This window comes from Camelus ferus, chromosome 1 (genome assembly GCF_009834535.1).
Source record: "Camelus ferus isolate YT-003-E chromosome 1, BCGSAC_Cfer_1.0, whole genome shotgun sequence".
NCBI lineage: Eukaryota > Metazoa > Chordata > Mammalia > Artiodactyla > Camelidae > Camelus > Camelus ferus.
The window spans coordinates 93,302,397-93,374,485 of record NC_045696.1 but is presented as its reverse complement, the minus strand read 5'-3'; the positions used below and the strand labels follow the sequence as shown (position 1 = coordinate 93,374,485).

The 72,089-nt window shown below is 36.7% G+C and overlaps 1 long non-coding RNA gene across 1 annotated transcript; it reads left to right on the top strand.

Annotated features, from left to right (window-relative positions):
• Positions 1-44,626: 44,626 nt before the first annotated feature.
• On the top strand, positions 44,627-62,541 carry LOC116662765. The gene is made up of 3 exons (XR_004318801.1): positions 44,627-44,941; positions 45,410-45,415; positions 62,531-62,541. It is a non-coding gene; the product is annotated as an uncharacterized LOC116662765 (long non-coding RNA).
• The last annotated feature ends 9,548 nt before the right edge of the window (positions 62,542-72,089 follow it).

Here is a 72,089-nt window from a genome sequence, read left to right as displayed (position 1 = left end):
GGCGCAGAAGCTTCATGTTTAGGACTCTCCCAGACCTCATCCTATGTATCTTTCTCTTTGGTTGGTCCTCATTTGTATCCTTTATAATGAAGCTGTAATCCTAAGTATAGTGCTTTCCTGTGAGTTCTGTGAGTCATTCTGCAGAGTTATGGAACCTGAAGGCATAGTGGCAACCTGTGAGTTTGTGGCTGAACAGAGATGTGGGTCATCTAAGAACTCTGGAGCCTGTGGCTAGTGTCTGAAGTGAGGGGGTCTTGTGGAGAACTGTACCTTTAACCTGTGAAGTCTGCGCTAATTCTGGGTAGTCAGTGTCAGAATTGCATTGCAGAATCAATAGCAAATAAAATTTTTAGTTCAGGCAGTAAAATCAATTATATCCTTATTTAAGAAAAAATCTATTTCTGTTCCATTGATTTGCCTATTTATTCTGTAAGACTTTATTTCAAAGGAGAAATCCCAAACCAGTATTTCCTTGTATTGAAGACAGTTCTCCATAGGTCTCGTGATTCTGTGCACCCTTTGAGCCTTGGTTCTGGATTATCATTTCAAGGATATTTGTAGAGCAGTCTTAGAAGATAGGAATACTGTTTCCCACCAGAGTAAAAATCTAGCATGCTTAGTTCCCATTATAGAAGCTTTCTCTAAGCTCAAGATTTCTGATAACACAATCCACTATGTATGCAGATGTCACCTTTCCTGTTGTCTTATTGGAATTTGGGCTTTTGAGTCTAATGTTATTACAGTTGCCAATGTGTGAAAGCAACATAAGTGTCCATCAAAAGATCAATGAGTAAAGAAGATGTGGTATATATATGGATGGACCTGGAGGATATTATACTTAGTGAAATAAGTCAAACAGGGAAAGACAAATACTATATATTTTCACCTATCTGTGGAATCTAGAAAATAAACAAACAAATACAACAAAACAGAAATAGACTCACAGACATAGAGAACAAACTAGTGGTGGTTACCAGCAGAGAGAGGGATGGGAGTAGGGGGAAGACAGGGGGAGGGGATTCAAAGGTACAAACTACTAGGTATAAAATAAATAAGATACAAGGATGTAATAGTACAGCACAGGAAATACAGCTAATATTTTATAATAACTTTAAATGGAATATAATCTATAAAAATATTGATTCATTATATTGTACTCCTGAAACAAATATAATGTTGTGAATCAACTCTGCTTCAATTAAAAAAAAAAACAAAAATAAAAAAACACCTTCATAGAAATATCTGGAATAGTGTTTGTCCAAATATCTGACACCTCAGCCCAGACATTTCAACACATAAAATTAATCATCACAGGGTGGAACTCACCCTGACACACTAACCAAGTGAGAACTCCTGGGCAAATCCATGTTTCAAAAACTAATAAAACATGTCTTAATTTTATAGATTTAAATACGCTACATAATATGTATATGAATATAATAATATACTTTTTGTAAAATTTTCATCCTTTGGAGTTTCACTTTTTAGAAAAATATTTTTATTTGATATATAGTTGATATATAACATTGTATTACTTTAGGTGTACCACATAATAATTTGATATATATGTATATTGTGAAATGATCCACAATAAATTTCATTTACGTCCATCACCACACAGTTACAAATAGTTTTTTCTAGCAATGAAAATGTTTAAAATTACTGTCTTAGCAACATTCAAACATACCACACATTATTGTTAACTATAGTCATCATGTTGTACATTACACCCCCCAGACTTAATTGTAACTGGAAGTTTGTGTCTTTTGAGCACCAAATGTTTTTAAATACAAATCAAAGATGTAATTTTACCTTCCAGCCAGAATGGATTGTCTTTTAATATACCATGGTGTGGTTTTTTCCTAAATGGTACAAAGATTTTTAAAAAGCAGTACTGATATAAGTGGAAAAGGTGTGTTTTAGTTTAAACAATTTGGTAAAAGAAAATCTTTGGAATTGATTTATGTCATCATTCCAAATATTATTTTTCTTTTCACTAATTGTATTCATCTTTACTTGGCCATTACCTACACTTTGCTTTCAAGTTTTTTAGAATCCAACCGCTTAATCAGACAGTGATCTGGAAAGTCATTTAACTCGTGGGAAATTAAATTCTCTATAAAAGGTAACTGCATCCTTTTATCACATGTAAATCCCGGTTGTTTAAGTAGTTATACATTGTATTTCTTAAATAAAGGTCTTCAGAAAAGTCTAAGATTCATTCATATTTGGCCAGTGGATATTTTTATGTTCCATATTTTGGGTAAGGAAGAATCTATTTAAATCCTCTAGTGAGAGGTAATGCATCTACTTCAATGTATTTATTAGGATTTCATTCTGAGAAATAGCTGGCATCATTACTTGCTTTGTCCTCCTTGGTGATTCAGTTTCACCTTTGTGTACACAATGGTAGGGTAACGCTGTAACCTAGTCAGTTCCGGTTTACACTTGGTCTCCTAGAATTTCATTGTAATAGTTTTGTTTGGCATCCAAAGTCTATGTAAGTCCCAGTTTATATTCCCCTTCAATTGAATAATTACTAGTCACCACATTTCCATAGGCCCTGCCAATATTTGTTCCTGTCAGTGGTACTGGAAAGTAATTTTTGTTCTGATTGTGTTTGTTTGCCAAGGGCATTTATTACCAAGACTTGATAAAGGCTCTGATTGGGCCACATTTTCCTCAGCTGGTTCCACTCATACTCAAGACCTTGACCAGCCCAGTTGGTTTGTTTGTTTAAATTCAGAATTGTTGTTTTTTCCCCTATTGTGTGCTTTCATGATCTGGAAAGTTTTAGGGAGTTATTTCTTTAATCAACTATGGGATCTTTTGAAAACCAGAAACGTAGCCAAAATAACTTCACTTGTTGAAAAGCAGCATAGCATAAGTTAACAGTGGAGACTTCGGACTCCTGGGCCAGACATATAGGTTTGAGTGCTGGCCCTACAACTTACTAATTTCTCTTGCCCTTATTGCCTAGCCTTGCAGATGGGGAAACTAATATTTACCCAATTTAAAAGGTTGCTGTGAGTAATGCCTTACACACGTTAAGTGCTGAGTGTTGTTAGGAAATACTAGATACACTTTGTCTTTGGAGTAAGTGGTTCAATAAATTAAATCACTTAGATATTTAGTAAACTCTGTAGTAGGCTAATTGAATGAGTGAATGGGATTCTACAGTCTCCATACAGATACTCCTTTAAATTCAATGAATATAATTTAGATGCATTAAATAAGCTTAATACTTCTCCTGGGAATAAATATTAATCATGAACCTATGTGTTTCTAAATTATTCTCATAAAATGATAGCTCTTTCTTAAAAGTCATTAAATCCAAATTACCATAATTTCATCAATTTAAAGACACATTTTTTTCCTTCACATTTTAGCATCTCTTATATTAGGATGTATTTGTACAATCTGAGTTTGTAAATCACAGTCACAGTCGGCCAGACTTTGCCTAAACATTCTAGAGCTCAGTCTTTTCTGAGCTTTCAAATTCCCATCATTGAATTAAATGCCTGGTTAATACTCTCTGCATTGAGTTTAACAGCTTTATTAAATGTCTATTAAAAGATTACAGTATAACTCAGCATTAAGAGAAAGAGATTACTGTATCTGCAGGAAGGCATTGAAACAGAGCAGTCTGGTATACATTTGATACTGAAGAAGCAGATACTCACCTTTGAAGGGATAATCGCAATTCCATTATTTTCAAGTGCTTTATAGGATCTAGGAGAGGTTGAAACAAGTATAAAAAAAGTTATAATTTTTTTTTTCTGAAATACATGCAACTATCCATTGACACTGTAGAGTAAGGTCAGTAGTTTGTCAGGAAAAACCCTCCTAATTATATTGGAGAAATCTTTTTTACAAAATATTTTGTCCTCAACACTTTTGATAGAAGTGTAGAGCACTTTGTATTGGGCAATACTATGTGGAAAACCACAATCTTCCACAGTCTCGTGTGGGGAACACAGACATCAACAACACTAAGCTGAAGAGTGAGTCAGAAGTATTGCACTCTGAACATGAAGAAGTTTAAGAAATACCTTCCTTAATTTAGTACATTAGTATTTTCCTCTTATATGTAAGAAGAGGGATCTCTATGATTTTTTATAAATTATGTTAAAAGTCAAAAAGAGCTCTTGCAGTAAATATAAAATAAAAAATCTAAGTGATATACAGACATTGTGTATAGTTTAATTGGCAGCCTTGCTTTTTTGATCATTGACTTGATCAGTGACTCGATCATTGAACTATCATATATTCTCAGTGATGCCAGGTGGAGTTCAGAAAAAGATGAACCTTAGATTTTCTCTTTTAAACACATCAATATCATCTCTTATATCTGATTGAACTTGACAGTTTATAAAACACTTGTACCAACGAAACTTTCTAGTCACGCTGTCTATGTAAGTTCAAGCTTTGATGCGTCTTCTCTACTGCAAATACATACATAGATTTGTAACAGAGACCGAAAAACTATAACCCACCTCAGAAGCAAGGTAACCATTTTTATTGGACAGAAATGCAAAACAAGGAGCAGGAACAGAGCCAGAAGCAGGCAACTGCAGCCAAGAGTTTAGCCAAGACCATGCAGACGGACAACATGCAAGAAGGCAACAGAAATACTTGCTCCTAGAAGTGAGAGGCTGGAAGGAAGCTATAACCTTGTTGAAAGAACATGGATAAAAACAGCTTCTGACTCAAACGCTACAAGATGCTGTGAGCTGAGGAGGCAAGGATGTAGACACCATGTTTCAGCCAGGCACTGGACGATGCCTCCTGCTTGTTCATCAGTGGAACTGCAATATTCTCAGCTATCAAAGTGCATTCATATGCCTCAGCTCAAGTGACCCTCTCAACAGCATGTGTGTTACACAGGGAAACTGGATGTGTACTATTACTCCTGTTTTGCAAATGAGAAAACTAAGGCTAAGAGAGGTTACCCAGGATCACACAGCATTCAAGCAAGTATCAGAATCAGAACTGAGACTCCTGGCCCTGTGATTTGCCCAACCTACTGTATATCTGGAAAACACCATCTGAGATACACAGTATAGTTGGAGTTAATAGAATTGCTAGTAGAAAACTGTTCTGTGCTTTAAGTATTTTTAAATTGAAACTGAATAGGTATTATAATTTGTGGCTCTTGCAGTAATTTCCCCTCTCATACCAAAGGATGTCAGTATTTTCAATAAAGTTTCAACAGTAGGGGAAGTGGATAAACTGTTGCCTCTTAACCCATCTGCTATTACCAAACTCTAATGGGAAAGAGGATCTTCATATTTTATGAGATGGGGAGAAAACCAGCAACAAAATAATCTAAAGCCTAGAAAGGATTTTTCAAAGGATCAAAAAAATAATTGAAAAAAGATATCCTTGAATACATCATGGAATTTTCAAAATAGTCCCAATGTCATATAACTTTAGTCCCTCTAATTGGTAGTTGCTCAGCAGATTATGAATAGATACGATTTAATTCCAATGTACTATATAAATCAAGTCACAAAGTAGGAAAAGGCCTTTGGTGAGATCTTTTAACCAGATTTTTTTTTTAAATTCAGAAGTTCTAGGCTTCATTGGAGGGTTTCTGAAACCAAAGTACCAACCAGATGATTTGGGGGTCAGCCTTGAGCTGATACAGAAATTAGTACAGGAGATACAGTCAAAATATCAAACATGAGAATCCAGTAAACTAAATACACCCTTACTTTGCCCAAGTTCTTAACAAAACTCCCTCTGAACTCACTTTACCCCTGGCATCTCCCTGCTGGCAAACAATAAAAGTTCTGGCCCTCTGCTCTTCCCTTCCCTAACCTCACCAATTATCTTGTTCATCTAAGTAACACAGTACAGGGAAGGGTATACCATTCTACAGTCCTTGAAATTATGTGGGGTTTCTAAGACTTTATAGAAAATAAGGTTATGCTTTTTAGTTTAAAAAGTAAATACATATTTATTTTTAATTTATTCTTATTCAGTGCTTCTTTCTTGTTCTGACAAGACATTAAAAGCCATATTATACTGTCAAACTTCAGGTGTGTTTATATGTACATGTGGCCTTACACATGACTTGGCATATAATTCCTTGCTCGCACTGTGAGGTTAAGAGAAGTTATATGATCATTTCCGTGCATACAATGGAAGGGTTAGAAATGAACACATCTTGATTCCTTATACTGTGGATAAGATACCAGAAATGCTTATCCCATCTTCTTCAAAAGCAACCTGGAACATTGCCCTTAACCCTGTAATCCATTAGGGAAAAGATTCCACACATATTAGCTCACTTAAAAATGGCTCATGCTTTGGGACAGTCTGTTTCCTTCAAGGTTATAAGACAGGATAAATAATGAAGAGACTTGAAATGTCCCTTAGTTTACATCTTAGCAATTAAGAGTATTAAAAAACAAACTATAAAATGCTTATGACTTATATGTTTAGCCAAGCATTTATAAATTTAGTGTTTTTTTCTTTTTCATTTCTAAAATGGGACTTCCTTACCTCATGTAAAGAAGTAGGAAAATGTTTTTATCTTTCCCTTTGTTCCTCTTACTGTGCGGCTTTTCATGGAATCTTGGTGGATAGAACTCATTTTCAAATTCCATTTGGCAGTTGTCCTTACAGACTAGATTTTGGGGGGAAAAAAAGAAATAAATAAATATTAGGCCAGTTATGACACAGGCTTATACCGAAATAATGGCTGAAATGTGTTTTTAACTATTTAAGTATCCAAATAATGCTTAAAATCTTTCTCTACACAAGAAAGAAAATTGCCAGAACTTGGTGTTAGTACTTTACTGATTGAAAATGATGTCTCCATTCTTGTAGAGATTATTCAGCTCCAAATAAACTATAAATTGCAATATGCAGATACTTATTTATAGTTTTGTAGTTGGCATATGCTTTTGGATTCAGGACTCCTACTGCTTTGAAAGACATTTTGCAGTGTCTGTCAGCTGACATTTATAGATACTATCATAGATTTGAAACAGAAGCTTAAAAAAATCTTTCATCAGATCTTTTAACCTGATTTTTTTTTTTTAATTCAGAAGCTCTAAACTACATCTGAGTGAAAGCCCCTGAATTATATCGAGGGTAAATGAATTAAGGTATTTATTTGGTAAGCACTTATTAAATACTTTGTCAGACACTGTTTTAGGTGCTGGTGGTAAGACTGATAAGACGTGTTGCATACTCTCAAAGAGCTTTATAAAGTTTAAGAGGAAGAGAGAGCCACCAAAACAATAAATGTAAGAAAGATTTGTAGGTGCTATGGTGGAGGTATATATGGAATACACTGGGTTCATAGAGGAGGGAAGGGCTGACACCTGGCTGGGGCCACGAGAAGTCAGGATGCTGGGCAATGCAGAAGGAGAAGCTTGAGTTAAACCTAGAGAAAAACGGTGGTATTCATTGGGAAGTATAGGTTGTGGGGCCCATGGAGGGGAGTCCATGAGTCGGGGCACGGTGGTGGGAAACAGTGTCTGGAACATTTGGAGAACTTGGGTTATTTTGTTGTGATGTGAGCATCACATACAAGAAGAATTGTGTTCAGTGAGCTATCAAACTGAAGAGGAAAGCATGAACTAGAGTAGAGAGCCTTGTATCCCAGGTCAGAAGTTTAAACAAAACCCTATGGACTCAGAAATAGAGAGTAGAATGGTGGTTACCAGGGGCTAGGGGGTCAGAGAAGTGGGGACATCTTTATCAAAGGGTACAAAATTCCCATTATAAGATGGTTAAGTTCTAGGGGCCTAATGTACAGCATGATGACTATAGTTTACAATACTCTATTGTGTACTTGAAAGTTGCTTGAAGAGATGATCTTAAATGTTCTCACCAGAAAAAAAAAAGGGTAATCAGGTGAGGCAATGGGTATGTTAACTAACCCTATTGTGGTAATCATTTTGTAATACATGTGTATATCGAATCATCACACTATACACCTTAAATTTACACAATGTTATATGTTAATTACACCTCAATTAATAATTAATTAATTACAGCTCAAAGTTTAGGGGAAAAAATCCTATCAATAAAGGGCAACCGTTTGATAAAGTCTAAAATAGTAGGGACATCATCAGATCTGAACTTTACAGCTAAAGGTCTGGGGGCCATGTGAGAAAAAACTGGAGGGGGTTAGATAAGGAACAGAGACTAGATAGCAAGATCGAAGTGACGGGCGGTGAAAAAATCTGAGTTACAGTGGTGCTGGTTGGAGTAGAGATGGAGACAGAGAGGAGACATATTAAGAACATAATCCAAAGAACTTGATCACTGAGTGGTTTGTTGGATAAATGGATGAATCAACACTTTGCTGATCCATTCTCAATGCCCTATTATTATCAATGAAATTAATTTGTAGAACACCTGGATTTTTGAATGCCTGTGAGGAAGGGTAATATTTCTAATGGGTAACAACCATAGACTTAATAGCCTGGGCGCTCAGCCTGGTTTTCAACATGGAACAGAATAGGGTGGGAGGGGGTGGTTAGGAATGCCCTTGCTGTGCCAGGAATGAACCCCTTAGTTGTTGGATCACTGGGAGGTATCACGGAGTCCAGGGGAAGGCCTGGGGTGGCAGGGGTTGTGGTGGTAGAAGGATCAGCTACTTACTAAATAAGCCAGAGGCCTTTCGACATTTTAACAACTGGTATGGCTGAATATTAGCTCTGGCTATGGTGGAGAGCAAAAACAGTAAGCCCCGAGAGAGATTTACCCCATTGCTTAACAAATCAATAACCACACAGATTCGTAGGAGTCCTCATCTGTGTATCACCAAGCACTTACTACCAGTTCAAGGTATGGGAAAAAAAGGAAAAAAGGTTGAGAGCTGGGAGAACTAAGTTGGTGTTGTGGCCCTGCCCTTCAATATTTATGACCTCAGGCAAATATTTAACATTTCTGAACTTCATTATTTTCCTTTACAAAATGGAACTAATAGCATTTACCTCCCAGGGCTGAAGTGTGGATCAAGTAACATGATAGACACAAAAGAGCTTTGTGAGTTGTGAGGCTCTCTGTAAAAGTTGGTTATTGTTGCAATATTAATGCTGTAACCTGAGTTTCCCGGGCATCCTCAGGCTGTGGCAGGCTTAATGACATAGGAATGACATTAATTTAAGCTACAATAGATGGCCCTTGTTCCCACCTGCTCACTTGGGATCTCAGTCCCTGGAAACATTCTCCTGAGGACTTACCAGAGATCTTAACCCGGTTGGGCCTTCACCCTCAGCTGCACAACCTTTGCTGGGCATCACCTTGAAGGATGGTTGTTGCTTCTCCTGATTCAAATGAGTATCTTCCCAGGACACTGCAGTCATGCCACTGCTTCCACTGTGTCCCCTCAGCTGCTCCCCCGTCCTACCAGCCACTCTGGTTGGGCACCGCTGCCTGCTGGGAACTTCTGCTGGAGCCCACACAAGGGTAGGAAAGCTTCCCTGGGACTAAGGTCATGATCCTCAACCCTAGCTGTACACTAACCTCTCCTGGGAAGATCTTCAAATATCCCTGCCCAGTCCCTCCCACCCCAGACTAACTGAAACCAAATCCCTGAGGCCAGAGCCCAGGCAGAAGTGATTCTGATGCGAGTGAGTGTTGAGGGTCACCCTGTGGGTGGGTGGGGCACCTCTCTCTCCCCAGGCCGCGTTTCACCTGTTAGGCCACAAAACTGAGCTGTCTGTGCCCTCCAGCCTTCGAGGGGCTCTCAGAGCTGCAGCAGAAGCTGCTGCCTGACATTTCTCTTCGCTGTTTCCACTGGTAGTGATTGCATTCACTCCTCTAGGTATGAGAAAGTGCTGTTTTATTTTTAGTGCATACTTTGACCTTCTTTTATTTGTATATTTTATAATGTGGTACATAGGTAGATAAAGCATTGTATATCTGTGCACACTCAAAATACTTTACTTATAGGATGTGGGAACAAAATTTTGTTTAAAAAAAAACTTGTCTTTCTGGCATTTATGACATTTCCGCGGTTTCTTAATGTAAAACTGACTTAATTTTTCTGCTCTGAAAAAATATCTACAACTCATTTATCAAACAGTCTCATATGTGGGCTATTAAAATACATAAAATAGTTGAAGTTCTTAAATACTGAACGTACTAATAAGAGCCACAAGCTTAAAAATGATTTTTTGTGAGGGGCAAGGCAGGAAGGGTTAAACTGGTCTCCTAATTCCAAGACCAAGGGTCTTTTAAAATATTTAAATATTACATATTTAAATGCTACATATATATATATATAAAATATATATGTATATTATATATATATATATATATATATATATATATATAAAATAAAAATTTGCCTGTGAAATAAAAATAATAACTTTAAAATTACTGAGAGAGACTTTCTCAGATGTTTTCCAATTGTGGTAGTAAAATACCAATATGTGTTTTAGCTAACTAGAAAGCCTCAACCACAAGACTATTTTTCCTTCAGGATGATTTTGTAACTAGCACGCTCCTTAATTAGGCAACAGCGAAATGCCCATCTAAGTGACTCATCTTTACTACATTGCTGAGGAATTAAAGAGGCTCTAATTACTAAGACAGGTTCCCCGCAAACAGTATTACATACACATAATACATTCTTTTATCTTGCTGTACTGTGAATTTATTTACCACTATGCAAAATAAGTTATGAAAGCAGAGCAGTTATAGAAAACCTAAGTGGTCATATTATAACAACTTTGAATTTTATTGGAAGGTGGAAAAGGCACTTCTTGTAATTCTCAAAGCAAAACTTCCCTAGGCCCCAACACAGGGCCTTTCAAAAGCAGCCCTCAGTATGGAGATGGGGAAACTTTGCCCACATAAGGACCTCAGCTCCAGTTTGTTTAGAAAGTGATGACTGAAGTCTAATTCATTGGGTCACATGGCCTGAAAATGCTGTGCCAGCTTGGAACAACTTTGAGTTTCCTTAATAAAGTCAGTGCGTTTTGGTTCAAAGATGTGGAGACCTGTTTGTTGATAACATTTGGAAACATTCAGGAAACTATATTATATTAAGGTTACCTTAGGGCATTTCATCTATAAGAAGAACTCCAACTGTTTTCCTCTAGTCTATTTTTCCAGAGAACTTGTTTCTTCCACTCAATTCTGTGTCACTGAGAAAATAATTTCTGTTGAAAATGCTCATTAATTTTCTTTTCTCTAAATATCTACTCAAAGAAAGCTAGATGTCTAAACTCTTCAAGCAGCTCCTCATATTAGAATGTCACGTTCCTTTCTAGATTTAACTAATGGACCAGGAATGTAAACTTGACTTCGGTTACTAAAAAGTATTCATTTTAGATCTTCCCAATCTCATAATTTCATTCTAAGGTAAGCTTTTTCTTCTCATTCTATTTTCCCTGGCCATGATGGAAACTGGACTTTTTGTAAACTCCTCCTAAACGTGTATTATTTATTTATAGGAGGTATTTTATTTCACATTGTAAATCATCATGGCCAACAAAGTCACTCAAAATCTCCTTTTTATGCACTAAAGTCACTCCAAATCTCATTTTTGCACTAAACCATGATGATAAATTATAACAAAAGAAGAACATCAAAGAATGTGCTTTCATTAGGCAGAGAATGCGGATTAAAATAGTCTATTACTTAACAAAGAAGACCAAAGTAATTTTTTTAGTTATTTACAACAGATTCTGTTTAATCTCTCCCTATTTTTGAGTAGATGGGACTTTTCCAAAGGTTAGTCCCATGAAAACCAGTATTTGATAACTCTATAATTTTTTTCTTTTTTTAATTGAAGTGTAGTTAATGTACAATATTATATGTTACAGGTGTACAATATAGTGATTCATAATCTTTAAAGGTTATACTCCATTTATAGTTATTATAAAATATTGGCTATATTCCCTGTATTGTACAATATATCCTTGCAGCTTATTTTATACATAATTGTTTGTACTTCTTCATCCCCTACCCCTATATTCCCCCTCCCCTTTCCCTCTCCCCACTGGTAACCACTAGTTTGTTCTCTATATCCATGAGTCTGTTTCTCTTTTGCTGTATTCACTAGTACGTTGTATTTTTTTAGATTCTGCATGTAAGTGATCTCATACAGTATTGTTCTTCTCTGTCTGACTTATTTCACTTACCATAATACCCTCCAAGTCCATCCATGTTGTTGCAAAGTGATTTTTTTTTAAGGTCAGTCTAAGAAATGTTAACTTTCTTCATTGAATCAATTTCCCAAATTTCCTAACATTTAAGCAATAACATTAAGGGAGGTAAGGCTACTAGAAAGCAGGGGCGTAGGTATGTTGCAAACAAACGTTGCAAAGACATAATGATTTCAATATTAAATAACCTGCAATAGTTGGTGATACGGCAAAAGTTCCAATTATGAGCTAAGATAAGAGAAAGATAAAAAAAGAAAAAACATCTTGCAACAGTTAAGTCTAAGGAATAGAGAGAAAAACAAAGCTTCACGAAAAGCATCCTGTTATTCATTGGGCTGATTTTGTGCAGAGAAAAGTATTTTAAGCTATAATTTCATATTTTCACTAATGCTTTCTTCGCATCAAAAACATATGTACATATGGTTTAACAATGTATAACCTTGAAATTCAAAGAAGTAGTTTGTGTGTGAGTGTATGTGTATATGAACAGAGAAGTTCTAAGCTAATTATTTAAGAGAAAAATTACCAAAATATACACTAAGCAATTATAGAAGATATATTGAACACCATTTATTAAATGAAAAAACAAGCTAAATTATATCCAATAGCATAGTTCTCAAGTTGTGGTATTGGTTATTTGAATTAGTACAAGTAAGACATTACCATTAATAAGAATTTGACAAATATAAAATAAAGAAAATATTTTATCCATTGTTTCACCAGATGAATGAATAACAAGGCAAAAAAAAAAAAAAAAACCACACAAAATCAGGCCTGAAAATTGGCGACAAAGAAAAACTGAAGAAAAATCTAACGTAATCTTCAAGTATTTGAAGGATAATGGCAACAAATTACTTTAGCCATTGCCATGAAGAATTTGATGTATTATGCTGGATTTAGCTTCAAGCAGGGGAGAAAAACAGAAATAATCTTTGCTGAGCATCTACTGTTTTCTGCTGCCTCAAGTCAATATCACAACAACCTTGCAAGCTAAGGACTATTGTCTCTACTTAACAGATAAATAAACAGGGCTTAGATGAGCTAATAACTTGTCCAAGGTTTTACACAGCTAGGAAGCAAGCAAGGGATTCAAATCGAAGTCTGTCTGGCTCAAATGTGAATTCTGGAGTTTCCAACTGCATTTAAGAAAGCCCCATGGACCCTCCTGCGTGCCAAAGGACAAGAGAGGTCTCAGGCATTTGGGTCTTAGACCACCGTTTCCTCTTTTAAAAAAAATTCTTGTTCCGTATTTTATACTGGAAATCTGTGTGAGGTTTCAGTAAAAACAAGCAAGCAAACAAAAACTCTCCTGAAAAATCTTAAAAAGTCTGCCACACAATGTTGCTTTCTAGTTTGGCGTTCAGAAGTTCTGGACCAAAAAAACCTGTGAGAGATGATAATGCCCAGTTTAACTCTTTCTCTGGAGACATTAAAGCAAAAATGGACAACTGTGTTTTGAGACTAGAGTACAGTCCCTTTTCTTCCTTGATATACAGGAATGTAAGAGATTGTTCCTCAGACACTTTCTAGAATAAGGAGGACAAATTTGGAGCAGCCAAGCCCTTGGCCATCCTGGCTATTCAGTCACCACTGGGTCAAATCAGAGTGTTAGGACATTTTTCAACAGAACACTCCCAGCAGTTCAGCCAGTCAATCAGATATGTGAGCTATTCAATTTTATGTCTACATCATTCTTTTCCATTAAAAATTTATTTTTTACTTTTCCCTAGAATCAACGATTTTTTTTTTCAAGGAGCCTTCAACCTGAATTTTCAAAATAAAAACATCTCAGTTGTGCTACTGTGGTCAGTGAAGAAACCATTAAATTGCAGACTTTGTACTGTTTTGTCCTTCATTTGATACCTGTGACCCATAGTCCCACTCTTTCCCTTCTGCTCCTGTACTTTCATTGGTCTCTACTGGGCCACTTACCTCAAGCCAAGTGGAAAAAGTGGAAGAAAGAGGCTTTCTTTAGCCTTCCTGTCAACTTGCAGATGTATAACCCTTCTGGAATCACAAATCCTCTACATTATTGCACTCTTATAAATGCGATCAGAACAGTGTTAGTGTGAGTGCCAATTCTAACAGCGATGTTATTAAAATCAGAGCATGATTTATTCAGGAAGTAGAAAATGTTAGGGAAAGCATGTGTTGGGTCCCCATCTCCATTCTACTTCCACCATCTCCATGAAGAGGACATGACAGGCATCAAGATCAAACTAACAGTGATGAGAGAAACGTGAAGACTGAAGGAGAGAGGAAGAGCATTTATTAAGTCTGGGGGTCAGGAAAGGCGGCAAATCCTATTCTCTCCTTTTGTGAGAAGACATAAAACAGGTTGGCATGTTAGAAATTTGTTAAGTGAAAAGAATTTTAAAAGCTAAAAACAAATTTGGTGGAGGGCTGGGGCAGATTTTTTTTCCCCCTTTCTATCTTTTTGGGTTGGCATTTTGGTTGATGGGAATTTGTCTAAGACATTTTCAAGTTTTCAGGAGATTTATGGGCCTGTGGAGGTAGGTAGAAAGGAAGGAAGGAAGGAAGGAAGGAAGGAAGGAAGGAAGGAAGGGAGGGAGGGAGGGAGGGAGGAAAGAAGGGTTTATGTGCTTTCAAAATATTTATGGAAGGCTGAGATGGAAACTCTAGGTATTGACAAGAGTGTCAGTGGGGACTTCAAGCTTTTCCACTCGCTTGTACAACACAGTTTATCATTAGGAGGAAAGGCAGAGATTCCAGGAGGACTACTCTCCAGAAATAGAGAGAGATGTCAGGCAGGAAAAGCCACGCAGTGCTGCAATAGCAACAAAATCTTATTGGTTTAAAACAAAGTTTTGATTCTTGTTCAGTTTGCATAGCCACCTACTGTGCTCAGTATTCACTCAGGAAGCAGCCACCATCCCACACTCGCTGATGGAGCCCCTACCATCTCAAACATGCCGGAGAGAAAAGAGAATTCTGAAAGTTCTCATGTTGGCTATTAAAATGATTTTCCTCCAAGTAACATACATTACTTCTGCTCCCATGTTATCAGCCAAAAGCAGTCACATAGCCCCCACTCAACCACAGTGGGGATGGGAAGTAAAGCCCCACGTGCTCCAAACAGGGCATAACAGGAAATATTAGTGAACAGCACTAATAACTACCTTAAGAGGACATCCTCATGTCTTTCAAAAACTGGAGCAAGTCTGAAGAGTTCCATCGCAAGCCAGAGGAAGACAACGCCTAACAATGCTTCTGTTCGCATGTGAGAGCATAAAATAGAAGTTACATAAAACATAGATAAACATAGATAACCTCTGAACTGCCTGATTCTCCACTTCTGGCACACACTAAAAAAGTTTATAATACTTGGAGCACCTCAGCCACTATGGAAAACACTGGAGATTCCTTAAAAACTAAAAACAGAGTTACCATATGATCCATTAATTCCATTCTTGGGCATATATCCAGAAAAGATGAAAACTCTAATTTGAAAAGATTCATGCACCCCAATGTTCATAGCAGCACTGTTTACAATAGCCAAGACATGGAAGCAACGAGAGTGTTCATCAACAGATGACTGGATGAAGAAGATATGCCATGTGTATGTGTGTGTGTGTGTGTGTGTGTGTGTGTGTACATGTATATGTATATATGAAATGGAATATTTCACTAGTTCAAAAAGCCAGAAATGTCAACTCTATTATAACCATTGATGAAAGAAAAAACTAATACTAGGTCTTTATTCTTCTGAACTAGTGTCAATGCTATCTTTCCAAATCCTTAAGAAAATGACATCATTGTTGTTATTCCAAAAGACTTAATAGAAAATACTTTATACAAAACACCAAATAATAAGATTTAGCTCAAGAATGTAATACATACCAAACATCTGGTATATCACAGTCAAGGACATCTAGACCCATTGATGTCTACACTATCAAGTTACTGGTTTCATGGCAGTCTAGCTTTTCCTTGGACCAGGAAAGGACTCATTTAGCTTGGCACAAAGCTTTATGATAAACTTGTGTTTGAAATGTACTTCAAAGAGGTAAAAACTAACTTTTCTTTGAAAAGCACTGAAAGCTTTATTGACGCGTCTAGTTGTAAAAGACATTTTGGCTATAGTTATTCATTGTTGTTTCACTTAACGTTTTGACTTGTTTTTCTATCATAATAATAAATTAGGTAGCATGAGATACCACGTAGGGTTGTTTGGTTGTTAGGAACATAATACAACTCCAAATAACAAAAGCAGAAAAGGAGTATATGAAAAGGATCACAGGTAGCTTATAGAACCAAAAAGAAGCCTGTACTAGAGGCCAAACAGCAACGACAGTTTGGGCTTCAGGCGCTAGACCAGGGTGAGGGGGTTAGTCTACCACCTCAGGAGGAGGAGCTCCAAGCAGTTTTTAGGGTTTTGCATCATTCTGCTCAATAGTCGGCATCCCAGAGGAGATGCTGATTGGCCAAGTTTAATTCACAATTCCACCCCTTAACTAGGATTGATCACTTAATCAGTCTTGTATACAGTGGAGGAAAGGTAACTTTCTAAAAAGAGTTTGGGTCGTTTGCCTATTAAATGAATGCCTAGTAAAACAATTATCTACTCTACTAGGATATATTCTTAAAAGCTTTAAAGTTAATAAAATACCTTTGGGGGTTGCCTACAGATTTCCTCAAAACTCCTTTTGAAACAGTGAAATTTGAGTTTTAATCTCATCAGACTTTCACTCTATGTACATACATGTGTGCATGCAGTTATACATACATATGTATAAGATTTGTTTAAAAAATAAATACAAGGCTAGCAGGAAGCAATTACTTATACAGTATAAAATCCTTCAGAATATTGGTGGTAGAAAGTAGGATCTGAATTACTTAAATTTAACTCTCAGGTACAAAAACATAAAAAGATAACACATTCCAGAACAGCAAATAGTGTGATGCACTGAAAATTAAGTTGTGTATGCGGGAGAGGTGGGAAATCAGATTTGTAGCAGAGACTAGATGATGTAGGACTTCGTATGTCAGGAGTTTGGAATTTTACCATGTAAACAGTGAGACACCAGTAAAGTTTATTTAAGTATGACATGGTATGATCAGATTTGTGTTTGTATGTGTATTTGTGTAACCACTGGTGGAACTGTATGGGGTGGATTAAAGGAACAAACCACAGGAAGTAGGAAGCCTGGTTAGGCAACTGGCAATGATTTAGGCACAACAAAGTAACAGGGACTTGACCTCAGATAATGACAGTTGAGCTAGAATGAAGGGAACTGTATTAGCTAGTTTTTTCTATAGAACAAACCACACCAAACTTAGATGTGTGAGGCAACAGCCATTTATTTTGCTTATTGACTCTCAGCTTAAGGCGGGGGGGGGGGGGTGGTGGTTTTGTCCCCCATCATCACCATCATGAGACGTTTGTCAGTGTCTGGTAATGTTTTTAGTTATCACAGTGAGGAGCAGTACCACTGGCATCAGTGAGTAGAGGCCAGGGATGCTGCTAAGTATCCAACAGTGCACAGGACAGGCCCCCAAGAGTCATCCAAGCAAAAATGTCAGTGGGTGAGGTTGAGAAATCCTAACTAGCTTATGATTCTGCAGGTCCAGTTTGGGTCTGAGCTTAGCTGGAATTCTGATGATCTGGACCAGTCTCAACTGATCTCGGCTGACTGGTTTGTGCACTTGTGGGCAACTGCTTGGTCGGCTGATAGCTGACTGATCTAAGGTGGCTCCACTGTAACAGCTCCTCTCTGATACCTGTCATTTCTTATCCTCCAGCAAGTTGACCAGGAATTGATCATGTGACAGAGGCAGGGCTCCAGGAGATAAAGAAGAAATGAGCCTCTTGAGGCTCAGTCTCAGAGCACACACACTGTTGCCTCAGCCTCAATTTATGAGTCAAAGCAAGTCACAAAGTCAGCCCAGATTCAAGGAGTAAAGAAATAGACTGTGTCTTTTGATATGAAGGCTGTAGAGAATGTGATCATTTTTGCATTCCACCATAGAGACAGGCTCTTGGAATAGTTAGGAGGTAGAATCAAAACAGTTAGTGACTGCTAGTGAAAAGGAAGAGATATTAAAATTATGTTGACCAAAGATCATGAATAATTAAATCTTGGTTATGGATACCTACCTCTCCCCACGGCTCCCAGAGAAAAATATACTCACAGAGAACCAAGCAAGGTAAAAATGACCCCCTGTGTTTATATATGAAGATTTGGACTGAAAAGTAAGCAAGTTCAGTCTTAAAAATCTACACTAAAAGCTTAGAAGGAAAGACCTTTTCTGTCTAGTTTGTTGAAAAATGTAATGCTTTCTCCAATATGGAAAAAGGACATGCCTATGAAGAGGGAAGGGGGCAAAGGACGAAAGGGAAGATGGAGGGAGGCATGGTGGTGGAAGAGAGAGGACGGGAGAGGAGATATATGGCTGGCATGGTAGGAAGCCCTGTGAGCCTTCACCAGGCTCTTGAGGGGAAGAATACATCCTCAGAAGACCTCACCCAAGCACACTTTCTTCAGGAGGGCAAGGTCAAACAGAATGCTCTTGAATGTGGTCAGTCTGTAACAATGTTTCTCCCTCGAGGGAGTCCAGAGCACTGCTCTTCAACCTGATCCACCTTTTTGGAGAAAACTTAATCACTACAAACTATTAGGTGCGGGACTGAGAGAAAGGAAGAACCCAAGATGACTCCCAAATTTTAGACTGGGCACTGCAGAATGCAGAGTTTCATCTCAATTGGACATAGATATTTGAAAATTCCTCAGCATAGTTGGTGGTGGATGTTGTGTGCATTAAGACATTACCCTTGGAGAGTGTGTAAAGTGGAAAGAGAAACAAGCCAAGAGCAGAACCTTGGAAAATATCAACGTAACATTTAAGGAGCAAGTGGAAAAAGAGAGGATTAAATAGAGTAGATTCAGTATACTGGCTGGAGATGTAAGAAATCTGGAAATGGCAGGGGACTATTAAAAAAAATCAGAAAATCCAAAAAACTTGTCTGTGGTCAACATAGTAAATGTAGAGGATGGTGAAAGTAAGGTTAAAGACTGAAATGAACTTTGGTTTTGGCAATGGTGACCCAGTAGGTTAGGAGTAAATGAAAAGTGAGATTAAAATAGCAAGTAATGATTATTTCTTTATTGAATAGATACGGAGGAAGAACAGAAATATAGGAATACTTGTGATTAAGAGAGAGTTTTTTATTTAAAGAGATTTAGGTACATTTACATGCTGAGGGGGAGGATTCACTGGAGTGGTTAAAGATACAGAAAAGAAGAGAAACAAGATGGAAAAATCTCTCAGAAGATACAGAATAAATGGGATGTAGAAAGGCACATCAAAGAAGCAGTCTTGTAAAGGAAGAGGGGAGTAGAACCTAGTATGCAGAAGTGGTTAGGAGTTGGAGGTTTTCAGGCTATTCCTTTGTCAAGCAAGATGTCACCTGTTCTGAATGAGATGAGGAAGTGAATGAGGCGGTGTTCATTGGAGGGCCAGAGGACAGTGATAAATATAACATTAGACCCCACACATGCAGTCTCCATTTTATAAAGATTGTGAAAAGTGCAGAGTAAAACAAAAAGTAACGGCTAAAATACCTACAAAAAATTAGAGATGTTGAAATGGAAGATGATGTAGCAATGTTTATCTTCAAATACAGGGGATAAGTCAGAAAACACACAAGAGCAGCACTGAAATACCTTTATTCTGTATTTATTGAAAGACCATGTGAGGCCCTTCAAAGAATAAGAGCCCTTTGTCCCAGCCACTAAAGAGCTTGAAATCTGGCAAAAGGGAGAACTAAAAAAATCATTGTAAGGGATGCTAAGTGCAGTAGAGACACACATGATGCTCAGAAAGTGGAGAAAGATGCACTTAGTTGATCAGGAAGGGAGGAGGGGACTCAAAGTTGGAGAAGATTTCTGGAAACAAGCAACACTTAAACTGAGAGTTGAAGAAGTTCATTAAGAAGCTGGAAAAGGGGGTCAGAAATGGTGATCTGAGAAACAGAATGAACATGCAGAGGTGGAAAGGAGTCTCAGGAAGAATCAAGTCAAACAGGCAGGTCAGGAGCCCTCATCCCTTAACCAGTTATTTAAACAATCCCCCTTTCCCCTGAAAGCTCCCCATGCATTCTAGATTCTTGAAAATCGGGGCAAGAAAATCAGGGCTTGCCCCTACTCCACGATTCTCAAAAATAAAATACTTGCCAATATTATCCCCCACCCCCAAGTTCTTGCTACATAATGAACGCCATTTCCACAGAGGAGTGATAGATTAATTGTTGCTTTGTATTCAACTCCTTATATTAGTATTTGCATTCTATTCTCATACTTCCAGACACAAAGTCTTTATAATAAAGACCTCAGGAGAGAGGAAAGGGCAGCAGAATGAAAAGGAGTGTTTCTCAGCATCTCTCCTCAAATCGTATGTCCCATCATTTACTCCACTTATACATTAATGCTGGCCCTGAATAACTGAAAAGATTGCATTGTGTCTTGAATTTTTAAAAGTAATATAATGTATAATCCACATACCACATTAATTCAGGTGCAGTCTTGGACAAATTGCTTTGGACAATTTCAGCCACTGAGCAAAGTTAACTGGAAAATGCTCCATTCTCCATGAAGGGAAGCTCTGGGGAACGTGGTCAATTTTAGAATTTTAAAGTAATTCAAATATGTACAGAAATGATAGAACAAGAAATATGGTTTCTTAAAAATGGGTTTAAAAATGCTATCTGAGTCCAACTTAAAGTGCTATTATTCTAATCTTTCTATTCAAAGATAAAAACAAGGGAAAATATAATGTGCTTTCCTAAACTTAGTTTATGCATAAAAATGTAATTTATTTTTTAAAGAACACAAACACTACTATAATTCTCAAAAATAACCAAGCCTTGAAATCTTCTTAGTTAAAAATAAAGTTTTTGAAGGGACTGCCTAGGGATGCAAGGAGGGGTAGGTAAATGCATTTTTGAGTAATTATAAAACCTATTTGATAGTGCCCTCACCTGTGTTTGTCAGAGCTAGCAGCAGACAAAGCTAGCTTTGCTGTTGGCTTCATCTGGAAAGGTGAGGACAGAGTCAAGCAGGATTTTAAAATCTCGAATCACATTTTTCTCAAAATGAAAGAGAAGTTTGAATACATCAGATAGTTTAGGGTGATACTAAATGAATTTCATTACATTTCATTTTTCCCCCCATAATGCCCTAGAGGTGCTGAGGATCTAAAAAGGAGGAACAGTGAGCCCCTGGGATGATGGTGGTTATCAAACCCACAGACACAGCCAGATCATTTGTTGTCTTAAAATATCAGAATCTCTCTGTCTCTGTCTGTCTCTGTCTCTGTCTCTCACACACACACACTTCCATAAATATACTTATGATTTCTAAGCCCATATTGTATTGAATCCCTTTTTTATTTTTAAGTGTTAATATCAGCATTTTCAGCCACAGAGTAGATAACATTTCTAAAGAACTCTCAGTCCTTATCAGGAAGGCCCAGTTGAGATGACTAAATTCACTATTTTTTCTTATCTCTAAACAACTCCATTAAAAAGAAAAAATGCACAAGACATATACATAATTTTTTAAAAGACATATAAAAAATAGATTTGGTAGGGAAAATGCTTTCTTGGCACAGATCTCAATTTCCTTGACAAAAGGGTATGACTATATGAAAATCTCATTAATGTGGACTTTACTAAGTTGGAGTTTGTGATCACTCAGAAAAAGACTAAGCCAAAGTATATCTGATTGTGAGAAAGTATTAGAAAGTTGCATCTCTAGGCATGCAAGTTATTTTTGGACATTTTCATCTATGGAAATGCATAAAATTATAAGAAGCCTTTAGGCAGCATTGCCACAGCCACGACCTTCACTCTCCACCCAGCTCCCTTCCTACTCGCTTGCTCCAGTCTCAGGCAAGAGTCTTGGAAGCGCCCTGGATGAATGATCACAGGCTCCTGCTCTGAAAGACTCTTCATAAAAGCCACTTCCTCTTTGAAAACTCCCATGACAGAGCCCCGCATAGCCCTACCTTCTCAGTGGTACACAGGCCCATCTTTCCAGAACAGTTTATACTGTTACCTTTTACCACTTATCACTGCACATTGTCATTATGCATCATTAGCCTCAGACTCTCTGGGCTTCTTTTTATTCTGGGAATACATGGCGTTTCTTCTGGACTTAGGCCCTTTCTACCACTGATTCTTTCCACCTGGAATGTTCTTCCTCCTGGTCTTTCTCATTGCTATTATCACACAGTAAGAAAGGCCTTCTCCCACCACCTAATCCTGTTATCTTGGTTTCATAGTTTGGTTTTTGTTTGTTTGTTTCTTGTTGTTTATCTTTTTTTTTTTTTTTACCTATGTGATCTCATTTGTTTGTTTACTTACTTATTGTCTCTCTCCTTCCCCCTCTCTCCACTCCACTGTTGTTAAAATGTAGGAGCTTAGAACAGTGGTTGGAGCATGATGAGAATTTAATAAATATTCCTGGAATGAATGAATGAAAAAAACAGATGCCTGTATCCCCCACAACAGTGAATTTCTTCAAGGCGGGTCAATGCCTCATTGGTTTTTGTGTTCCCCGTATGTAACATTGTTGGTATAGAAGAACATAATAGAAATTCAATAAATGTGCACTGAATAGATAATCTGTTAACAAATGAATAAACAATGAATAATTATATTTTTATTATACACGTAAGAAAATATTAAGCTTAAACATACTAATATCTACCTAAAGTTAGTTACACAATTTTAGAAATGATAACAAAAGCAGGGAAACTGTAAGGACTCTGAGATTTGGGGGATGGCTATGGGTTTTTTTAAGTCTTAATAGTCTGATGTAAGTCACGAGAGGTTAAGTGATTTACCCAGAGTGTTTAAAAGTAATTTAAAAATTTAAAAAACAAAGTCTGTATTTCATTCCTTGCAACACTATGGGCTAAACTTCTTCCTGAGTCCACAAAAAATGTGACACATAAATGACATGAGAATCAGAAATCCTACCAAGTGTTTAACTCGGAAGCTTGAGAATGTCAAGGAGAGTGGAGTTGTTGGCACAGAGACCAGAGCCAGGAGATCTGGACAGAGTCCATCATGGGTCTTCTGCGCTTTCCAGGGGACAGAGAGAAACTCTCTGGCGACAAAAGAGACACCAGCCACAGGGAAAGTGGGCGCTCTAGTTATGTTAGTTATATTTTCCAAACCAAAATTTGTGACATGCAGTCTGAGAAGGAGATCTGGGTACAGTAGATAGAATGCTTCAATCTAGAGCCAGCTCAGAAAATCTAGAGCTAGTGGTCTCAAAATTAACAGCAGAACAAATTAGTTCTAAGATCTTTCCAAACTTGGGTGAAATGTCTCGCAGATCTTCTCCTCTCCCCCAGCTCTCACTGATTCCATGCTCATCAAACTTCTCATTCAGTTTCTAAGTTGTCTTAACACTCGTCAGAGGATCCACATTTTTTGGATGTAAGTGTTCTGACCTCTAACAAGTGTAATCTTAGTGATAGGTAATAAACTCATCTCTTGTGAGTTTTATTAGTGCTGAATCACAGTCTCAGAGGAGAAAAAGTCTTGGATAATTCCTAAGGTTCTTCTCAACTCTGAGAGTCTGTGGTTTTGTGATTCAGTTACCCAGAACACAATAATCCTAATATGAAGTCACGTAAACTAGTATGTGAGGTGTAGGACAAAGGAATGGATCCTGAAATTCAATGACTAAAGTCTGAAGTCCTTCAATTTTGTCTTGAGACTGGGAAACAGAGACTTCTCCTTTCTTAGTCCAAAGCTCTGAGCTCAAAAAGTTTGGTATGTAGGTAATTGCCTCACTGTGGACCACCAGCTTCTAGCAAGGCCACACCCTACTCCTAGAACACTGGATTATCATCATCACCGGATTATCAAAGTATATCATTCTGTCCCTTTCACAGTCTTCAGAATCTACCCCCACCATATTGCCTCTCCTAAGCAATGGGTGAGTAAGTGCCCTACCTGCCCTGGGCTTCCTTTCTTAGGTAAACTCCTTATCTACTCTAAACTTCCATTTCTGCATCTATATAGTCTCAGTGACCAAAAATGTTCCATGCCCAGTTTCAGTCTGTTGACATGTAGTTGAAAATCCACTAGGCCTCAGCAAAATTGGGAAGTGGAAAGAATGGGTTAAATTGATTAAGTTTCTTGAGTGAGAGGACCATGGGCCAAAAGACCTGGCAATCAGTTTCAAAGTGTTTGTTAACCTTTGACAGAGAACCTGGGAGAGAGTGGGTGAAGTTGGTACATTTCTTTAATTGCCTTTATCTCTTAATCAGGAACCCCCAAGTTATCAACTAACTAAAATGTGCTACACATTGTATAGAATTTTGATGCTCCAAATTGCAGGGATCTGCAACGTAGCATCACCTAAGAACTTGTCAAAATGCAGAATTTTGATTTCCTGGATTTACTGGATTTGAATCTGTATTTTTAAAAGATCTCTAGGTGATTCATATGTGACTTAAATTTTATAAAAGACTTGTCAGGAACAGAGATCCTTAAAGTGTGCTTTCCAGACCAGGAACACCAGAATTACCTGAAAAGTTGTCAGCCAAACAGAACAATGGTCCCACTCTAGACTTACGGAGTCTAAAATTTTGAGTTTCAGCCCAGTAAAGTGTGGTTTTACACAGGTGATTCTGATGTATGCTCAAGTTTTAGAATTTCTGCCTCTGGCATTTTTCAACTGATATTCAAGAAGAGCTATCCTTTAACAAAAGCCATTTTAATTCTAAAATTTTTAAGTGACTAAAGGAACCATATATTTGTCTGGACAATTTTTAAAATATGTTCAAAGCCCACTAGTATTTTCCAAAGATAGACTTTTATGATTTTATCTAAGTGCTAGTCAGAATTGATGAATGTGTAAATTGAGTACCACTTGCTAATTCATCTGGCATCTGGCAAAACCATATCACATTGATATGATGGATGATCCTGCTTCTTTGGAATGAGAAAACTTCCACATGGAGGCACAGTAATTATTCCTGAAAGAATGAACATAATGTAAACTGTCATCATGGATAAGTTTTGTGGGCAAAGGATGCCTGAGGGAAAAGGCATCCCTTTAAACCTCTCTCCGCAGCAGTGGTGCTCTCTGGCCTTGCTCACACCAAAGCCACTGTCAGAGCTGGTTAGACATTGCCTTCTTTTGGGGCTTTGGACTTCATTTATCAGGTGAAGGAATATTTCAAACTCCTTCTCCCCAGTGCATTTGAAACAGTTTCTACTTTCAAACTTTTTTTCCTTCAAAGGCAAGGTAGCTATTAATTGTCGAGAAGCCAGAATGAGTTCAACCAATACACTAGTGTCCTCCACAAATGTAGCTTTGCCCAGATGAGTATTTTATGAAGACTGTTAACATACGTGTAGTAATTTTTTAAATTAACCAACCCAGCAATTCCATTTCTAGAAATACATACTAAAATATATCCCCAAATGAACAGATAGACATATGTACAAGAAAAGTCATTACAGCATAATTTATTTATTAAAATACATTTGTGCTTACCAGGTAAACACTGTAATTCTGATGTTAGATTACTTTTTCTGTGGTTATCATATTATTAAGCCTACCAATTTTATGTTACAAATAAAATGAAATTATATGTAATCATTAAAATGAAATATGTATTTTTATAGAGAATCTTGAAAATTTATTTCAGTGATAAAAGCAAAGTACACAGAAATATGCACAGTATGCCACCATGTGTTAAAGAAATACCTTTTTGTATTATTTACACTTTTTTCCATATGCATGCATCACCTTTTGTTAAAAAAAAAAAAAAGATGTTCTTTTCATAGTAAAATATAATGGGGGAGAACAGAAGCCCAAGACTTCATTTTCAAACAGAAATCCCAATCAGCGGCACCGGTAGCAGCTGCTGTTGATCTTTATTTGATAAAAGCAAAGCAGCAGATAGAAGTAAAAAATAAACTGTATGAAAAGGCACCCACAAAGATCAAATTCCAGGTGACTCTTATCCCAGCTGCTGTTTCTGTAAGTTCCAAAATAGATTCTCAGTGATACTGAATGCTGTGATTTGATGGAAAGAACAAAGGGTCTGGCATCAAACTGAGCTGAGTTCCAATTCTAGTCCTCTCGCTTCCTAACCATGCAAACAAAAATGCTTTACCCTCTGAATCTCATTTTTATCAGCAGACAGGAATGAAAATACCTGTAACTTCTGCCACTTAGCGTGGCCATGAGACTTCAGTGAAATAGTATGTGTACACATGCACAGCAACCAGTATAGACAAAGTATGTTCCCCTCCCTTCTCTTCTTCACAAACTCCTCCTTAGCAGGCCTGTAAGGATAGAGACGTGCATTCATTCATTTATTCAAAAACATATGGACTCTGTTAAACATGGGGGCTATACCAGAAAGCAGAACAGACATGTTACTTGCTCTCTTGAAGTTTAGATTCCAGCAAGGAGATAGAGGGTAGATTAAACATCTATCATGATAAATTGTCATAAGGGCTATGGCAGAAGGCATGCAGGGCACCATAGAAATGCATATCAGGGACATCTAGTCACAGAAGATGTCAAGGAAGGCTCCTGGAGGAAGTCGTGTTAAAGGTCAGGCCTGATGTAGAAGAGTAGGAGTTCATGAAGTGACTCCTGAGGGGACTGTCCTACACTGCCCACTCACCAGCTTGGCTGGCCCTGGAAGATCATATCAGGCAGGTGAAGAGTGAGAGCAACCAGAGGTCACAAAGCAGCTCCCCACTTTGCCTAGCTTGTCACGTCCAGTCTTTTCCAATCCACTGCTGAAAGTAGATGTTGTTGGGCACATTGGAGAATGCAAGAAATAAAGCTCAGAGTGAAGAGGTCTGTTCAAGGTCACACAGCTCCTGAGTGGCAGAGCTAGGATACTGACTGTCTCTGTCATATTTGAAAGATCAGTTGAATTATCTCATGATATTGAAATTCTGACTCAGAATCAGCTATGTCTAGGCTTTTAGCCACATTGCACAATACGTAAAATACTGTTTGGTGCAAAATAGATGTTCAATAAATATCTCTTAAGTGAATGAGCAAATCCCAAGTGAAGAATCACGGAGGCATCTTCTATCTTTCAAATAATTTTAATTAATCTATGCCCCAGTCCTTGAATGGAAACTTAAGCATTTTAAAGATCTTACAGAACATCAGAACCCTCCCAACCACGTGTTTTGAAACTAGATTGGTTCCTTCTACAAAGTAAGCATGATGGGGCCATGATGGAATCTAGAATCAGCTCCACCAAGGGGTCCATTTAGATGCTAATATGTGTGAGAAAAGACATTATATGATAATTCAAATGAAAAATTAGGAAAATAGGATAAGGAATCAGGAAGAATCATCCAAGGGTCAGGAATTTAGCTTAGAACATGGCTCCCTAGCATGAAGTCAGTATGATTCATTCATTTGGAGCTGGCAAAAGAAATTTTAGATGTATTTCAGAAAGATCATCTGGTTTTCTTCTTACAACATGAATTTGATCCTCACACCAGCCAAACCAAACAATCTAATACATTGAAGACTGTGCCTGGCAATGAAAAACAGAATGGTATGACTTGCTTTCTTTTCTTTTTACCTGAAACCAAGATATGAGTTTCTTGAGAAATTATAGTTTCAGTGCATTGAACAAACTCCAGTGCTTTCTGAAGGACTTTGGTCTTTTAGAATTACACTGAGTATACTTTCTAGCTTTTAAGCATGGCATCTGCATCTTAATTGCCCTATTTTAACTCTGTAATCTAATCCTGGGAGGTGAATTAGGCCCTTTTAGTGGTCTATTAACTTTCTCCTCCCCCAAGGGGAAATTTATTAAATTCTCTTTTTGTGTTCCAAGAAAGCAAACCTTGAGTTGACCAGTAAGCTTATAAGAGCTTAATGATGATCATGGAATGAGTTTCCACCAGCTTTTATTGTTATTTTAATTCCTTCCAAATGTAGACCTAAGCCATTAGCCATCTAGCTTTCTCTTTCTTTTCTTTCACATTCAAACACGTGTACACTCTATCGCTATCTCTTCCTCAACAATACAAAGACTTGGATATCTTATACTCATTTTTCGTTTTCCGCTCACTCTCAGGTCTCTCTTTCCCTCGAAGTCTTTTTCTGGACCACCAAATCTAGGTTCAGGTGCTCCTCTGAGGTACTCTTACTGCAACTGTTTATTCGTCCATCTCCATATTAGCCTGAAGACAATATAACAGCAGGAGCCGTGTTTCTCTAATTGGTCACTGTCCCTGGCAAAGTACTTGGTATGTGGTAGGCACTACACGTTTGTTAAATAAGTGAATGAATGAGTGCATTAATCTTGCTCTTGGATGTTTAGAGATATAAGGAAATATACTAATTAAATCAATTCTTTGACTATCCTCTACCACTAAAGAAGTCATTAATTCCCCCAGGTAAAAAAAAAAAAAAAAAAAATCTTCCATGGGAGCATGAAAACTTTCTCTCAAGAACCTCTGGAATAAATAGGTTTAAGCCTCAGACAAAAAATATAGCCAAGTTGACTCTATTTAATGACATGTTTTCTATAAATATTGGAAAACAATTCATGAGCAATATTGACTAGCAGTTGTGTATAAGAATTAGGTAAAGGATAACATCCTTATTTTCAGCAGTTATTTACTTGCAACATATATTCATTTCACAAAACAATAAGGAAAAGGCAGATTTTTGATTTCCAGCCTAATGGCCCTTCAGTATACCACGCAGCTAACAAAAAGGCATTAGGAAGAAAACAAACAGAAATTCAGAATTTAGGACTGGCACAAAGAAACTATTTTTGGTGTAAATAAGCAAATAACAGAAGTTGGCTTCTGCAAGTACACACTGAAAAATATAGGGAAAAAATATAGGGAAAATACTTTACACTATGATTTAGACCCTAGTACCAATTCTGAAAATCAAAACTTCATTTTACACCTCTGCATTTCATAAAATCACACTCCAAGGAACATATGAGGTCATCAATTCTTGGAAACGAAGTAAATCTGTGGTTTACCTCCCAAGGTCTCTCCCTGGTTTCTGTTATCACTGGCAACAGAGCCAGCATTGGAAGGCCACTGTGAAATCAAGAATTCTCACAATCTGAAACTGCTTATGTCAGGCCTTTCTTCAGGGTGAAAATAATATTCAACAACTTTCAGCATATGCTTACCACATCTGCACCCATTTTGGGTCAATTAAAAAAAAAAAAAGAACTGCTGGAAAGAAATAAGCTACTCATTCAAAAGTAAAAACAGGGAAAGCCAGCTGCATACAAATCCTACAGATTGTGCTGATGAGATCCACGGAGGGGCAGAAAGAGCTGCTTCAGGAAAAGAAAAATCTAACTTCTGAGCTTTTAAAAAGGCAAAATATAGATGGACAAAAGTACTTGCTCTCCTCCAAAAGCAATTCCTAAGGTTAAGTGAAGGTATTTTTCATTTCATCCCCAAAGAATTCTCAAAACAGTATTTCTTTCCCATATGGATTGATTGATTTGATAGACTGATTGACTGCCCCCATCTCACTATATACTTAAGAAAATACAGAGAAACGCAAAGAAGCAAAGATGAAAAATCACTCATAATCACATTACTCAGTCGTATCACTGTTAAATTTGCACTAAGGATTAAAACTTCACTGATAACTTCTCATGGCCATCAATAAATTATAGGAAAGGATTTTCTATTAAAATATCTTCCAAAAAACGTATGTTAATTTTTTCAAAAATCAAACCTCTCCCTCAGTCTGAGACTGTTTAATCAGTAGGACAATTCTCAAAATAGAATCTGGTGTGTTCCATAGTTCAGTTTGTTTAATGGCTTGAGTTTGTTTCATTTGCACTAGGTGAGTGAACTGAAGCACAATTATGCCAAAAATACAGATAGATCTGAATGTTTAGAGAGGTCTCAGTGCACTCCAATTTCTCTCAGAGACATGAATGAGGAAGATATATGAGCCTCAAGACTTCCTTCAAAGGTCCAAATGACAAACCATTCCAAACCTGCAACTGAATAGCCTTCTTTGCTGTCTGCTCATGAGGTCAGAGCTCTAGGGTTGATTTTGAAATGGACTGTTACTTTTTTGTTTCCTAAAAGGCACAGATAGCATTGTTAACTGGTTCTCTCTCAGAGGGTGTCATTCATTCATTAATGAAAAGATTGGGAAAGATAGACTAGGTGTACTTGTATGGCATAATCCTGACAGGAAATTGACTCTACTGACACCTACTGCATCCCAGGCACCTTATCTACGTTGTTTCATGTAGTCCTAACAGTAACTGTATACAATAACTGTTTACAATAACTATTATGATGATTAGATGAGAAAAATAAGAATCAGTGAGATTAATAAGTAACTCAAGATCACACTGTTAACATGTGACAGAAATAGGTTCTAAACTCCAAACCCATACCTTTCCCACCATAACACCTGGCCTGGTTGGTGAGAACAATCCTTAAATGTGCTTTTTTTTTTAATGCACATTACGTTCTTAAAGAATAAGAACTTCTTTATCTGAAAAAAAAAAGTACATATACATATACATATACATATACATATACATATACATATACATATCACAGTGACCTCAAAATTCTTAGGGTCTTGTGATACCAAATGGTCAAAATCCCCAGAGGACTGTTAGTAAAACACATAAACCTCATATCAGTATAAGCTCTTGATATAAAAAAGTCTCTCCTCATGTGGTTTTCGTGAAAATTAAAGAAGAAAATAAGAGGGGACATGATATATAAACGATAAGACACTGTGGACATATAAAGTATTATAGTCTGCCGAGTCCTCAAGGACACAGCTGATTAAAAAATTCTGCAAGAAATAAACATTGAGAATGTAGCCCATAAATATTTACATTTCTTCTAAGCTGTCAAGCAAATGTCTTTTAAGTCTCTGTTCAATCACTGAACACACAACTGTTTATTGAATTCTTTTGTGTCTTGACCACGAGTCTGTACAAATGCAAATCCCTTTTGTGAGATTTCCACAAGTCATCTGTCTGTAGACCTGCCTAGGAATATAAATACAGCACATCTAGCAGCTCATGTTGTCATCAGCCAGTTACTGCGTGATATGGAATAATGCCTGCACCAATCTCTTCCCTGGCTAAGCAGGAAATGCTTTTCTGCATTCTCCTCACTGGATCTCTGGATATGCAGACAGATAGCAGATGTAACTGGCCTGGTCAACAGGACTGTTTACTTAGCTGATAGCATGAAGTAGCCAAATGAGCTGAAAATTGGCCACAATAGCTGATTTCTGTCAATAACATTAATGAGGTTCCTGGATCAAAATCTCAACTCTAAGGTTTTAAATTTTAAACTCAGTCCTACATAGGATCCTTTTCCTTGCAAGAAACACCCACCACTTAGCAAGAAACTCAAAAAGGCAAATATGTTTTCCAAGCTTTTTAAAAACATCAGCTTTAGAATTTTGTGTGGTAACATGAAATGCAGCAGGACTGCCTATAAGTATAAGTTATTTATTTCTATTTGTTTTATGATATTGATTTTTCCCTTTCAGTAATGAATGATGTGACCAATCAAGGAGAATTCTTTGTTCTGTTAACTAAGTTTTATTTTACAGTTAGAAATTATACAAACTAAGGGAGTGTCTTTAAACGTTTTTTGTTTTAATAATGCTTTCCATTCAAAGTAAGAATAATTATCTTTGGGGGATTGCTGTGGTGGCCTGTCATTTTCTGTATCTGGCAACCTCTCGTTACCATACTCCACATGGATAGGTGTTGAGAATCAATAAAATGAAAGCTCATCTGCTGAAAGAAAAAATTATGTAACAAAACCCTGAAAAGGAAATAATACATATAAATGTATTATATAACTTTAAAATTCATATGAAGATGTATATAAAGATTTATGTAATTTATATAAAGATTTCTATAAAGCTGAACCTCAGAAGAGCTAACTGACATTTTCTTAAAAACCGACATATACTGACTCTGTGAAACTATTGGGAAAATCACAAGAAACTAAATTTTAGGGTAATTAACAGTATGACTATGGAAAAATAATTTATTAATTAAAAAAAAAGAGGAATGAATAGGTGAAGAAAGAGATGAAGAAAGACAAAGAGGGAACAGACAAGGAGAAGGAATGAGAAAAGGAAAAAGGGAGGAAGAGAGAATGAACTCTAGACCAGGTTAATTCCACCACTGTCGGGATAGCCCCTATCATGAGCAAGAAGCTGTATGAGGTACTTGGTAGGCTACAGAGATAGATGAAATGCAGCCATTCAGCAAACTCAAAAAATATCTATTAAGCTAGGAGAGACTAGCCATCTTAATGTGCCACATCCTACCTGGAAGTAAATCTAAGATTACCTAAATAAAAAATAAGTCAGAAATGGACTTCAAAAGCATCCTGTTTATTTAAACAATTATTAGAAGATTTTATTTTTTTGAAGAAGCACTCTTGGTCTTTTCTTTGTACGGAATTGGGTGATGTCTGTTACCTGTGACTAATAGAATTGGGCCCAGATCCATGATGCACGGAGAGCCATTTAATTACCTGATAGCAGAGCCAAATTGTCTAAATTGTTTAGACAATTTAGAGCATAGACAACTAAATGGTGACAGAGGTTTTCTGACTTTAGCATGACATAACACAAGATCAAGTGAACTGTATGTAGTTTCAGACACTTGAGTTCTAAAACTTAGCTACATTGCTAATCACCCTTGACAAAATCAATACGTTTTTGGTTGTTGTTTATCCTAATTAATTTGGCTCAGTATAGATGCCTCAAATAAATACAAATATTATTTTGAAAAAAATTTCCCAAAGACTTATGTTTGAAAACAATATGAACATTTAATTCTTAGCTCTTTCTGCTTTGACTATATAAATATGAATGTATCTCAATAGAGAGGCTTAACACCTGGGTGGATCAAGAACCAGTACTGTGAATGTGGTAGAGTAACTGTCTGACTTAACTTCATCAGCTTGCTCCTGCACCTTCTTGAACAAATCCAGAAAACTGCCAGGTCTTGAAACCTAAGTAGATCCATTGTTTTAAAGAATCACTACTACAAAACCAGTAGAACAGTATGAAAATGATGCTGCTCTAGTGCACTAGTTTCCAAAAGAAGCATACAACTCTGTTTTGACTGAACAAAGTTCAAGTATTTATGCCTTTATTCTTGCCAAGATTTATTCAAAACATGTTTTCAATGCCACTGGGAATGAAATTTTATTTGGAAAAGACAATAACTGGTACTATAAACATTGGACAAGTGAGTACAAATTGCCAGGAAATACCTCAAAGAATTCTCTATAAATCAAAAGGACATGTAATTGAATTCATGACATGTATATTTTAACTTGTTTCGCTAGAAAGCATATTTTTTTCTCAAAACTGTCAGGGTCATTTTCAGTCAGATGCAACTTGTGCCTAACTTCAGTTATGTGATATTGGCTTATGTATTGGAGGGGACAATGTTTTTCAAGGGTTAAAACAAGGCAAAGATTACAAACTACATATATATATATATAAAACATTCTCTATGCAGAAAGAGAGAAGGGAGGTGAGCTGTTGAGGGAAATTTTTCTGTCTATTAAAGAGCATTATTCATGAAAACAATCAAAAGTATTAAATAATCAGAAGAAGCAATCCTTGGAATAAGCACTTTAATAGCAGGCTACGTGGCAGTTCTAAATGTTCTGGGGCAAATAAACCTACAGGGATAAGGAATGAGGGCAGTGTTTGTCCCCTTGCTCAGGCTTTCACATACACTTGACTTCAGTCACAGGCAAGGCTCAGTTCCTCATCTCCTGGAAAAGGCCTGCACCCAACCAACACCATAACCTTGAGGCAGCCCAAGGAGCCTCGGCCGTTGCTCCTCGCAGAAAAAATTTAGCATCAGTCCCAGTCCCCCAGCAAGTTTTCCCCAGAGGGAAAATACTAAACATCAGCCTTGTCACCTACAGCTGCAAGGCCTATTTTTAATCAGTTTCCATCACTTCAAATACAGGCCGAAGGCCTTGCTTGGCTGCTGCTGCTGATGGTGGTGGTGGTAGCAGAATGCTTTGTATGTACTTTACTGCTTTCTTCCCGAGTGGATTTCTTACCATTTTATTTTAGTTCTGTTCAGTCAAAATACATTTATGAAGCATCTCCTTTCCTCCAGACACCATACAAAGACACGGCCAGTGGCACATGTTCTACCAACCACAGAGCCCACACTGTCACCGACACATCATAGTCACCCAGAGGCCATAGTTTACATCAGGATTCGCTCTTGGTGTTACATATTCTGTGGGTTTGGACAAATGTATCCATCATTATGTTACACAGAGTATTTTCACTGCCCTAAAAATCCTCTGCACTCTGCCCCCTTGCCCACCCCTGTGCCTGCAGCCACTGATCTTTTTACTGCCTCCATAGTTTTGCCTTTTCCAGAGTGTCATATCCATAGTTGGAATCATATGATATGTATTTTCATATTAGCTTCTTTCACTTAGTAATATGCACTTAGGTTTCTTCCATGTCCTTTCATGGCTTGATAGCTCATTTCTTTTTAGCACTGAATAGTAGTCTGTTGTCTGGATATACACAATTGTTTTTTATCCGTTCACCTACTAAATGATAACTTATTTGCTTCCAATTCTGGCAATTATGAATAAAACTGCTTAAAAAAATCTGTGTGCCACTTTTTGTGTGGATGTAAGTTTTCAACTTTTTTGAAAGGTGTGCAGTTGCTGGGTCGTATGATAAGCATTAACTTCAGTTTTATGATACTGGTTTCTGTATTGGAGGGGACAGTGTCTTTCAAGGGTTAAAACAAGGTAGCGTTTACAAACTACTATAATATTCTTATACATAAAACATATAATATACATAATATATATGTAGATTACAAACTAAATATAAACATAGGGTAAGCAAGCATTCACCATATTTTGCTGATTCTAGGATGTACATTTTTCACTTTTTGACCATCTTGGCATCACAAGGCATCTTTCAATGGATAGTGTCTTACAGCAGGAGTTGTGACATAATTGTGATTGCCTATACCTACAACTTAAAATATTTTCCTCCTTATGCATTACAAGATATATAATGAAAATCTGACAATATAAACTTTAAAGAGTTTATAGATAGAAAAAGCCTAAGTGATAAGAAAGAATAGTTTCATAGCATTTTTTTTTTCTTATTTGGTGACACATAAAATAATTATGTGGTTATTTGCTTTTAACATGTACGGGTCACAATGTTAAGTGCTTAAACAGGGAAGTGACATGATCAAAGTTATTCTTAAAGAGTATCTCCTGTGAAATGCTAAAGGATATATTGGGGACCAGAGAAGTGGAGTCCGGTGACAAACCTGGAGGCTATTCTAATAATAGAGACAAGAAAAGATGGGATTTGAACTGTGGCAGTGGCAGTAAGGGTTCAAGAGAATCAGTATCCATCTGGATGTGGTATGATGAGGAAGAAGGAGTTAGAAGTAACTTCCAAATCTTTGTTATGTTGTTGTTTGTTTTGTTTTTTACTGTTGTCTGCATTTCTTATTCATTGAAATCAAAGTTCTGGTCTGTAGGGACACAATCTTTTAAATAGCCATGCTGCCAAAAAAAAAAAAAAAGGAAATAAAATGTTCTTCTCCCTTTGGCTTTGTGAGCCGACTTCTTAAACCTCCAATTTGTAAGAGATGTCATTTTGGTCCGTCTACATAGTCTTCATGACCTTGAAGGTGACCTACAGTTAATACAGAGAATCTGACACATAAAACCACTCATCTAGACAGTCAGCTGAGATGTTAGTTCAAATCTCCCAGGATATACACCCTGCCCTAAAGATACTAGGAAAAGCTCTGGAACATCTGTGTCACCTCCAAGGCTATTCTGTATTTATTTGAAGAATTAAAGTCCTGGTCTTCATCATACATGACTTTCTGATATTAAATAAGCCTCTTGATTGACATACAACATAGGCTGAAAAGGAAGTACAGCATGCCTACAGTAAACCTTCCACAAATTTAATTTTGGAAAGCTGCCATAGCCCTAGATGTTTTTAATGACCCTCTTTGAACATGGAACAATAAATGAACATAAACAAAGTGTGAGAGTTCCTCTAATGTTTATTTACCTTTGATGAAGTTTTAATTAAACCAAAAGGCAAGGCTGAGGTCTCCTAGAGAAGAGCCTGATTTTTTTTTAGGAAAGTGAAAAAGTGGACTAGGAATGGAATGACCTTCTAAAAGGCTATATGTATGCACATGTATGACTAAAATATTGTCCTGTACACCAGAAATTGACATGTCATAACTGACTATACATACATACATACATACATACATACATACATACATACATACATAAATAAAAGGCTCAAGGAACCTAACACATGGGTGATCATCACTTTTGGTGAAGAATGATCTCAGGAACCTCCTTTGGTAACCAGGACCCCAGAATCCAGAACTCCCAAGAACAGACTGTACCATGCCTGGATCATGCCCATCTCCAGTCCATCTGAATAAATGCTGAATCTTGGGAACCAGAAGAGAAAAATTAAATCACTTACTTTTTTTTTTATACAAGTTCATAAATACAAATGAGAGCTCATCCATTCATAAATTTTGTGTTTATATGGACATGTTTTAAAGTGTATTGACAAACATAGAGAGTCTTGGCTTCAAATCCTTCCCTCACCTCCCATTTGTTAGCCCTTTAACTAACAAACTCCTTAATTTATCTAAATTTCTGCCTCATTCTCTCAATTATCATTTAGCTACTCATTGTTTTGACAGTGGAATTAATCTGACAGCATTCAGTAATTTTCCTCTAAATTTTCATTTGAGGCCCCAACATTTTAGGTTAACTCTTGCCTTGGCCTTGCTGCACCTCCAGAGAGAGAATACCAGAATCCTGTGCATATGACAGACTCATCAGATTTTTAGATTGGTTTATAAATAGGGTCACCATGTAATTTATTGTGCATACCAGGACATTTTTGAGAGTAAAAGAGAGCATTACTAATAATTACACAGGAACAATGGGTGTAATCCTGCTTAGGATGAATGGTCACATTATTTATAAGGCTTGGGGTGATCTGGCCCCTGACCAGGTGCCTAACTTTATTTCTGTGTGTGTGTGTGTGGTTTTTTAATACTATTTGGACACATTTCTTTGCTAATGTAGTAGTTTTGGAATTAAGCAAAGTTCTTCTTTGGAATATCAAATTCTGACAGCTACTCCCAGGGGTTCACTTTTTGGTCAAATTACCTGAGTTGAAAAGGAACATATTTGGTTAAATTAATTTACCATTATGATCTAATATTCCTAAAACAGAGTGGGAAAGATAAGGTTAAAATAGTATTCCCCTGGGTATTTTCTAGAAATATTGTTAGTAGGATTCCAAAAAGTCCTGTTTCCCCCAGGAAATTTAAAAAACTTAGATTAAATGACATTAAAGTGGTTTCCAAACTGCAGGCCTTCTTAGAATCACTAATTGTAAATCTCCAAGGGAGAGGTGAGCTATGCAGTATTTCCCCCAGTTTATGAGAGCCTGAAAAGGAGATAAATGCTTCTGTTCCATGGAACACTTTTTGGAAAATTCTGGTCAAGAAAGAAATTATACTTTATCTCCATTTATGAGGCTAAGGTTTCTGTTAGTCTGTTTCCATAGTCAATGTTTTAATACTTATTTATAACCCAGAAGCAGTAGTTTAGGCTGAGTTGAGGGTAATGACTTCCCTTGCTAATTTACTTGTATACTCTGATACTGTTATGATTAGGTTTGAGCACTGGTTTTAGGTACTGGTATGATTAGGTTGTAGCAGCGAGACTTGTGGGATACAAAAATCATCGATATAGTGTGTTGTGGGTAGGAGACTCTCTAGTTTCATGAGCTGCCTCTGAATTTCTAAAGAATTTATAGCATTACCTTCAAACTGTCTTTAATAACTAGCTTCCTCCTTCCCTTTAACAACATATTGTAAAAGGACTGAAACCAACCTGGATGTTTCCTTTCTTGATAATCAGGATACAGGTCATGTGTTCTCTCAGGTTGATAAGACTATCAGGATGTGAAAAATAAATCTTGGCAGAGTGACTGAGATAAATCCTCAAGCGAAACTCAGATAAAGTACATGTAAGCGTAGTAACTGCATATCCTTTTGAGAAAAAAAGGAAAAACAATTTTAAAGGAATGCTATAAAAATTTTAGGAGCAGCCATTAAAGACAATTTTTAAAAGTGAAAATTTAGAAAGAGTGCTTGATTTCTGAAAAAGACATAAGTTAAACACGAAACTTTTTTGATAAGTGTATAAGTTATTTCACTTTGCCTTGGAGTTTTAAAATAATGTTCCATATGTCATCTGATGAAACAGCTAAACCTAAAAAGGACCCCGGGAAAAGATTTATTATTGCCAGGTTAATTTATTTTCCTTTGTTTTGTGCCCCCAAAACTTACCAAATGTTTCTACTGCAATTAATTCTTTAATTATAATTCTTTTAGAATGTACTTCAGAAAAAAGCCGCCTTGACCACTAAAATCACAATCATCCAAATAACATATCTAAATGATTCAGCTTTATGGGACAAGATGCAAATGTTACCACCTTATTTGGAGAAGCCTTATATTAAAAGTATATTCATTTCTACATTTGTTTCTGAAAGAATGTGTCTTGTCGTGGCTAAGACTTCAGGCTTCAGATCAGACAGATCTGGATTTAAAACCCAGCTGAATGTCACTGAATACTGTGACATTCTACACGTCTCTAAGCCTCATCTGCCACATGTAATGCTAATAGTGACTCTCTTATGAGCTTCTTGTAAGGATTTAATAAACAGAAATATGTAAAATCTTTGGCTCAAGTTCTGGCGTATAGTAAAAACTTAATAAATGTCACTATTAAACAGATTAGTACATACAAATGTTTTCCATTAAGGGTAGTTTGAGTTGGCACAGTATGTGCCAAGATGCTAGCTCTCCAATCATTTAGCATTTAGCCCGTCTACTACAGATAGTAGAAATACATCTGTGCTATCACGCGTTGCTTGTCTAAGTCACTGTATACCAGGAATCAAGATTTTTCTAGCTTTCCCTGTCTTTCATCTCACCTCTTTCTTCCACAAGCTTGTACTCTCCATTTTTTCTTCTCCTTCTTGAGATAACAGTTTTGAAAATTCAATCCCTTGTTGCTGTCGAAAGAAAATCTACAGAGAAAAAACTCTAAATAAAATTGGTGTTAGACTCTATGCATCAGTGTTTCCAGGAATCAAAGACAGTTGCCCTCACCAAACCCTACCAACACTCCAGAAAAATAACCCCACGTGAACTGTTACAGCCAATCAATATTAGCACCTAGCGCGATGGAACCTTGTATTAATTGTCTAGGGCTGCCATAAAAATATAGCACAGACTAGCGACATCAACAACAGAAGTTTTATTTTCTCACAGTTCCGGAGACTGAAGTCCAAGATTAAGGTACCATTGGGGTTGTTTTCTGGTGAGGGCTGTCTTCCTGGCTTGAAGATGGCTGCCTTCTTGCTGTGACCTCACATGGTCTTTCCTCTCCTCCTGCAGAGAAAGAGACAGTTCTCTGTGATATCTCTTCATTTTCTTATGACACCAGTCCTACAGGAGTAGGGCCACACTTACAGCCTCAGTTAACCTTAATTACCTCCTTAAGGCCCTATTTCCAAATACAACCATACTGGAGGTTAAGGCTTCAATATATGAATTCAGGGAGTTTACACAATTCAGTCCACAACAGTCCTGCTTTTCCCCAATACCATGGGGACATATAGGTCCCTTCCCTCCCCCTATATTTAGACACCTTCTTGGAAAGAAAAGGCTCATCCAGGGAAGATGGAAAAGATGATAGCTGTGTGAAGAGGTTCCAGATAATATATTTATTCTTTGCACCTTTTCAGATAAAAAAATCAAGATACTCTGGAAATTCAGAGTGTGGCACTGATTTCTTATCCGCTTTCTTTCCTTCTAATGAACTTGTACAGCACCTTACCATCTCTCTCATAACACCTATCACCTCCTTCCTTAAAATAATTCATTGTTTACATATTCCTTTTTTAAAAATTAAAGTGGAAGTGTCTTGAGAGTGGGCTCTGCATCCAATTATTTTATTCCTGATAGTAATTAACACAGTGTTTTCCAGAAAGCAATCTTTCATTTATTCAGTACTTTTAGTTCAGCACCTATAAAAGCTATGTCACTGCTGCTTGATTACAATTTCCTAATAAATGCATTAATGAACTTATAAATAAAAATTATGAATTAAATTTATGAAATAAATTCATAAAAATATGAAATAAGTGTAGTTGAAAAACTGATAATATTTTAACTCAAACTTTTAGGTATTGATAAAGTGCGTTTAAAACCTGTCATCATTCCTACCATACCCATGGGCACACATATTGCTCAGAAATATTTTTCTTTTAGTTTTGCTTGTACAGAATTTTACAAGCTAATACCCTCAATGATGTGCTTCACAATGAAGGAAGAATTCAATTTAAATTGCTCATCACTGTTCCTGACACATGTTCATTGCATTGTAAATGTTAGTAGAGTTTATAGAAATTCTGCATATTACTGGATAGCAGTTTTCTTAAGGACAGGAACTGGTTTTGTTTTCTTCATATATTTAGTCTTCATAGCCCCAGAATATTGTCTTGAATTTAGGACTTGTTTGAGAAATATTTATAGAATAGAATAAACAGAACTACATGTATTAGAACTGTTGTTTAATGTAAGATGAGCTTTGAATAGCTGTTCTCATGTCCTTTTTTGCCCTTTTAAAATTGAAATGTAGATGACATACAATGATATTGTTAATTTCAGGTGTACTGCATATGGGTTTGACGTTCACATATGAAATGATCACCAGGATAAGTCTAATAACCATCTGTCCCTGTACAAAGTTATTACAATATAATTGACCATATTCATTATGCTTATATTATGTGACTTTTTTTTATTATAAAGCAGAAAGTTTACACCTCTTAATCCCTTCACTTATTTTGCCTACCCAACATCCTCCTCCCTTCTGGCAATCACCTATTTGTTCACTGCGTCTGTGTCTGGTTTTGTTTTATTTTGTTTATTTTGTTTGTTAGACTCCATATTTAAGTGAGATCATGTGGTATTTACCTGTCTGTCAAACTTATTTCACTTAACATAATACCCTCTAGATCCAACCATGTTATCCCAAATGACAAGATTTCATTTTTTTATAGCGGAGTAGTATTCCATTGTATATATACCTTATCTCCTTTATTCATTTGTGTATCAGTGAACGCTGAGGTTTCTTTCATATCTTGGCTATTGTACATAATGGCACAGTGAACATTGGAGGGCATGTATCTTTCCAAATTAGCATTTTTGTTTTCTTTGGGTAAATACCCAGAAGTAAAATTGCTAGATCATATGGCAGTTCTATTTTCAATTTTTTGAGGAATCTCCATACTGTTTTTATAGTGACTACATCAAACTACAATCCCACCAGCAGTGCACCAGAATTCCTTTTTCTCCACATCCTAGCCAACAGTTCTTATTTACTGCCTTTTCATGATAGCCATTCTGACAGGTGTGAGGTAGGGATCTCATGGTGATTTTGATTGCACTTCCCTGATGATTAGGGGTATTCAGCATCTTTTTATGTGTTTGTGGCCATCTGTCTGTCTTCTTTGGAAAAAAAGTTACTCTGCCCATTTTTTAAATTGAGTAGCTTGTTTTTTTTGATGTTGAGTTGTATGAGTTCTTTGTATAGTTTGGATAGTAATACCTTATCAGATATACTGTTTGTAAATATATTTTCCCATTCAAGAAGCTACATTTTTATTTTGCTCACAGTTTCCTTCACTGTCCAAAGATTTAGTTTGATGGAGTCCCATTTGTTTATTTTTGCTTTTGTTTCCCTTGTGTGAGAAGACAGATCCAACAAAATATTGCTAAGACCACTGTCAAAGAGCATATCCCCTAAGGTTTTTTTCTAGAAGTTTTATAGTTTAAGGTATAAAATTTAAGATAAATGCATCTATAATCCATTTTGAGTTTATTTTTGTATGTGATGTGAGAAAGTAGTCCAGTTTGAATCTTTTGCGTGTAGCTGTCCAGTTTTCCCAACATGACTTATTGAAAAGCCCATCTTTTCCCCATTGTATATTCTTGCCTCCTTTGTCATAGGTTAATTGACCACACAAGTGTGGGTTTATTCATGGACACTCTATTCTGTTGAATTGATCTTGGTGTCTTATTTTGTGCCGGTACTGTACTGTCTTGTTTACCATAGCTTTGTAGTATAGTTTGAAACCAGGGAGCATGATACCTCCAGTTTTGCTCTTCTTTCTCAAGATTACTTTGGCTCTTCAGGGTCTGATGTGTTTCCATACAAATTTTAGAATTATTTATTCTAGTTCTGTGAAAAATGCCTTTGGTATTTTGATATGGATTGCATTGAATCTGGAGATTATCTTGGGTAGTATGGTCATTTTAACAATATTAATTCTTCCAATCCATTTGCACGGTGTGTCTGTCCATTTGTATCATTTTCAATTTATCTCATTAACTTCTTATAGTTTTCTGAGTACAGGTCTTCTACCTCCTTGGTTAGATTTATTCCTAAGTATTTCATTCTTTTTGGTCTAGTTGTGAATTATTTAATATATATTATGTATATATTATAGTACATATGTGTATATATATGTATAATATAATATATAAAATTTTAAGTTGGTGATTTCTTAAATTCAAATGTACTCTAACCACTTTTTGATTTTTTACTTCCCCTTCCATGTTTAATGTTTTTGATGTCACATTTTACATCTTTTTGTTTAACTGCTAATTGTAGATGTAACTGATTTTACTACTCTTGTCTTTTAACCTTCCTCATAGCTTTGTGTTTGATCTACTACGTTTACTGTATGTTTGCCTTTACCAATGAGATTTTTCCTTTTGTAATTATCGTATTTTTATTTGTAGTCTTTTCTGTTTAAAGAAGACCCTTGAACATTTCTTGTAAAACCAGTTTAGTGGCATTGAAATCTTTTAGGTTTGCTTAAAACTCTCTCACCCTCAAATCTAAATGATAGCCTTTCTAAGTAGGTTTTTTTTTTTCTCTCTCTCTCTTTTCTTTTATCACTTTGAACATGTTGCACCACTCTCTTCTGGCCTGAAGAGGTTTTGTGAAAAGTCAGCTGATAATTTTACAGGAGTTCCCTTGTACATAACTAGTTGTTTTTATCTTGCTGCTTTTAAGGTTCTCTTTTATCTTTTATTTTTGCCATTTTAATTGGTGTAGACCTCTTTGAGTTTCTCTTGTTTGGGACTCTGTGCTTCCTAGGCCTGCCTCCTTTTCCAAGTTAGAGAAGTTTTTAGCTATTATTTCTTCAAATGAGTTCTCTGCCCCTTTCTCTCTCTCTTCTCCTTCTGGGATCCCTATAATGAGAATGTTAGTATACCTGATGCTGTACCAGAGGTCTTTTATTTTCAGTTTTTACCCCTCTGTTCAGCTTAGTGATTTCTACTACTCTCTATTCCATTTTGCTGACCCATTCCTCTGTACCATCTAATCTACTGTTGATTTCTTTTAATGTATTTTTTATTTCAGTTATTGTATTCTTCAGCTCTGTGTAGTTCTTCTTTAAATTTTTTAACTTTTTGTTAAAATTCTCACTGTGTTTATCAGTTCTTCTCCCAAGTTTGTTGAACATCTTTATGATCATTACCTTGAACTCTTTATCTAATAGATTGCTTATCTCTACTTTGTTTAGTTCTTTTTCTGAAGATTTGCCTTTTCCCTTCATTTGGAACATATTCTTATGTTTCCTCACTTACCTAATTCTCTGTGTTTATTTCTATGTATTATGAAGGTCAGATACATTGCCTGATCTTAGAGAAGTGGCCTTATGTAGGAGACATTCTATGGGACCCAGCACTACACTCCCCTCTGGTCACTAGACCTATACGCTCTAGGGTGCCCTGTATGTGGGCTGCATGGGCCCTTCTACTATGAACACACTGGTAGGTAGGACTGGTCCCCAACCCCATTGGCTGCCAGTCCCTGCCTTGTGCAGTGCCTGCTGGCCCACTGGTTGGTGAAGCTTGGGGATCTGGGGCTGGTACCAACCTGCTGATGAGAAGGGCCATGCCCCTGAGAAGCTGGATGCAAGGTCCAGGGGATGCTGAGACTGGTGCTGACCCGCCGGTGGGTGGGTAAGCCCCAGCACTAATAGGCTACAGGGAAGATTCCAAAATGGCACTTGTCAACCCTAATGTCTTTATGGTAGAACAAGCTCCCCCAGATGGCTGCCACCAGCATCTGTATCCCCAAGGGGAGTCCCACTTGCCTCCTTCCTCTCCAGGAGTCTCTCCAAGATTAGCAAATGGGTCTAACCTGAAATTCTTTCAAATTGCTGCCTCTCTGCTGGGACCCAGAATATGTGATGTTTTGCATGTGTCCTTTAAGAAAGTCTCTGTTTCATACAGCCTTCCAGCTCTCCTGTATGCAGGCCATCTGACCTTCAAAGCCACACGTTCTGAGGGCTCATCTTCCCAGTGCAGTACTTAGACTGGGTAGCTTCATGTAGCGCTAAGACCCCTGATTCTTGGGGAAAACCTCTGCCTACCGGACAGTATGGGTCTTGACTATACCACATCTTCACCCCTCCTATCCATCTTGCTGTGGTTCCTTCTTTGTATCTTTAGTTGTGGAAAATCTTTTCCGCTAGTGTTCAGACCATTCTCATAGATAGTTTCTCTGTAAACAGTTGTAATTTTGGTGTGTCAGCGGCAGAAGCTGAGCTCAGGGTCTTACTACTCTGCCATCTTGGCCACATCTTCCCTGTTCTTTGCTTCCTTTTAACAGCTTCCCTCCACTATTAGCACAACTCTGAGATGTCCAACATAGTAGTGACTAGCAATATATGGATATTAGTGTTTTGTATTGAAATATGGCCATTCCATATTGTGAAGTGATGTAAGTGTAAAATATTCACCAAACTTCAAAAATTTAGTACAAATAAAAAACATTTTATTAATGAAATTTTAATACTGATTCCATATTGAAATGATAATGTTTTTGACATACTAGATTAATAAAATATTATTAAAATTACTTTCATATGTTTCTTTTCCCCTTCTCTAATGGGACTACTAAAATATTTTAATCTTGTAATTGGTTGGCATTTTATTTTCAATGTGCAGTGCCAGGGTGACCTCTTCACAAATGCAAGTTAGGTTATTTTGCCTAGAACTATGTATAACACTAGGACAGTAAATGTTTTAAACTTTATCTTTGCAGGATCCTTGACCTCTTAAAAGCTTATTAGAGAAAAAAAAAAGGGATGGAAATGCTTGACGTGATCCAAACAATGTATTTTTTTTTAGCACTTATTTAAAACAAGCTGTTGAATATTTTGGAAACTCACAAAGGAATAGTCCAATTATTGTCATGTGGCTTTTTGACAATTAGTTCCTTAAACAGTACTCAGTTGTAGGCCAGATAAATTATAAATTGTTGTAGTTTAGTGGCCTTTATGCAGCATGAGGAAATTAAAAACAAGATACTTTATAATAACCAACTCTAGAAAAAAGTAATTGGAGCACCTGTGGCAGCAGTAGTTTTGAGGAATTAAAAAAATAATGCCACAAAAAGGGATTTTTATTTAGTAAGCTATTAAATACTATTTTAGTAAACTGATATTTAATCAGTGATGATGTTTCAAGTTTGGGGCAAGCAATTGGGTAAGAATAAAATTAAGTTCTTGTATATTTGTTCAATAGCGCTGACAACCCTCAAAAGTCTTCTTTTATCTATTTACTAAGTGTACTTCCATATGTAAGTTAGTTTTCTTTTTGATTCCTGACATCAATGCTCTGAAAACTGCTGACATCATTAAACCTCAGTCATTAGATAAGTCATCTAATCAGGCAGTTCACAGTATATTTTCATACTGAATGCAGAGGTCACTGTCTCTCACCATTAGTGCTAATAGGCTGCCCATTCCAATTAAATGCAATAATAGAGAAGCATTTCTGAGTGACCAAGCATCTTGTTTCAACAGAGATGTAATGATATCTCTTCTTTTGTGTCATCTGAAAAGGTTTAGAGGGAATGAGAAGATATTCTGTCACAGTTAAAAATAGACATTAAGTCTACAGCTTAGAATGCATTCTTAGAAGAATGCAAGAGTGGAGATATTAGTGAGACAAAACAGCGAGAGCAGGGGCCATTTTCAAAGTAGAGGAATCATTAGAAGTGCAGAAGAAAAGGAAGTACACTTGTCTCTTTAAAAAGAGCATGAGAAAGTGTCAGTGCTCAGAAATGAGTTCTTTAACCCCAGACAGCTGTGAGCAATTTGTCAACTGTTCTAAAGTGTGGCAGAGTCAACCTCTGGGTCTCAGCCACATGAGTTGGATGCTGGTTTCCATGAGGCTGAACACTTAAGAGGACACTTTGCCTCAAGGACGTCCTAGTTGTCATTGAAATCCACAGAATATCAAAACAGTAGAAGAGTAACTTACAAATTAAACGAACTAGCTGAATAGACATCCTGGATGCATGAAAAATTAGACCACCAAAAACGACCAAACAAAAGAGTACACATGGCATGGCAGGAAAGATCACAGCCATTTGCCATGACCCTGCATCCTCACTCCACAATTTAATGTGTTGCCTTTGGCAATTCATTTAACTTCTATGAACCTCAGTTTCTTCTATAAAATGAAGTAATACAGATAAGATTTAGGGGAGTCATGTTATTTGAAGTTTCTGTGCCATAGTAGGTCCTTGGTATATGGTAGTATCATTTTATAAAAGTAAACTATAGCAATGAATGCACTGATAAAACTTAGAAGGGGGTTTGTTTGTTTCCACTCTTACAATCTTTGTGATTTGGTATGACAGCTATATAATAATCTAGCAACTTTCCCCGCTCCTGCTTTGCTCCTTGTGTTTCCTTAAACCAGATAAGGACTGATAACCTTTGACATCCATGTGGCCCCAGAGTTACAGTATCCTCACTACCCATTTTGAGCAGTCCCTACACCTTGTCTTCTGCTTTAGATTTTATTCTTAAATTCTTCTGACCTAGAATCCTGGTGTCAGCCTCCACTCTCACCCACAGTGACAGGGGAGCTACTGTCCCATTTTTCCTTGCATGATCATCCCATGCACCCATAGAAAGACTGTCCAAAAGACCTGACAACCAAGTATTCACAACATTTCCTGTGAACTCTAACCTCCCAGTGGAAAACCCTGGAACAGAGTGGGGCTCCAATCACTGATAAGCTAGCCACACCCTTAAAATGCCAGACTCTAACTTAGCTCTACGTCTGGCACCAGTTTGTTGTCCCAGGGCCCATTCCAGCTATGCAATGAATACATCCTCCCTATCTATCCAATGAATAGCCAGTCTTAAAAACAAAGCTCCAGAATATGTAACCAGAATACATACTATATTTACTTCAATTTTTCTTACAATTCTAAACTTAAAGTTGACTGGGTCTTCTAGAGTTGAGGTGAGAATACAGAAATTTTGATGGAATGTGTAAAAAAAAAAAGTTACATTGATGGCAATAGTAGGGTTGTGTTTTGGATTTTCAAGGAAGGCAACTGAAAAGGCTTATTTTGAATCAAAAAGTGAAATGTACACCTATTTCTCAACTTTAATCTTACTCCTCAAATCTGAATAGTGCTCAAATCTCCCCGTGGAGTAACTTATATTGCTCACTTGGATTTGCTCACTGGGAAGTGGCTCAAGGTGAAAAAAGGGAATTTCATCCCTTAAGCATAATAATGAAAAAAAAGTGCTTTTCTTTATAACTCTAGGTAATATGTATAATAAATTTGCCAGCAGTGAGGAATGAGCCTGTGAGGAAGTAACACAGATACACATCTACTGGAATCTGATGACATGGTACAAAGGCATAATGTGCTAATTTATAAGTTCGATGTCCTTTCTCTTTTCAGCCAGGAGAAACTGTCTCACCATGTCTGAGCTTCTCCCATCCCAGTATGATTCTCTGTGTCTCCTTTGAAAGCAACTGCAAAGTGCTATAAACTCTTTTCTATATGGTATTATGTGGAAACTGGATGTACTGGTTAATCTAAGAATTAATAAGCATTTTCCATATGTATATGTGACAAAGTGAGGACTAACCCACTTTAAAGTACCTTATACTTTCTCTGATTCTAGAAGCCCTGTAATATATCTCAAATCTCCACAATTGCTTTTAAATGTCTCCACTATCATTGTGCTATTGGTAAGTGTATGTATCAGTTAGTTGATCGAGTTCTCATTGCTGGAATATCAAGAAACAAAAGCTATATTGTAGCTTTGTCTGTACTTTTTGTAAAAAGGGAGAATGTCATTAATTTCACAAGGCATATAGTAATGTTCCCCAAGTTACCCAAAGAGAACAAAGCCTGCTGCTGATTAAATACCAAAGTTCCTATTAATTAATGCTCATGGTGGGTAAGAATAAATGATATGCATACTGTGTTCTATGAAGAACAAAATAAACAATTTAAAAGGGCTTTTCGTTTTTTTCTGCTTTTAAGTTTATTTGTTTTACTTTGCTTTATTTTTCTCATGGGATAAATACTTTCCCAGTCCCTTCTTGATTTCTTTTAAAGTGATACATAAATAACTATGGATAGAAGGTGGTTTCAGGACAGGGGGAAAGAAGATAAAGCAAGCTATATTGACTTGTTTCATTTTAAACTCATGATCTGAAACCTCAAAAGGATAGTCAATAGGACTGCAAATTTTTCATAGTGGGGGCTCAATAAATAGTTCCTAATGGAGTAATACAAAGTTTTAGAATACTGTATTTAGGCAGGAAGCACACCATATATATTTGAATTTAAAAGTTCATACTGTATTTATTGATCTGCTGCAATTACTGGCTGCACAGTTAATGTTATTAATGGGAGCTACACAAGTATGTGTGAACTCACCCAGCCAGGATATCCTGTATGACATGTGGCTGAGGGCACTCTGTACTGTCCAAGCTGAACACATTTGTTTTCAAACAAGAAAATGTCAGAGTTTTGATTATGTATCTCTCTGCCAACATTTTGTATATGTGATATCATCAAAATGCCCAATAAAAGCCAAATTAAACACAAATATCTACATGGAGAGACAGCGAAATTCCAAAAATTATTAATTGACACATGTGAAAGTGCATATAGATATGCACATAAAATTGAGGAAAAATAATATTTGAATTGAATTCAAAATGTTGAACAACAGATTCAGCTTCAGACAAGATACTGGGATTCTGAAGGAAAAAGCATAATTGCAAAGAGTAGCTTGATTTACAAAACCGGATTTACTACTGCCCTGAAATGCTAAGTAAAAGAGGAAGTGGAATGCAGATTGAATATTTCATGCACACTCATCCACACAGATAGTAACATAATTTAAGTAGTGTTATCCTTGACCAGAAAGACAATGCCAGTCCCTTTTCATTCATAAGTAATGTGGTTGAGTCACTCACAAAATACTAAACTCTCTTGTTTCTAGGTTGTACTCCAAAGTCATTCAAGCCTGATTAGTTTACATTGTCTTTACATTTTTAAGAACCACATTATAAAGTAGAATGATGTCTCCATTTGTTCTCTGTAGTAATGATATCTTTCAAGAATTATACATCACTGAGTCAGTCCGGATTCATGTACAATGATCACAGTCTGAAAATTCTCAAAGAACAGTAGACATTATTTCCATGTTATGGTCCACAGTGGATTCTAGTTCTTACTTTTTATTTGCTCACAAATTACTTCTCCTGACAAAGGCTATATTTAGCTGAACCATGTGATTTGATTTGCAAATCCTCTACCTACACACATATATTTAAGTAATTGTTTCAAAGGTTCACAATCATCCCTTTGTAAGGAAGGAAAGCAGAGGGTATAAGTAAGGTGGGTTTAGCTGAGTTTGCTTCTACAACAATTAAAAAAAGCCCTTAATATGAATAATAAAGCAAATTCCTGTAGGTGAAAATTATTCCTATCATCTGGCCTTTGTGTCACACTTTTTTACAGTGTAAACAGACAAAGCCCTTCAGAGAGCCACCCACGCTGAGTAAAACTGCTTTGATAGGGTTCACTGCTTCTTTTGTTGTTGTTTCAGTGAAGATGATTCCAAACAATGGGCATAAACTAAATACAGCTCCACAGTAAATAGGAATGTGCCCTCTGCCCTGTTAACTGGAATAAAGCAGCAGTGCCGTTTAGACTAGCAGAGAAGCAGCGTTGAACCTGAAGTCAGGAGTGACCCTTGTTCTGCCATTTGCTTGCTGAGGGACACTGGGCAAGTTGCTTAACTCTTCTGAGGAAAGTTTCTTTGTGAAATTGGAGGGTTACTCTTAACCAGGTGTCTATTTTTAAACATCAGTACTCAGGACATTGTTTTAATTGCATTTCCTCTTTACATATCGGCAGGGCACTGGAGATACAGCTATAGACACAGACATACATTAGTGGGCAGAATAAGCATAGATGTATCTAGGTGGGGAGGGAGGGTTTCCTTCAGTTTAATTCCATTTCTTACACTCAGCATTCCTAAAGCCCTCTCAATTTTCTATCATCCAAGTGCTGGCTTTTCCTCACTATGTTGCATTAGTTTGCTAAGGCTGCCATAGCAAAATGCCACAGTCTGTGTGGCTTGAACAAAAGAAATCTGTTTTCTCACAGTTCCCGAGGATGAAAGTCCAAGATCAAGTGGCCGGCAGGGCTGGTTTCTCTTGAAGTCTCTCTTCTTGGCTTGCAGACGGCCGCCTCCTTGCTACCTCTTCACGTAAACACCCATCTGGGCACATACGCCCTTGGTGTCTCTCTGTGTGTCCAAATTTCCTCTTTTAATAAGGATACCAGTCAGAATGGATTAGGGCCCACCCTAACAGCCTTATTTTAATTCAACTTAACCATCTCTCTAAAGGCTCTATCTCCCAATACAGTCAGAAGTACTGGGGTTATGTGAATTTGGGGAGGGACAAAATTAAGACCATTAGATACATATTCTAAACCTTCCTTGTATTGATATATTCCTTAGTATTACTGTAAAACCTATTTTCAATCTAATCAACACACGATTTCCTCTAACAGACTTCTAAGAGGCATTGTGATTTTAATTACATGAATCAGTACTGAACAAGACTATGAGTCTTTTCAGCAAACACATTCATTTTTTCATGAAAGGATATGGTACAGTATTTTCCTAGTTTCTTCTTCCTTCGTTCTTTTATTTCCTTTTATTAAAATATAGTTGATTTACAATGTTATGTTGTACAGCAAAGTGATTCAGTAATACATTTACATATATATGTATTCTTTTCAGATACTTTTCCATTATAGGTTATTACAAGATACTGAATATAGTTCCCTGTGCTATACAGATCCTTGCTGTTCATCTATTTTATATATAGTAGTGTGTATCTAATGTGTCAATTCTAAACTCCTAATTTATCGTTCCTTCCCCCACTTTGGTAACTCTAAGTTTGTTTTTTATCATATGATATCATTTATATGTGGAATCTCAAAAAAAGATACAAATTAACTTATTTACAGAACAGATGTAGACTTACATAGTAAACAAACTTCCTTCATTCTTATACCTGACAAGGGAATTTATTAATAGCTAATCACTCATAAACCAGCATCACAGAAATCCTAGTGTCAGCTCTGGTACTCATGCTCATATGTGCCCAAAGGGTACCCAATAAACACTTGTTAGATTAATTTGGTTAGGTTTTATTTTCTGTTGCTCTTTGTTTGTTTGTTTATTTTACATGTAGGAACCTAAAAGGCAATAAAAACAGAGGAGTCAAACTACTATTTGCTATATGACACATAGTAAAATTGTTAAAAATCAATGGTAATGAATGACAAAGACTATGCCCGCTGGGACACGTTCTTCCTGCTGGTCGATGCACAGTTAAGGATTTCCCTCTCCTGATACAGCCCTGTCTCCTATACTTTGTTCCCGGTAGCATTAGTGAGGTTGGGACCATGAAGGCAGTTTTTAGCATCTCTGCAGAATCTGTTAATGGATTTAGAGTCTCTCTCCAGGGTTTTCCTGGCCTTATAGAGATCTTGGGTAGAATCTTGGCCAGAACAGGCTGGCCAACCTCTGCAGGGACCTATTTAACCTCATTATTAGCAAGAAAAGAAAACCTAAGGAGTTCCCGTGTCCCAGAGGAAGAAGCTAAGGGTGAAACAGATTAAGAAATTTGGGTAGTAAGTCCAGACTTATGAAATGAATGATGAAGCTGCAAACTCCAGTCTAATGACTTCTATCTTACAAAGGTTTCATCTCCTCCCATGGGGATCAAAGTAGGAACTTGACAAGTTTGGCTAACCACATGAGGTTATCAACCTTGTAACCCTGTGTTAGGCAATGGATTTCTTGCCTCTTACAGGAATAATGTTATCTAAACTGCTAGAGCAGATCATCTTGGGCAATCTCATCAAGCCACCAGTGTCAGGAAATTAGATTATCTAAGAGATGTGGGCAGACTTTCTAGAGCAGTTGAGTATATTAAAAGATTTCTTAATTAAAATAAGAAGAGAAACTTTTGTGGCCATTTTTCCCTAGAAGTGGGAAACAGGATTAAAAAGAAAAAAAATTAGAACTACTGAATGTATACAGGTCTATAAACTATTAGAAAGTCTTGGTGTGGAAAGAGACTGATCCCCAAACCTTGTTAACCATCATCTCCTTAGCACCTAACCCAGGGCCCAGAAAGTAAGAGGTCAACCATGTACTAGTGGAAATAAATTAAAAATTCAAGGATTTTCTAAAGTTGTAGCCCCTAAACCAGGCCTCCCTGCTTCCACACTGCACATCCAACAGCCAGGTGGTCTTTGACAAGTATAAACCAGAGCATGTAATCCTCAGCACTCTTCAGTGACTCTCATTCTTACTCAGAACAAAAGCCAAGGTCCTTGTAGCAGTTTATAAGCCCTGCAAGACTGACCTCTCTGTTTCTCTGAACTCATCTACTTTCAACTTAGTTTGCATCCCTCCATCCACTCTACCTTCTTTGCTGTTCCTTCACCTTGCCCAGTGCATCACCACCTGGAGGCCTTTGCCCAAGAGCACCTCCCCACCTGGAACATGGCTCCCTAGATTTGGCCACAGCTCACATCCTTCACTATTGGAAGGATTGTATAGGGAAATGTTCTGAATTCAGTAAAAATCAGTGTTTTTGTGGAATGTCAAAGGAAAGGCTAAAGAATCCACTAACAAAGAAGAGAAGGATAAGAAAATGTTTTCAGAATAAGCTGGAGAGGAATTTTAGAGCTATAAGGGGAAAGTGGAGCTTTATGGACGAAGGAAGGAATGAAGGAAGGAAGGGAGGGAGGGAAGGAGGGAGGGAAAGAGACTTTATATTGGCTTAACAGGGTGCCTGTTAAGATGTTTTTCTTCAAAGAATGTTCCCAAGATCCCTTCCATGGAGCACTATTGGTCAGGAGATGAGGCAAATAGGACTTCAGCTCCCTACATCCAAATCTGCCCTCTTGATTTTATATCTTTAATATTTTGAATTTCTCCATACGATTTTGTTTTGAAAAAAATGCTTTAGATTAAAAATAATAATAGGAGAGTGAAACTACTGCCACAAAGTGCTTACATTAGGCAACTTGTAAGAGCTGTTCACCAAAGCCTGCTTATAGGGAAGGTCGGAATCCCAGAGAGCAGTCTGCCAAGACCCTCTCTCAGCAGCCAGCCTTCAAGTTCTGAAGCTCAGGAAAGCGAGCAGTGCTGAGGCAAAGAAATAGGACACGTGGGTCTTCAGGGAAGTGCACACCTGAACTAGAGTTGAGGAGGTGTGATGACAAGCGAGGATGGAGAGGGCCAAGAAAGGAAGACTGCTCCAATGACAGTTCAGCTGTCTGTCTGCGGGAGTGAGAGTGCCAGGCGGTGTATTTCCAACCTCAGGGGACACCGAGATAAGAACACGAAGACATTCTTGGAAACAACTCAGAAAACGTGAGTTGGGGCTCTGTGGAATGTGGTGGGAATAGAAAAGCAGTGGGGTTTTTAGTGCTGAGAACAGTGCTGTGGCCCCTCCCTGAGCATGAATTGGGGTTGTTGATTGTCATTGCTGGAAATCACGGAGTGGGATTCCTTGTTTGACAGGAATTTGTGCCTGCAGTGGCTGGAGACACAGTGAGGGATTTGTGACAAGTGTATATACAAGGATGTACAGTGTATGAATTTGAGGGAGTTTATACTACACAGGCTCTTGTTTGTAAGTAGTTCAGTTTCATTTCTTTGAAAGTATTATTAACTGTTAAAATTTACTTGGAGCCTTGAAATCTTCCCTACACTGACATATCTATGCTGCTAGAATATCACTTCATGCTCTTCTAAATACCCCCTGCCCCTGCTTAATTCGGTATATGTAATGATTCATGTTGTTTGCCCAAAAGTGGTAAATAAGGCCGGTAGTCTGAGAAGAGGGCAGTAAAGTTGTAAAGAGAGGGCAACATTAATGCCATTCAGCCTTAGTCTTACATGCTGATATTATTTTACTTTTTTCTGCTGGAATTGATATTATTAACATGTGGCTATTTTGTTGATACTTTGTGTACTGATATTGCCTTGATTTGGTGATTTGGACTGAGGAATTTAGTATAAAATAGAAACAGGAATATTTGTTAAAAGGATAGATTTCCTATAAAGATGCATTTGCTATGAATATAAACCATAAATGGAGACAATTTTATATAATGATAAATAAAAATGTCCCTACTTATGTAGAAGTAATGCTGTTAGGAGGTAGAGCGGAATTGTAGCAAATATCTTTGGAAGCACAGAAATAGCTGTGAAGCTACTGAAAACCTTGCCACATGAAAAGTATCTGAAAAACTCACATTTCTTAACTTAGAGAAACTAGACCCACTGAATGTAATAGCTGGAAGTTGGAGGCTGTCTGGCAGGAAAAAGATTGGGCTTGTTAGGTATGACCTGAGGGGCTGATGATGAGAGAATAAGTTTCCTGAAAGATGGAGCAGTGTGTCTGTGATATTCGTGTCTCTGCTCCTGGCTCCGAGAGGAAATACAGCACCTGGGTGTGTAACCTAGGTGTGGCAGCCACATGCCTGCCAGTGGAGAGGACAAATAAAACGGGGCTATATTGACAGAAAGTGTCTGTTGTGCTGACTGTGCCTGCGCAGTGGCCAGAGATTAACTGTGATGGGCTCATGATTTGTTCTCCTGAAACCCGGTTCCAGGGTGAAGCAAATAAGGAACTGGGAAATTTGTAGGCAAAAGTAGAGACAAAGTAGAAACCAGGTGGTGTCAGATTAGCAGACATCAGGTATCAGATTTTTGCAAATCATGGGAACAGTGGCAATTCCACAGAAAAGCCTATGTGAAGACCAAGCACAGATTCTGCCCCTCTGGCCAGTGTAGCTGTGGACATCTTAGCAGCATCTACATTGATTTAGTCTACTGTATGCTTGTCCCATGCTGGTCTTTGGGAAGACTACTGCCACAAGGATTTGAATGCTTAGGGTTTGGAAGTGTCTGTTTGTTTTTGTCCTTAAAAGTTTTGTATCTGCTCATGGAGGCCCTTGCAGCCCATCTGTCAGAAGCCAAGTAGTTAAAAGAACTGAAGAGGTTAAGAATATGTTACCCCAAAGTGTACCACGTGCACAAGCATGGGAGCATGACTGATGCCACAGGGTGTAAGTGACATGAGAAACATACTATAGGGTGTGTACAAGAGGCAAAAGATTGTCCAGGTTGTGAGGGTTAAAATCCCACTTCCACCACTAGTTGGCTATGTGATGTGGGCAAATTCCTTGTCCTCTCTGTGCCTTTGCTTCCTCTTCTGTAAAATGAAGAGAACAATAGTAGTATCTACCTCATAAAATGAGGATTAAAGGAATTAATTCATGGAAAGAGTTCATCTCAGTGCCTAGACATAGCAAACAATTAATAAATGATTATTATTTGAATATCAAATTTATCCATTCAAAACTGTGGTAGAAACTGTGTAACAACAAACTGCATTTTAATGGAATTCTAATAGGTCAAATTAAAATGCCTATTGTTATAAAGACCAATAAAATTAAAACTCATAGTGTGAGTTTTATATGAGAATATAGACAAGTTTTTTTATTGAAGTATAATTCATTTATAATATCATCTTGATTTTAGGTGTACTACCTAGTGAGTTGATACTTTTTATATTACAAAATGATCACCCAAATCTGGTTACCATCTCTCACCATACAAAGCTATTACAGTATTACTAACCCTATTCTCTATGCTGTACGTATTACTTCCCCGTGACGTATTTATTTTATAACTAGAAGTGTGTACTTCTTAATCCTCTTCACTTACTTTGCCCATCCATCCTCCCCCTCCATTCTGGCAATCACCATTTTGTTCTCTGTATATATGAGTCATTTCTGCTTTGTTATGTTTCTTCATTTGTTTTGGTTTTTGGATTCCACATGTAAGTGAAATCATACAGTATTTGTTTTTGACTGTCTGACTTACTTCACTTAGCATAATACCATCTAAATACATCCACACTGTCACAGATGGAAAAATTGCATTCCTTTTTTATGGTCGAGTAATTTTCCTCTGTGTGTGTGTGTGTGTGTGTGTGTGTGTACATAATGCATCTCCTGTCAATGGACATTTAGGTTGCTTCCATATCTTGGCTATTGTAAATAGTGCTGCTATGAACATTGGGGTGCATGTACCTTTTCAATTTAGTGTTCTCATTTTCTTTGGATAAATACCCAGAAGTAGAATTGTTGAATTGTATGGTAGTCCTATTTTTTATCTTCTGAGGAACCTCCATACTGTTTTCCATAATGACTGCTCTAGTTGCATTCTCACCACAGTGCACAAAGTTTCCCTTTTCTCCATATCCTCTCCAGCACTTGTTGTTTTGTCTTTTTGATGATGGCCATTCTGACAGGTGTGAGGTGATAACTTACTGTGGTTTTGATTTGCATTTCCCTGATAATTCGTGATGTTAAGCTTCTTTTCATGTGTCTGTGGCCATCCATAGGTTTTCTCTGGAAAATTTTCTATTCAGGTCCTCTGTACATTTTTTAATCTAATTGGTTTCTTTCTTCTCCTTCTCCTCCCCCTTCCCCTTCACCCTTCCCTTCCCCTCCTCCTCCTCCTCCTTCTTCTTCTTCTTCCTATTCCTCCTTCTCCTCCTCTTCTCTTTCTCCTTTTTGGATACTGAGTTGTATGAGTTTTTTAAAAATAAATTTTGGACATTAACTCTTTATTAGACATATCATTTGCAAATATCATCTTCCATTCATTAGGCTGCATTTTAGTCTTGTTGATGGTTTCCTTTGCAAGCAAAAGCTTTTTAGTTTGAGGTAGTCCCATTTGCTTATTTTTGCTTTTGTTTCCCTTGCCTGAGGAGATAGATCTAAAAAATTATTGCTAAGACTTATGTCAGATTGCTTACTGCCTATGTTTTTTTTTTTTTTTTTCCCTAGGAGTTTTGTGGTTTCAGGTCTTTCATTTAAGTCTTTAATCCATTTTGAGATTTTTTGGTATGGCTTAGAAAGTGGTCCAGTTTGATTATTTTGCATGTGGTTGTCCAGTTTATCCAACACCTTTTTGGAAGAGATTATGTTTTTAAAGTTTAAGGACAGAAGAAGAGACAATTCAATGTTGAAAGGCTCTACTTGTCTGTTAAGCACTGTTTCCTATTGATGTTAAAACATTTTATCAATTCTTCAAGGCTGACATAACACATTAAATCAATAAGAAGATGCAACTATGGAGCAATTGTGGGCACTTCAAAAAGAGCATTCAGTTTGTAATGAATACAATGAAAAAAAATACCTTTATTCTATTAAAAAATTAATCTATCGGCAGTCAGTAACCACCGAAAAGCTAATTAAAACATTAATTAAAATCCCATGTATAACTTTCTTCCCTTGGACCAGAATAAACTTGAGGTGAATTGGAAGTAGTTATACTGGCATTGGGAGATATTTCTTAAACCAAAGATACAAACAAATTCAAAATTAGAGTAATATCTCAATGTATAGAGAAAACTCAGCCAATTGCCGTAAAAAATCAGGCTACAGATCATTAGAAAGTACACAAGGAAAAAGATGACCTTCAAAGACCTGTATAAGAAACATGTCTCCTCTCAACAGTAAAATTCAGTTTTGAGGAACTGTCTTTGGAGTGGAATTAGTAGAGGAACACTTTACCTATCCAGCAACTGCCAGTGTGTCATGACCGTAAATAGTAATGAGGAAGTACAAAGAATTTGGGCCGGTGTGTTCCCCAGCCATCAGAGAAACTTACCACCAGTAAATTCCTGAGTCCCAGACACATGGCAGAATGTGCATGACCTGTTTGCTGAGATTTATTTTTTCCTCCAGGTATGCTTTTCCTATCCCAGTGATCTCTTAGTAATAGTAAATATCTTACTTTACGTCTAAGGACCTCATTAGAAATAAGGACCATAGTTACCAATTTGATTTTAGGAGCAAGAGGTTAGAAATGATGTTTCCCTGGCCTTGTACCATCTGTCTCACTTCAGATGAGGCACAGGGCTGTGTCCGTAAAGGGCTCTCCTTATAAACAAAGAAGCAAACAATTTGTAAGATTTTCTGTACATGACTTGGAGATCTGTGACTGATGAGGCTTCAAGAGGCTAAGAAGGAATATGACTCAATTAAGTTGAGATGTTGTTAAGGAAGAGATGAAGGCGTACTGGGAGTTTTAATTTTAAGCCAGCCCTCTAGAGTCTTAATAAAATATGCAGTACTCATTACTTAACATGCTCTTTGCCGCTTTGGTCCTTCCTAACAAAATTGGAAGAACTTTAAAGAGCATGTGATTTCCATTTTACCCCATGCATCCATGTCTCTTGGTCAGCTTGGAAATCAAGCCTAAAACAACAACCAAAGAAAGTTTAAATTTACATCCAGGATAACAAACAGGTTTCATATTTCCAGTCAAATCCCATCTATTAGAAGTGGCTGCCTGGAGTTCTGTGTTGAGCAGAATGGTAAAATACACTGGCTCAGTGGGAAAAAACCAGGATGGGTTATTTTTGTTCTCCATGGACTCAGGGAGGGACTGACAGGGCTCATGCCTTGTGTTTGCTGACTCAGATGGACACAGTCAAAGAGACAAAGGAAACAGATGATTGTTTCAGGGAATCATCATGGAGGAAAAATTAAACTTCTACACCAAAAAGGGAGAAGACAGAAGTTGGACATGTGTGCATAGTGACTGCAGAGAAAAGCTATTCATTCATTCATTAAAAATAGTTTTTTATATGCTTATTTAATAGTAATAAATAATAATATGACATATGTGTAAATATATTTTTTATTTAATGTATTTCTATATTAAATATAAAATGTAAAAATAAATTATATGTTATGTACGAATAATAAAATAATAAACATTTACTGAGTGGACCTTCCAAGTGCTAGAGATATAACAGGAAACAAAATTAATTTTCATATGAGGAAAAGACAAAAAAAAGGCAATTAAACAAATAAATACATGCCTGGGATTTATAAGGGCTGAGAATAAAAATAAAGCAAGGGGAAAAAATGAAAAAAATGAAGAAAGCTAGGAAAAAGAATGGTGAGTACTGGGAGTGCTATTTGATTTGAGATGGTTGGTGAAGGCTTCCCTGAGGACAGCCTGAAAGAAGCGAGTGGCACAGTTGTGCAGACATATGGGAAGGGTGGTCCTCCTTCAGGGAGGAGCAATCACCAAGAGCAATCGCCAAGACCTTGATCCGAGAGTGTCCTTGGTGTGTCTGGGGAACAGCAAGGAGTTCAGCGGAGCTGGTGTAGGGATCACTGAGGGATTAGAGGGGATGAGGAGAGAGAGAGGGCGGATGGTGAGGGCCAAGCCTAGCAGGCCATTGTGAGAAAGTTGCCTCTTATTCTGGATGAGACAAGTTACCAACAGAGTTCTGAGCTGAACAGTACCGTGAATGGCCTGGCTGCTGCTGAGGAATATGAGGCAGGAAAGGAAGGGGGCAAAAATAAAAGAGACTATTCAGGAGGCTGTTGAGATAATCCAGGCAAAAACAATGGTAGCTTGAGCCAGTTTAGTTCTGGTGGAGGTGAGAAGTGATCATATTCAGGATACATACATATACTTTACATTTTAAAATATTTATTCAATTTATTTAAACTTAAAAAAAAACCAAACAGTTCACCCATTTCTCCTACCTGCCCATCACCTGCCTCTTGCAACCACCAATCTGTTCTCTGTATCTAAGCAAAGTTTTGTTGTTGTTTGTTTTGTTTAAATCCCGCATATGAGAAACATCATACAGTATTTGTCTTTCTCTGTCTTTTAATCACTTAGCATAATGCCTTTAAGTTCCATCTGTATTGTAGCAAATGGCCAGATGTCATTCTTTTTTATGGCTGAATAACATTCCATTGTATATATGACTTGATTAAGTTGAGATTTTGTTAAGGCACTGGGATGAAAAGAGAACTGGGAGTTCTTTACAACTTTACAACTTCTTTATCCATTATTCACCCATTGTTGAACACTTGGGTTGTTTCCCTATCTTGGCTGTTGTAAATATGCTACAGTGAGCATGGATACACATGTATTTACAAATTAGTAGACTGTTTTCTACAGTGATTGCACCAATTTACATTCCCACTAACAGGATGTATTTTGAAGGCAGAGCTGATGGAGTTTGCTAATGGATTGGAGGTGAGATGTAAGAGAAAGAGAAGAGTCAAGAAAGACTCCAATATGTATGGCCTGAGCAACTGGAGAAATAGATTTGTTGTATATTGAGATGGGGAGGATTGTGAGAGCAGCAGGTTTTCAGGAAAAATTTAAAAATCATGTTCAGACATATTAAATTCTTTTTAATTTAAAAAATCAACTTCATTGAGGTATAATTCAAATAATAAAATGCACCAATTTAAAGTGTTTAGTTTAATGAGTTTTAGCAAATTATATACTGGTGTAACTACCATTGCAGTCAAGATATAAAATGTTTTTTGTCATCTCCAAAATTTCCCCTGGGCCCTGTTCTGGTCTACTTCTCAGTCACCGCACATCCCAGGCAACAACTGTTCTGCTCTCTGTGCCTGTAACTTTGGATTTGTCTTTTCAAGAGTTTCAGATACATGTGATCATATAGTATGTAATCTTTTGGATTGATTTCTTTCACCCAGAGCAAGATTTTTGTGATTTCATCTATGTTGTATTTGTAGGTCATTTCCTTTTATTGCTCGGTAGTGTTTGCCTTTTTATTACTGAGTTGTAAAAGTTCTTACTACATTCTGGATATTAATCCTTCATAAGATATATACATAGGAAATATTTTCTCTCAGTCTGTCATTTGCCTTTTATTTTGAAGAGCAGAACTTTTAATTTTGTTGAAGTCTGATTTATCAGATTTCTTCTCTGGTTTGTGTTTTTTATGTCCAAAACATGTTTGCTTACCCTAGGGTTGCAAAAACTTTTTCCTATGTTTTCTTCTAGACGTTTTATAGTTTTAACTTTCAAGTGTATCTCTGTGATTTATTTTAAGTTAGTTTTTATATGTGGTATGCAGTTTATTTTTTGCCAAGTGGATATACAGGTTTCTAGTATGATTTGTTGAAAATAATTTACTTTCCCCATTAAATTATTTTGGCACATTTTTTCAAAATTCAATTGACCATTGATGTGAGGGACTATTTTTGGATTCTCTGTTCCATTGCATTGATCTGCATGTGTATTCTCATGGCAATTTCACACTGTCTTGAATATTATAGTTTTATAGTAAGTCTTGCTTTGTCCCTCCAGGTAGTGGTAGTAGATCATTGTTGTTACTATATTTGGATTTCCTCATTAGCCTTTGATTGGCTTCTCAACTCTTCTAATCAGTTGTGTTACTAACAAATGCATTAAGTTCCCTTTGTTGTAAATACTTAAAGTGGTTTATGTTTTCCAGGTAAAGTTTGGCTAATACAAATTCTCACAAAATTGGTAGATAAGTACTATAATTATCCTCACTTTGTAGATGAGGAAAATGAGGCACAAAGAAGTTAACTATTCTGCCTATATTTAAAGAGCTAGTAAGTGATGGAGGGCAAGTTTCAAAGTCAGGTAGTCCAGTTCCAGAGCTTATGGCTTTAACACTCTGTCCTGCAACTGGCAGACATCATTATACAGATGATGTCCAAATCTTGAAACTGAGTGAATTCATGTAGGATTGAAATAGGAAAGGAAGAGGTCAGAGAACTGAACCCAGGAGAACTCCAATGGGTAGAGTTCAGAAATATAAGGAAGAATCAACAAAGGAGACTGAAAAGTAGTGATGAAAAAGACAGGAAAACCACTGAAAGAAGTCATCCAGAAACCAAGGGAAGAAAGTGTTTTGAGAAGGAGGGAGGGAGTGATCAACTGTGTCAGATGCTGCTGGTAGGTCAGGTGAGCTGAGCATTAGAAAATGTTCATTGAATCTGACAATGTAGGTTGTTGATGATCTTGATAAGAAAAAGATCTGTGGTAGAATTGTAGCGGAGAATAAGCCCAGAGTGGGTTCAAGGGAGAATGGGAGAAGAGCACACAGAACTCTTTAGCTTTGTTACAGGGAAATGGGTGGTAGCTGGGAGTGACTGTGGTGGGGGTACATTAAGTCAGGTTTGTGTGATGATGTGGATGAATCCAACGAAGAAGAAAACATTGATGATGCAAAAGTGGGGAGAGAAAACTGCAGACTCCAAATCCTGGAGGAGGCAAGTGAAGATGGGAGTTAGACCCAATGGCAAGAGGAAGAGTCAAGTGTAACTAGGAGGAGAAATAACCCCTTCATAGTAGCAGGAGAGTAAGGCAGAGAATGTGGGTACCAGGTGGTCTGGCAGGCTTTATGGTGGGAACATGTCAGGGTGCTCTTCTAGGGGCTTCTGTTCTCTCAGTGAAATACAAAGTTGGACCATCAGCTGAGATGGAAGAGAGGCAAGAGAGTTGCAGCAACTTGACAAAAATGGAAACGGTATCATTTAGGAGAGTGGGAATTAAATAGATCAGGGATATATGGTAGAATTATCCGGCAGTAGCACCAGGGTTTGCTTGAGGGAAATGATTATACATTTAAAATGAGATTCAGTCAACTGATACTGAATGATTAGCTCTCAGTTTTAAAATGGCCACTTTTATTTCAATAACATTGTTGGGAAAGATAATAAGCTAGATCTTTGAATTTGTGAAAACTGTCCAAAGGAATCTCCATAAAATTTATTTGCCAGTTAAATTATGCTATTGTACTGAAGGCAATTTCCTGATTTTGATCATTTTACTGTTGTGATGTAAGGGAATTGCTTGTCTTTAGAAAATACACAATGAAGTGTTTGAGGGGAAAGGTATATTATGTCTGCAACTTACTCTTAAATGGTTCAGAAAAAGAATAATGTGTAAGTATAAAATTAAATATACGTATATACATCTGTGTGTGTATACATATACACATACATGTATATTACATATACATATGTATGTGTGTACATGTAAAGAGACCAATAGAAAGACAGGGAGAGCAAGACAGAGAAAGAAAGAAAAGATAGAGCAAATGTAGCAAATATTACTAATTGGGAGAATCTGAATAAAAAGAATCCAGAATTTGTTTAGACTATCCTTACAACTTTTCTGTAAGTTCAAAATTGTGTCAAAAGAAAAAAAAAAAAAAAAAAGACTGGCTAAAGACTTTTAGCCCTATCTTTGAAATGAAATACATTTTAAAACTTACTAAAATCTTTTACCTTATCTTGATTCTTCCTATAGTCATAATGCCATGATTCAAAAATTTTAAGTAACTATTGTTAATCTAAAAGATGAGAAAGATCACTGCTTTTGCTTTTGTTGACTAATTGTGAGTGAAAGTGAATATTTTTTCCTGTTTTTTGGCCATTTATACTCCTTTTTCTATTAAGTATTTATCACTTTTGCATGTTTCTCTACTATATTTTCTTTTAACTGGCAATTTGTGTAAACTGTAAATTTAGAAAAATCTCTATTTGTAGATTCTATCTCTTACAAATACCCAAGTCTGTCATTTGGTTCTTTTTTCCTAGATCTATTTCTTCTATAGGACCAAACTCTTTTAGGTTTTTTAACTTAATTACACATTTTATTATCTGGTAGACTGGTCTTCTTTCATTACTTTTCCAAAATTATCATTTCTATACTCACATGTTTACATTCACAAATTTACTCTGGTAACACTTTGTTTAATTCCCCCTAAAATCTTTTGGTGTTTTAATGAAATTGACTGGCTTAAACTAATAATTACTAGTTGATCATGAGTTGATCATTTTTTTACCTATCCATAAACAAAGTATCATTTCCTCTATCAATCTCAAAAGAAGTTTTAAAATGTAGTCATTAAAGTCCTATAAATTCTGTTTCTTATTAACTATTTATCTTTTTATAGCCATTGTAAATTAGATTTTTTCTTTTTTTTTTTAATCTAACATGTTATTGTTCTGTTAGGAAAGGTTCTAACTTTTGTATGTTAATTTTGCAAGTAACCATCTTGATATAATTTATTTTACTAATTTAAGGGGTTTGGGTGATTCTTTAAAATTATCTAGGTAGATAATTATCTCATCTGCAAATGGTAATTTTTCTCTTTTTTCCATTTTTTTCTTTCCAGTATTTATGCAACTGTTTTCTTCTGTTTAAATTGGACTGGTTATTACTTCCTGAAAAATATTAGTGCTAACATTGGGAATCCTTGCCTTTATCCTGACTTTAATTTGAATGTTTATAGTATTTCTCTATTAAGTAGTTTCTCTATGCTGGATATTTGTAAAGTATCTTCAGTACCTATTAGGTATGGGATAATCAGTTTTCCTCTCTTAGCCCAGTATTATGAGGAATTATATTCATTAATTTCTTAATATGTAAACATTTTTGCATTCTTGGGATGAACGTCACCAGGCCAGAAAGTAATATCCCTTAATTGACCATGTAATGCTATTTACAAATTTTTTAAAGATATTTGTATCACTATTATGAGTGAAATTAATTTTGTAGTATGTGTGAGGAGGCAAATTTTGGTATGATTTTTCTCCTGAACTAGTATGTAGAAATTGGAAGCTTTCCTTCCTTTACTGTTCACTGAAATAGTTTAAATCAGGTTGGATTATCTATGAAACCGTTTGGACTGTTTTTTCAGAGAGTACCACTAATACGTCTTCAGCAAATTTGGTTTGATTTCTTCTTTACCAAAAAGATCTTTTAAGTAAAAGTGTAAATTTTCAGGTAGTTGGGGTTTGAAGGTTTTTTTTTTTATTTTATTTTAATTAATTATTTTTTAACAGTTGTAGACTCTTTGCTGATATCTTTTTTATTTATGATCGTAACAATTGATTTTTTTTCTCTTTTCTTGATCATTTTACCTAAGAGTTTGCTGATTTTGTTGGTTTTTTCAATGAAACAACTTTTTTCTTCGTTAATTTTCTCTGTTGTCTTCTGTTTTCTACTTTGTTGATTTTTATGTTTTTCTTTATTATTTTCTTCCCTCTGCTGACTTTGGGTTTATTTTGCGCTCTCTCTCTCTCTGTTTTTTTTTTTTTTTAGCTTTTTGAAGTAGAATGTTAGGTATTGATTTTAGATATTTCTTTTTTCTTCTAATATCAGTTTTAAAATCAAATTTCCCTCTTACCACTTTATCTCATAAATTTTGATATGTTGTCTTTTCATTGTAATTCAGTCCAAAGTATTTTTTTTCATTTCTCTTGTTTTTCTTGGTATTTTTAAATGTATCTTGTTTGGGGTTTGCTGATCTTCTTGAATCTATAAATTTATGTCTTTTACCAAATTTAAAAAAAATCAGCCATTTATTTTTCTTCAACTATTTTTTGTGCCTCTATATCTCTTGCACTGACTCTTTGGGCATCTATTCATGTATGTTAGACCTTTGATGTTATCTCATTGTCAACTTTGAGAGCTGAGGGTTTTTTTTAATTTTTAAAATCTTTTTTCTCTTTTTGTTTCAGATTGGATAACTTGTATTGATTTACCTTCAAGTTTACTGACTTGTTCTTCTGTCATCTCCATTCACCTTGTGAGCCTACCTATCAGTAAGTTTTTAAGAATTTTATTATATGTATCTTTTCTAAAATTTTCTTCTGGTTCTTTTTTATAGTCTCTACATGTCACATGAAACTTCTGCTCATTCCACTTTTTTCAGGAGTGTTTTTCTACATCATGTTACATACTTGTAATATACAATAGCTGCATTAAGTCTGATAGTTCCAATGCCTAGGTACATCTCAGGGATGACAGTCGTTCATTGTCTTTTGTTCTTGAAAGTTAGATGCATATTCTTGGTATGCAGAATAATTTTCTGCCGTATCCTGGACATTATGAAAGGTATGATGTGTAAACTGAGTCCTCTTGTAATCTTCTGGAGAAATCAATATTATTTAAACAGTAAGATCTGTCTCATTTCTGTGAGTGGTAATTTAAATCTCAGTTCAGTTTTCTCCGAGAGTGCTAATCTCTTTTAGGTCTGGCCCGTGCGCTTATAGTTCCTGGGTTAGTATGAGAATTTTTTGAGGAGTCTAATTTTTAGTTCAGCTCTTTTCAAGCCTTTGGGGCTTTCTTGGGTAGGCATCATTCCAGAAGGCCATTATTCCTGAGTTAAAGCTGAGACTCATGCATATGGTTCAAAGCTTAGTTCCATTTTGAAGATCTTTCTGTGTGCGTGGATCAGAGGTTAGGCTGAGACCTGTATAGGATCATATACAGAATTAGAAATCCTCCTCTCTGAGTTTCTCCTTCCCAGAATTTCCCCTCAACACACACTCTTCATCTTGTGATGGCCCCCTTTTCTGATTTCTATGGGGCCTCCTCTTGGAGCAGAGCCACAAAGGTAAAGTAAATTTATAAATAAATGGGAAACTCACCCCATGTGGAACATTTCACTCAGTTTTCCCTCTCCTACAGCCTAACTTTTTTTTCCCAGAGTCCTTGAACAATTCAAAACATTTTGTTTGTTTGCTTGTTTGCTTTTCAGTTTTTTCATTCTAATCAGTTTATAGAGATGGATTGTGGTAATTATATTTCTTGAGGTTTTTGCATTACTTTAATACTTCTTGCCTTTGTGTTTACATGACAAAGCTTGCATAAAATTTTTCATTAACTCTTTCCTCAGAACTTAATAGAGATTGACTTACTGTAAAATCATAGGAAGTCTAAAATTTCCTGAATGTAGCCTTTTTATACCTACATCCTTGCAGAATTCTTTGTCCTTGAAGTTCAGCAACTTCTTCAGAACATTCTTTGATAATGAACACCCTGTATCCAGTTTTTTGCAGAACGTGGTAGGCCTTTTAATCAGTAGTTTCAGTTCTTCTTTCTTCTTATAAAAATACTCTTTATTCTATCATTGAATACTTTTTTCTATTTCAGTGTTTAGCTTATCTTATTCATAGACGTTGAAGATTTTTGTGTGAAATTGATTTTTGTTCTCCATATCTATTACATGCACTCTAATTGCTTTAATCTCTTTGTCTTTTTATATCAAGTCACTGTGATTATCCCAAACTTTTTCAAATAACTCTATTTTTTTTTAATGGAAATACTGAGATTGAACCCAGGGCCTCACACATTCTAAGCACACACTCTACTACTGAGCTATAACCACACTGCTCCCCTCCCCACCAAAAACCCATTTTTAACATGCCTATTCTAATCTGTACTAATTCTAATTTATTCATTACCTTTGTATTGAGCACCTTCAGTTTGTTTCATTAGCCCTGAAATCTCCCATTTTATCTTTTTCTATTAGTTTATTATCTATTTTTTAATCCCTCTCTCTTTTCTTTCATAAATTCATGTTCTTAATTTTCTTATGGTCAAGTCTCACATGGTGAGTAGTAGGCTGAATAGTGTGCCCCCAAAATTGATGTCCACCCAGAATCTCAAAGTGTAACCTTATTTGAAAATAGGGTCTTTGCAGATGTAATTAATCTAAGAATTTAGATGAGATTATGCTGGATTAGAGTGGGCCCTGAATCCCGTAAGACTGCTTTTATTTAAGACAGAAAAGGACAGAGAGACACAGAGAGGAAGGTCATGTAAAGATGGGTACAGAGGCAGTAATAGTGCTTCTATGAGCCAAGGAATGCCAAGGATGGCCAGCAACCACCAGAAGCTAGGAGGGAGGCATGGGAGAGTTTCTCCCTCAAACTCCAGAAAGAACCAAGCCTGTTCTCACTTGATTTTGGGTTCCTGGCCTGAAGCGTGAAAGAATAAATTTTTTTAAGCTACTCAGTTTGTGGTAACTTGTTATGGCAGCACTAAGAAACTAACACAGGTGTTGGTACTGGAAGGTAAAGTGCCGCTCTAACAGATCTAAATATGTGGAAGGGCTTTAGAATGGGGAAACAGAGGCTGGAAGAATTTTGAGGCACTTCATAGAAAAAGTCTAGATTGCCTTGAAGAGGTGGTTGGTAGAAATGTGAATGTGAAAGGCAATTCTGCTGAGGGCTCAGATGGAATTTAGGAGCATGGTAGACAATAATCTTAGAGAATACATATTTCATCATGAACAGAATGTTGGTAGAAATATGAACATCAAAGGTGCTTTTGATGAGGTCTCAGATGGAAATGAAGCATGTTTTTGTCAAATGGAAGAAAGATAACCCTTGTTATAAAGTGCCAGAAACTTTGGCTGAATTGTGTTCTGTAGTTTGGTAGAAAACTTGTAAGTGATGAACTTGGATAATTAGCTGAGGATATTTCCAAGCAAAGTGTGGAAAGTTTCACTTAGTTTCTCCTTGCTGCTTATAGTAAAATGGTAAAATATGAGGAGAAAGAGATAAATTGAAGAAGGAACTGTTAAAAAGGAAACAGAATTTGATGATTTGGAAAATTCTCAGTCTATTTAGAAAGCATGCTCTAGAGACAGACCGAGGATTCTGGACAGATTTTTGCTGAAGAGATTAGGTATGTAACTCATGAATCAGCTCAACCATCTTAACAAGAGTCAGGAATAGAGATGAAGTTATCAAGGAAAGATTTGTGGAGGACTTTCTTGTCTGAGGCTTGGACTGCTATCAATTGAGTGAGAGGCAAACTAGGCTTTTGAGAATGTTATACCAGCAGAAACACTGGCAGCCTGGACTGAAAGAGTGAACGATGAGACAAAATGAAAGAAGACTGTCAGACTCTGAGACTCTAAAAGCAAAAAAACTGGGCTGATAAAGCTACTTGACTGCAAATATGTTCTAACCTAAGAAAAAAGAAGAATGACTCCAAGCGTAGAGCTGCAGGTGCAAAGACAGAGGTCAGAAAGGGAAGGGCCATTACCAGAGGCAGAGGGGGTGTGGCCACTGCTGTAGGCCCAGAGGATGGAGCATCAAGTCTTAGATGATTGTTCCCAACTCTTGAATTTAATGGAATTTGTCCTACTGAGATTCAGACTTGCTTGAAACGCCTTTATTCCTTCCAATTTTTCCCTGTGGGAATGGGTATGTCAACCCTTTACCTGTTCTACCATTGTATTTTGAAGCAGATAACTAGTTTTCTAGTTTCACAGGTTCACAGATAGAGAGGATTGCTAAGGATTTCCAGAAGTCACCAAAAGCTATCCTCCAAAACTGTGAGAGTAATTTCTATTGTTTTAAGTCACCCAGTTTGTGGTAATTTGTTATGACAGCTCTAGGACTAATACAGTGTGGGGTTTACCTTTATTTCTTTGGCTCTTTAAAAAATATAGTATATATTATCTGTTGGGTTTTTTTATACTGTATTTTAAAATTATTTTTTATTATAGTGCTTTTTGTGTAGCTTTCATGCCATTTCTTTTTGTCAATTTATTATTCATTTACATTGTTTTGTCAAAACTTTCTTTTGGTCCTAAATAATCTTGATACATTCTTTTTATCTTCCTTCCATGTTACTGAGACCCAGTTTTTTCTTCCTCAGAGCTTTGGTTTGAATACTCTTGTTCCCCTAATTATGCATGAATGGGAGGAGTTAAGTCAAGCTCCGGACAATCACAGGCAGATGGCCTTTCCTGTGTGCTCTCTCATATCATTTTGTTAGAAATTCACCATGTAAGAAAATGGGCTAAAGACTTCAATGAGTGCCTCCCAAAAGAGGATATCCAAATAGCCAACAGACATATAGCTAAAATGAAAAAGACTGAGTTGGCAAGGATCTGGAATGACCAGCAATGTCACAGATTGCTAACATAAATTTAGTTCAGCCATCTTGCAAAATTGTTTGGTAGCACCTTTCTACTAAACCTGATTATATGCATACTCCATGACCCAGAAATTCAACTTCTAGATACATACCCAACACAAATGTATTCACATGTTCACCAAAAGGTATATAAAATAGGTTCATAGCCTTTCCAAATTGGAAACTGCTCAAATGCCTCAACCATAAAATGGGGGAAAATGTGATAAGCTCACAATGGAATACCATACAGTAATAAGACTGAACAAACTAAAACTGCACACAACAGCATGAATAAATCTCACAAACATAATACTGGGCAAAAAAAGAGAAAGATAAATCTGTTATGGATTGAATGTTTATGTTCACCCCAAATGAATTTATATTTATATTTATAACCTCCATTGTCATTGTATATGGAGTCATTTAGGAGATAAGAAAGGTTAAATAAGGTCAAAGAATTGGGCCACATTAGATAGGATTAGTGTCCTTATTAGAAGAGACACAGGGAGCTCACTCTCTCTCTCTGCCATGTGAGGGAACAACCAGAAGATAGCCACCTGCAAGCCGAGAGGAGAGCTCTTGCAGAAGTTGAGTTGGCCGAAGCCTTCATCGAGGTCTTCTGGGCTCCAGAACTGAGAGACATTAAATCTCTGTTGTTTTAGCCACTAGACTATGATATTTTTTTATGGTATCCCAAGCATACTAACATAGGCTCTATTGCAGGAATTCATGTAACTTCAAAAACAGGCAGAGCTAATTTATGGAATTAGAAGTTAGAGTAACGGTCACTCTTGGGAGAAGTAGAAAACGACGAGAAGGGAGCCCAGGCAGACATGTGAAGCACTAGCAATGTTCTGTTTCTCGATGTGATTGCATGGCTGTTTAAAATTTTTGAAAATTCATTGAGGTATACATTTACAATGGATGCATTTTTCTAAATATACATTACACATAAAGTATAACAAAACTTGTCTTTTTTATAAGTTCAGTGCCTTAGTTCACTCCTCCTAGTCAGGACATAGGTTTGGGAGCTTTTTAAATTTTTTAATTTAATTTTATTTTTTATATGGAGCTACTCTTAAGATACAGCTCATTGTCCCCTGTTTAGCAGCTTCATGTAGAGAATCTCAGATCTTAATTCCCTCACCATCTTTCAGCAGCTATAATTCACAGTCCCCCCTACTCAGGCATTCTTTTTTAACCAAAAAAAATTAGTTCACAGAAAAGAAAGTTAATTGGATATCACCTGCAGTTCTCCAAGTGCCTCTTCTCTCAGATGATTTTATCTTATTTTCTTGTCTGGCATCTTCTTACTAGCTCCCTAAACAACTTTTAAAAGATCAATTAATTTGGACAATATTATAATTTTTCAGACTTCTCTGCCCAGCCTACGTCCTAGCAGGTAAGCCCTGGAGGACTTGCGTGCCTCTAGTGCATTGATAGAAAGTGGCTTAGGGAGGAGGGTAAAGCTCAAGCAGCAGAGTGCATGCTTAGCGTGCATGAGGTCCTGGCTTCAATCCCTGCTACCTCCTCTAAAAATAAATAAATACATAAGTAAACCTAATTACTCCCCCCCCACAACAAATATATATGTTATATATCAAAAATGTATAATATATATATTAAAACAACAACCAAAAAGTGGTGTGTATTTCGTACTTTCAAGGATTTTGGTGTGTTTTGCCCAAGCTGACATACTCATTTCTCTATCTTTCTTCAAACTGTG